A 71,942-nucleotide genomic window follows, 5' to 3' on the forward strand; every position below is an offset into this window, starting at 1 on the left:
CCCATGGCTGAGGGCTCTCGAGTGGAAATTTGATGCCCATGTCCATGAATTTGTTTTTCTCTCACTCACCAGTCTTTTGTTCATCTAATTCACAGGGCCCTAGCCCAAGAATCCAAGATGGGTTAAGGACAATGTTCTCCTTCTACAGCCTAATAGCTTAGAATTTATATGTGATTGGTTCCAAATAACTGAGTAAGGTACAGGCCAGAGCCCAAGCCATAAAAACTCAGGAGACCCTCGGCCCTTATGGAATGGACATTCGCAAAGGCAGGGTCCTGAGAGTGACAGGCAGGCAGCCGGCGCAGAGTGGACTGTCACCTGCCAAGGCACATTTTGGAATCCTGGACATGGGACACATGACACTATCACTTGAATGTTGTCAAAGCCCAAAGCAATGGCCTTAAATGGATCACCAGAGGCTGGAGGTGAGCCCAGGAAGTTCCAGATGGTTTTTGTTTGTCTTCTGAGACAGACGCTCACTCTGTCGCTCAGGCTGGAGTGCAGTGGTGCAGTCACAGCTCACTGCAGCCTTGATGCCCCCACCTCAGCCTCCCAAGTGCTGAGACCACAGGCAGGTGCCATCATGCCCCCCTAGTTTTTAAATTTTTCATAGAGATGGGGTTTCTCCTCATTGCCCAGGCTGGTCTCAAACCCCTGGGCTCAAGCGATCTGCCTTCCTCTGCCTCCAAAGGTGCTGGGATGACAGTTGTGAACCAGCATGCCTGGTCTTGAAACTCCAGTTTTAACCAGCCCCGGGTGACTGTGCATGCTCTGAGGCCCACAATGGGGGCACTTAGCAGAAAGCTCTTTCTGGTCCCTCTCTTCATTCCCGCTCTTTGCCAGATAAGAGTTCCATCCCTCAGATTGGCCTCGAGGGGCTGAGGAGGCTGCCGCTAATCAGAGAAACATGGGGTGAGGTAGTGTGGCCTTGAGTTCCCAGCCTCGAGGACAGTTCAGTCCCTGATTACCGGCTTGTGTTCACCAGGGACAGAGCTAACGGGAGATGCAGAAGAGAACAGACTCCTTCTCAGCTGGGAGCCACTGTGCCTCCCAGGGCTCACTCAGCAATGTCTAGAGACATTTGCGAGAGGGGGTCACAACTTGGGGGTGGGGAAGGGGTGCTCCTGGCATCTAGTGAGTGGCGGCCAGGGAAGCCACTGCACATCTACAGTGCACAGGATAGCTCCCCGCACACAACAAAGAAGTATCCAGCCCCAAATGTCAACATTGCTGAAGTTGAGGTCGAAATAAAGAGACAGAGATCAGAAACAGAAAATCAATATATATATACATACCCTTCTCTCCCTCTCTCCCCCACCCCTACCCCCCTACACACATACACACACTGAGAGAGAGAGAGAGGAACTGGCATCTGCTGGGGCTAACAGAACAAGGGAAAACTCAACTTGGGGAACAGGAAGGGAGGGAGGGAAGGAGAAAAGAAAAGAACTGGTCCCGGGGCCCCATGCGATCCAAGTTTCAAATTCAATAGACTAACATTTTAAAGATTTGAATAATAATAAAAATGCCTGTGCTTCAAAAGAATATATTATCTGTATCCATCCCAAAGGCTGGCAGTTCTTCCTGGAGCGCTGCAGGAAAAGGAAAATGAACCCAGTTCTGCTGCCAGTGGGGACAGGAGGAGAAGAGACCCAGACTCAAAGGACATCAATCCCTCCTAGGGAAAAAAAAAAAAAACCTTACAAGTCATTTCTAATAAATAAGCCACGAGATGATGAAAGGGTGTATCTGTTCTGCATCAGAACACCGGTTTCTCATCACGAAGTACACCCTGGTTTTGAGACAGGACCCCCTTCGTGGGCAGGAACTGGAGTGGCTCGTTTCACTCAGCCTGCAGTCTATGGATGCCTAAGTGTTAACAGCTCAGCAAAGGGTTTGGGTGACAGCCTCCTGCATCTGCCCTTTTTGACACTTGAGTTCTTGTTCGGCATCCAGGAAGAATCAGGTCACACAAACTGTTTGAAGGGTAGTGTATATGTGGAGGACTTTATTGGACAATAAAAGTGACTCTAAGCGGGATGGGGAATTGGAAAGAGGATGGTGTGGGAAGAAGGTGATCCTTCCCAGAAGCTGCACCGCCTGAAGTTAGCCGCATCTATCCTCAGTCTCCGACGCTCAGCCACATGTATGCCCTCATCCCCAACCACTTGCATCAGTCGCTCCTGTTGCTCTACCAGCTGAAGTCTTTTTATGGGCACAAGATAGGGAATGTGGCAGGCCAGAAAGGCAATCATTTGGGTGAAAAATAGGGTCAGCTGTTTTCAGGGCTGAGGTTCCAGGCTTGAGAGTGGGGCTTAGCTGGGGGCCCAGCCATTCTGTATCAATATGACCCATGGATTCCCCAGAAAGCCCATCTGGGAGCTCCCAACTGCCCCCAAATGCAAGGCTGAGCTGTTGGAGCCCCGAACTCTCGCTAACATCCAGCACAGTGCCTGGGACAAAACTGGCACCCCACAAATATGAGTGGGTGGTTTAACTTTTTTTTTTTTTTTTTTGGAACGAAGTTTTGCTCTTGTCGCCCAGGCTGGAGTGCAGTGGTGTGATCTTGGCTCACTACAACCTCTACCTCCCAGGTTCAAGTGATTCTCCTGCCTCAGGAGTAGCTGGGATTACAGGTGCCCGCCACCACGCCCAGCTAATTTTTGTATTTTTAGTAGAGACAGGGTTTCACCATGTTCACCAGGCTTCTCTTGAACTTCTGACCTCCGGTGATCCACCCGCCTCGGCCTCCCAAAGTGCTGGGATTACAGGCGTGAGCCACCACACCTGGCGAGTGGATGGTTTTCAACAGCTAAACTTGACCTCGTCCAGCCAAGGTCCTTCCGGCAGCCCCTATCCCTCACTCTGCTTTTGCTGTACTGCCTTCCATCCTCACCCTCAAACCATCAGCACATTCCTGCCCTGGGGCATCTGCACTTTCTGTGCCCTCATCTCACAACTTCCTGACTCACTCCCTCACCCCCTTCAGGGCTTTGCACAAGTGTCCTTTTATAAAATTACCACTGGCCGGGCACGGTGGCTCAAGCCTGTAATCCCAGCACTTTGGGAGGCCGACACGGGTGGATCACGTGGTCAGGAGATCGAGACCATCCTGGCTAACACGGTGAAACCCCGTCTCTACTAAAAAATACAAAAAACTAGCCGGGCGAGGTGGCGGACGCCTGTAGTCCCAGCTACTCGGGAGGCTGAGGCAGGAGAATGGCCGTAAACCCGGGAGGCGGAGCTTGCAGTGAGCTGAGATCCCGCCACTGCACTCCAGCCTGGGCGACAGAGAGAGACTCTGTCTCAAAAATAATAATAAAATAAAATAAATAAAATTACCACTTGTTCTTTCCCATTCTGCCTCTGAGGGACTGAATTTCCAACCTCCCATGGGATGGTATAAGGAGATGGGGACTTTGGGCGGTAAGCAGGTTTAGAAGAGGCCATAAGGGGCTGGGCCTAGCGGCTCACACCTGTAATTCCAGCACTTTGGGACGCCAAAGCAGGAGGATCACTTGAGCCCAGCAGTTCAAGACCAGCCTGGGTGACACAGGGAGACCCTGTCTCAAATCAAAATAATTAAATTTTTTAAAAATAAAAATAAGATAGAACAGGACGTGAAGGTGGGCCCCCATGATGGCCTTGGTGCTCTTCTAAGAAGATACACCAGAGTGGCCAGGTGCCGTGGCCTGTCAGGAGTTCAAGACCAGCCTGACCAACATGGTGAAACCTCATCTCTACTAAAAATACAAAAATCAGCCAGGCGTGGTGACGCGCGCCTGTAGTCCCAGCTACTTAGGTGGCTGAGGCAGGAGAATCGCTTGAACCTGGGAGGTGGGGGTTGCAGTGAGCCAAGATCATGCCACTGCACTCCAGCTTGGGTGACACAGTGAGACTCTGTTTCAAAAAAAGAGAGAGACACCAGAGAATTTGCTCCCTCTCCCAGCCATGTGAGAACACAGCAAGAGGGCAGCCATCTGCAGGCCAGGGAGACAGTCCTCACTAGAACCTGACCATGCCTGGCACCCTGATCTCAGACTTCTGGCCTCCAGAACTGTGAGAAAATTAATGTCCACCGTTTAAGCCACCCAGCTTATGCTCTGTGTGTGTGTGTGTAGAAAGAGAGAGAAGCGAGGTCTCACTTTATCACCCAGGCTGGAGTGTGGTTGCACACTCATATCCCACTACAGCCTCAACCTCCTGGGCTCAAGCGATCCTTCCACCTCAAGCTCCCGAGTAGCTGGGACTACAGGCAAGTGCCACCATGCTCAGCTAATTTTTTTTTTTTTTTTTTTTGGTAGAAAGTGTCTCACTATGTTGCCTAGGCTGTAAACTGAGTACCTTCAACTGCTCTTTCCCATTCTCTGCTTTTTCCCTATAGCACCTACATTCTTCCAATTTGCTGAATGATTCCGTGATTTCTTAATGTTTATCTCTAGACAGACTCCTGATTCATGAAAGACAGAAACAAATATTTGCTGGATGAATGAATGAATGAATGAGTAAGTGGCCTCTTTTTCTGAAAGGGATACGGGGAATCTCACTAAGTTGCCCATGCTGAACTTGAACTTCTGGGCTCAGGCAATCCTCCCGCCTCAGCCTCCTGAGTAGCTTGGACTACAAGTGTTCACCACTGTGCCTTGCTGGAATGAATGATCTTCATGCCTCATGGTGACTCTATGATTAGTAATATCATTCACTCTATTTAAAGATGGGGAAACTGGACTGGGTATAGTACCATGCCTATAATCCCAGCACTTTGGGAGGCCAAGGCGGGCAGATCACCTGAGGTCAGGAGTTCGAGACCAGCCTAGTCAACATAGTAAAACCCCATCTCTACTAAAAACACAAAAATTAGATGGGCATGGTGGCATGTGCCTGTAGTCCCAGCTTCTTGGGAGGCTGAAGCAGGAAAATCGCTTGAACCTGGGAGGCAGAAGTTGCAGTGAGCCGAGATCACACCACTGCACTCCAGCCTGGGTGACAGAGCAAGGCTTCATTTCAAAAAATAAAAAGATGGAGAAACTGAGGCTCAGAGACCTGAAGCAAATTGCCCAGGATCACACATCCAGGAAGTGGGGAAGCCAGGATTCTTACTTGGGGGTGCCTGGCTGCAGAGTCCAAGCTTCCCCATGCCCACATATAGGCGGTACTACGGGACAAGTATCACCAGGGTGGTTTAGAGGAATGGCCTTGAAATGAGTGTCAAATCCTGCTCAGCCCCCAGACCCAAGAAGACCTTGGGCAGGTTCCTCGTCCTCAGCCTGCTCACCTGGAAGGGTACCTCCTGGATCCATCCAAAGATGCTTTCCTGCACTAAACATCTCGGAAGATTCATGTACGATTGAACCACCACCAGGTGCCAAGTACAGTGCTAAACACCCTAAATACATTGCCTCTCCTAATCCTCCTGAGGTGGGTACTATTCATAGCACAGTTTCACAGATGAAACCGAGGCACCAAGCAGTCACATGACTTGCTCAAGGTCACACGTCAAGTGGGTTCCAAAGCCAGATTCCAGCAGGTGGCCCGGAAGCCTTCCCTCTCAATCTCATAGCTGTGCAGCCTCCAGGCAAAGAATTTTCCCAAAGTCCTGCTCAGCCACCAGGTCCAGAGGACCTTGGACAGGTTCATTGTTCTCAGCCTGCTCTCCCAGAAAGGACACCATCTGGATTCATTCAAAGAGCGTTTCCCGCACTAAACATTGCATAAAATTCATGTGCAATTAACTGGTGGCTCCCCTTCCATGTTAAGAAATACTAAACTCAAGCTGTTAAGGAGACACAGAATGGGATATGGGAAAGTCAGAAAGAGTCAGGTTCGGCCCAACGCAGTGGCTCATGCCTGTAGTCCCAGCACTTTGGGAAGCCTAGGTGGGTAGATAACTTGAGGACAGGAGTTCGAGACCAGCCTGGTCAACATAGTGAAGCTCTGTCTCTACTAAAAATAAAAAAATTAGCTGGGCATAGTGGCACACGCCTGTAGTCCCAGCTACTTGGGAGGCTGAGGCAGGAGAATCACTTGCACTCAGAAGGTGGAGGTTGCAGTGAGCTGAGATCATACCAATGTACGCCAGCCTGGGCAATAGAGTGAATGAGACTGTCTCAAAAGATGATAATAAAATAAAAAAATAACTGCTTTATCCCAGTATTAAAATATTAGTACTGGTTTTTTAAAAATTATATCAATATACAGTAGTAACAGGCATTATATCTTCTTCCTAAATGTTGTATTTAATATTGTTAAATGTTTGTGGTTATTAAATGTTAAAAGTAACGATACTGGCCGGGCATAGTGACTCATGCTTGTAATCCCAGCAGTTTTGGAGGCTGAGACGGGCAGATCACAAGATCAGGAGATTGAGACCAGCCGGGCCAAGATGGTGAAACCCCATCTCTACTAAAAATACAAAAATGTAATGAACCATCCATAGGTTACAAAGCACAAAGTTAAACTAGGACAACTGGCTCCTGAAAAAAAAAAAAAAAAACGCCCAGATATGTTTTTGGAAATGGAGAAAGACCAGAAAAAGAATGTAACTAAATTCTTTTAATCAGTCCTATCCTATAAGACCTAGCAAAAAAAAAAAAAAAAAATTGTTTTGAAAGCTGGGTTTCAAATGTGGGACAATTAAAGTTACGTATTTGTAAACACAGCTATTGAAAAGAAGGTATGACTTTCCTCCCAATTAAAATAGCATGCAAATGTGATGCAAATGTGTAAGGCTGAGCTTTGTCAGCTAAAACTAATTAACTGAACAACTCAAATGATATCATTTCTAGGTGAACTTATTGTTTGCAATCGGACCATTTTCCTTTTTTTTTTTTTTTTTTTTAAGACAGAGTCTAGCTCTGTTGCCAGGCTGGAGTGCAGTGGCGCGGTCTCAGCTCACTGCAACCTCTGCCTCCCAGGTTCAAGCGATTCTCCTGCCTCAGCCTCCCGAGAAGCTGGGACTACAGGCGTGCACCACCATGCCCAGCTAATTTTTTTGTATTTTTAGTAGAGATGGGGTTTCACTGTTAGCCAGGGTGGCCTGAATCTCCTGACCTCGTCATCCACCCATCTCAACCTCCCAAAGTGTTGGGGTTACAGGCGTAAGCCACTGTGCCCGGCTAGAATTTTTAAAAGAAGTTAACAACACCGGGCGCGGTGGCTCAAGCCTGTAATCCCAGCACTTTGGGAGGCCGAGACGGGCGGATCACGAGGTCAGGAGATCGAGACCATCCTGGCTAACACGGTGAAACCCCGTCTCTACTAAAAAATACAAAAAACTAGCCGAGTGAGGTGGCGGGTGCCTGTAGTCCCAGCTACTTGGGAGGCTGAGGCAGGAGAATGGCGTAAACCCGGGAGGCGGAGCTTGCAGTGAGCTGAGATCCGGCCACTGCACTCCAGCCTGGGCGACAGAGCGAGACTCTGTCTCAAAAAAGAAAAAAAAAAAAAAAAGAAGTTAACAACATGACCATTTTTTGTTTGTTTTTGTTTTTTGAGACAGAGTCTCGCTCTTGTTGCCCAGGCTGGAGTGCAATGGTGGGATCTTGGCTCACTGCAACCTCCACTTCCCTGGTTCAAGCGATTCTCCTGCCTCAGCCTCCTGACAAACTGGGATTACAGGCGCCTGCCACCACACCCAGTTAATTTTTTGTATTTTTAGTAGAGATTGGGTTTCACCATGTTGGCCAGGCTGATCTCAAACTCCTGACCTCATGATCTGCCCACCTCAGCCTCCCAAAGTGCTGGGATTACAGGCATGAGCCACCGTGCCCAGTTGCTTTTTTCTTTTTTCCAGAACTCATCCCTAGAGTTTTCACTGGGACTAAGGGACAGTTATTATAACTTGATGCTAGGTAAGCTAACAGTAAAAAGCTAGCTGTTACTGAGTGTTTACAATCTGTCATGACTGCAATAGGCAAGTTGCACACAGTATCTCATTTAATCTTCTGGAGAAAGCTATTAGATAGTGCATTATTAGGATTAAGTTCAACTATGGGTCACAGAGACCCAAAATGACAGTGGCCTAAATACAACATAAAAAAGAGTCTATGAGCGGGGCGCAGTGGCTCACACCTGTAATCCCAGCACTTTAGATGGCCAAGGCAGGCAGATCACCTGAGGTCAGGAGTTTGAGACCAGCCTGGATAACATGGTGAAACCCCATCTCTACTAAAAATACAAAAACTTAGCAAGGCGTGGTAGCATGTACCTGTAGTTCCAGCTACTCGAGAGGCTGAGGCAGGAGAATCGATTGAACCCGGGAGGTGGAGGTTGCAGTGAGCCAAGACCACACCACTAAATAGAATTTTAAAAAATGAAAAAAAAAAAAAAAAAATCACACCACTGCACTCCAGCCTAGGTGACAAGAGTGAAACTCCATCCGAAAAAAAAAGAAGATTCTATGACATAAAAATCTGGTGTAAGGTAGTGTAGGGTTGGTGTGGTGGCTCCATAGAATAAAACGACTTTTTTCTGTCTTGTTGCATGTTCTTCATTCTCCATTCCAAAGACGACGTCTTGTTCCAGAGGGCTGCTCCGTCTCCAACCATTGCACCTGCAATCCAGCTCAGTGGAAAGAGGAAAGAGGAGAAATAGGGCAACACTCTCAAGGACTTTCCCACAGTTTTACCTACAACCCATTGGCCAGAACGTACCACATGGTCACACATAGTTGCAAGGGAGGCTGGGAAATATAGTCATTATTCAGTGTAGCCATTTGCCCCAGCTGAAAACCAAGCGATTTCAGTCTTGAATGGGTCTTGAGGGATCATGAGTATGAAGTCTTTGCCACAGCTAGATCCTATCTTTAATCCCCTTTTACAAATGAGGAAACCCAGAAGTTAGTGACTTGATCAAAGTCACAGTGTGAATAGGTGATGACTGCAAAATATTTTGTGACACTTTTTTTCATGCATCTTACATTAGTAAAGTCTTAGTTATTAACTCTTCAACATTGCCCAGGAGACAAAAACACCACGTTGGCTGGGCGCAGGGCTCACACCTGGAATCCCAGCACTTTTGGAGGCCGAGGCAGGTGGATCACTTGAGGTCAGGAGTTCGAGACCACCCCATCTCTACTAAAAATACAAAAATTAGCCAGGTATGGGGACACTCGCCTGTAATCCCAGCTATATGGGAGCTGAGGTAGGAGAACACCTTGAACCCAGGAGGCAGAGGTTGCAGTGAGTTGAGCTCATGCCACTGCACTCCAGATTGGGTGACAGAGCGAGAGCCCACCTCAAAAACAAAACAAAACAAAACAAAACAAAAAACGCACATTTAAAATTCTGTTTATACTGAAGTCATTGCTTATTTTATCAAATAGAAATTTTTCAGGGCAGCTATTCCTGAGGCAGAGAATGTGTGCAGACTAACAAAAAGATGGGGTTTCTCTATCTCCGGGGAAAGAAGGGCAAAGGGTTCCATCCGGCTCATGCCCACGGAGGGCTTAGGGGTCTGCCTTCCTCATGCCCACGGAGAGCTTGTGAGCTGCTCCCATGCCGCTTTCCCCCATCCAGGCAGGGCTCCCTGTGGCCATAGCTGCAGCATCACTGCCCTCTACAGCCCGCCTGGAACCCCGACATGGAAGCTCAACCACAGCTACACTAGCGACAGGGACAGACAGATGGAGCCCCTCCTTCCCACCTTGCTCGTGACAAGCATGGGGAAATTTCAGTGGGAAGAGCAGAAAAGGACAGGGAGAGAAGTGGGGAGATCGATGAAGAAAGATCATGATTGTGAGAAGCGTGGGAGCAAATTGGGGAGCAGGCCAGGGAGGAACATGGGAATCAGGACTACGGGGCTTTGTGGAGTCACATGGGGGGCTACCTTCCCCTACATGCCAGAAAATCCAGAGTGCAGAAGCCCATTTAGGCACTGTCTCTCCTGCCCAGCCGGGCCCCACCAGCTCACCCATTGCCAGCTCCATGTCAGCCCCTCTCTGGTATCAAGCGCTGTGCTAGGGAGGAAGGATGCAACGGTTGAAAAGAGGGTCCCCACCCAACCCCTACAAAAGGAACAGGACAATGACATCTAGAATTGAATGAATAATGACAAGCTGGGACAAGCATGATGAAGGCAAAGAATGGGAAGAAGGTGGGAAAATTGGCAGGGGCCTGGGTGGCACCTGGTTTGAAACAAAAGCTGAAGATGAATGAGGACCTGATCAGGGGAAGATGGAGTGGGCGTGGAAGAGGGGCAAGGGGAGTCCCCAAGACCGAGGGACCAGCAGGTGTGAAGACTTCAGATGAGCTAGGACTGAGCCTGCCCATGGAGAGGAAGGCGGGCCAGGGTGGCAGGGGCAAAGCAGACACCCCAGAGAGCCATGGGCAGGGACAGTGTCCCAATCAGGTCTATTCCGAGGAAGGTTTAGATTTAGATTTCCATGGCTTCTGGGTGGAACACGGGTTGGGAGCAGGCAGGACAAGAACTTGTGACAAGGCCACTGCAGGTGTTGGGTGATGGGGGATGTTGGCCTCAACTAGGTCAACTGTGGAGGGGTGAAGAGAGGCAGGTGGACTTGAGGGCTATTAGGACAAAGAAAGCCAGAGGACTGTGTGTACACGATGGGAGGCCCCACGCGGAGGGATTAAGAGTGTGGGCTCAGCCAGGTGCAGTGGCTCACACCTGTAATCCCAGCACTTTGGGAGGCCGAGTCCGGAGGATGGTTTGAGACCAGGAATTCTTTTTTTTTTTTTTCTTTTTTGAGACAGAGTCTCACTCTGTTGTCCAGGTTGGAGTGCAGTGGCGTGATCTCGGCCCACTGCAACCTCAGCCTCCCAAGTAGCTGGGACTACAGGCACATGCCACCACACCAGGCTAATTTTTGTATTTTTAGTAGAGACGGGGTTTCACCATGTTGGCCAGGCTAGTCTTGAACTCCCAACCTCAAGTGATCTGCCCACCTCAGCCTCTCAAAGTGCTGCTGGGACTACAGGCATGAGCCACCACGCCAGGCCGAGACCAAGAGTTCCAGATCGGCCTGGGCAACAGGGTGAGACCTCTTCCCTATAAAAATAACAATTTCTTTTTGTTTGTTTCTTTCTTTGTTGAGACAGAGTTTCACCCTTGTTGCCCAGGAGTGCAATGGTGCAATCTCACCTCACTGCAACCTCCGCCTCCTGAGTTCAAGCGATTTTCCTGCCTCAGCCTCCCAAGTGGCTGGGATTACAGGCACCCGCCACCATACCCAAATAACTTTTTTGTATTTTTGGTAGAGACGGGGCTTCACTATGTTTGCCAGGCTGGTCTCAAACTCCAGACCTCAGGTGATCCACCCACCTCCACCTCCCAAAGTGCTGGGATTACAGGTTTAAGTAACCAAGACAAGCCCAATTTATTTTGTTTTAATTTAGCCGGGTGTGGTGGCACGCCCCTGTAGTCCCCCATCTACTCGGGAAGCTGAGGTGGGAGAATCACTTGAGTACGTGGGGCGGAAGTTGCAGAAAGCCAAGATTGCACCACTGCCTTCCAGCCTAGGCAACGACAGAGACCTTGTCTCAAAAAACAATAACAACAAAAAAGACCGACTTCAAAAGGCTCCTACTAGCCAAAGATGGGACAATTTGAGCATCAATAAAAAAAATAACTGCATACTAAATATCTCAATCCATGGGTTTATAACAATGCTAAAAATATTTTTTAAATGCCCATTAGTCCCCGCTGGAAAATTCTAGTGAGTCAATTCATTTTTTTTTTAAGGGGGAAAGAATTAAGTATTTATCCTTCCTTCTCTTGGCAAACTGCACCACTGAGTAACCAAATGGGAGATAAGGGGAAGTTTCTGTATATAGAACTCTTCCATCTAATAAATGAAAAGGAACGATAGAATGAGAATACCATCACTTTGCAACCCCAAATGACTTCGTGGTTCCAGGTACTGCACACCCATACCTGCTGCCATCCCCCAAAGAGTGACAACCAGACATGATGTGCATCCTGACAGGAGGTCACTACACCCCCTACAGGGCAGTCTTGCTAGATCAGTCAAACTGGAACCGCAGCAAACCTCTGTACCCAAGGCCGGGGCGCAGTGGCTCATGTCTGTAATCCCAGCACTTTGGGAGGCCGAGGCGGGCAGATCACTTGAGGTCAGGAGTTCAAAACCAGCCTGGCCAACATGAGAAACCTCGTCTCTGCTAAAAATACAAAAAACTAGCCAGGCATGGTGGCGGTCTCCAGTCATCCCAGCTACTTTGGAGGCTGAGGCAGGAGAATTGCTTGAACCTAGGAGGCAGAAGCTGCAGTGATAGCTGCACTGCACTCCAGCCTGGGTGACAGAGGCTCCATCTCCAAAAGAAAAAAAACACCATAACCTTTTCAAGCCTCCTCTATGTTACAGCATATGTCAGAACTTCATTCCTTTTTGTAACTAAATAATATTCCATTATATGGATAGGCCACTTTTGTTATCCACTCATTCACTGGTAAATACATGGATTATTCCACTTTGGAGCTAATATGAAGAATACTTCTATGAACATTTTTCCATACGTTTTTCTATGAACATGTTTCCAATTCTCTTGGGTACATACTTGGCCCCAAAGCTGTCTGATAGCTTTTCATCGTTCTTGAAATGAAATCTGAGCTCTTTATCCTGACCTGTCCTGTCTTGCATGGTCTGATCCCTGCCTGCTCCTCCCTCCACTTCATCAGCCACTCCCCTCCAGCTTCCCCAGGGGCTCCAGACACTTCCTTCTAGTCACTGACCCAGGACCTTTGGAAGGGATGTTCTTACCGCCTGTATTTAGCTGTCTCCCATCATTAGCCTGTAAACTGTAACCTGCACAGGACAGAAACCATATCCTCTGCGGGGCACAGAGCCTGGCCGGTGATAAGAGATCAATGAATACTTGATCCTCAGTGTCCTCATCTAAACTTCGGGTTAAATCAGAGAAGAGATTCATGACCTCAGTCCATGCATACAGGAGTGAGCTTCAGACAGTCAAGAAACCTACTGAAATGTCTGTGTATTTTTCTAGGGAGAAGGTCTGTAGTTGTCAGTAGATTCTCAAAGGGTCTATGCCAAGCCCACCATCACCAAATCATAAGTATCCTGGGTCTGGGTCAATCCTTTTCCAACTTCAGTATGCATCAGAATAACCAGGGAAAAGGCCGGGGGCAGTTGCTCACGCCTGTAATCCCAGAACTTTAGGAGGCTGAGGCAGGCGAGTCACCTGAGGTCAGGAGTTCAAGACCAGCCTGGCCAACATGGCGTAAGCCTGTCTCTACTAAAAATACAAAAACTAGCCGGGCGTAGTGGTCGGTGCCTGTAATCCCAGCTACTGGGGAGGCTGGGGCAGGAGAATTGCTTGAACTTGGGAGGCAGAGGTTGCAGTGAACCAAGATCACACCATTGCACTCTAGCCTGGGAAACAAAGTGAGACTCTGTCTCAAAATAATAATAATAATAACGACAACACGGGAAAGTCTGTAAAAATTTAGATATTCAGCACCCTTCATCGCCCAGCACGGTCGGACTTTCAGGTTTGCGATAGGTCCTGGAATCTTTTTTTTTTTTTTTTTTTTTTTGAGACGGAGTCTCGCTCTGCCGCCCAGGCTGGAGTGCAGTGGCCAGATCTCGGCTCACTGCAAGCTCCGCCTCCCGGGTTCACGCCATTCTCCTGCCTCAGCCTCCCGAGTAGCTGGGACTACAGGCGCCCGCCACGTCGCCCGGCTAGTTTTTTGTATTTTTAGTAGAGACGGGGTTTCACCATGTTAGCCAGGATGGTCTCGATCTCCTGACCTCGTGATCCGCCCGTCTCGGCCTCCCAAAGTGCTGGGATTACAGGCTTGAGCCACCGCGCCCGGCCGGTCCTGGAATCTTTATTTCTGTCTCCTACCTCGGACGTCTGATGCAGGTCCAAGGACCATATTTTAAGAATGTTACCCCAAAGATTTCCTGGACCTACCTAAGAATCAGCGTAAGGCATCTTGAAGTGTCTTTATAGCACGGACATTCTCAGAGGCTTCCAGAAAACAAATGGTCCTTTCAAGGGTGGAGGGTGCAGTAATGAGAAAGGTTCCTCTGCCCCTGGGCTGGAGCTCAGCACTGGGGCTGTAAGGGTCAGGTGCCCTGTGCTCCATGAGCCTCTAGATGGCAGTACCCAGCCAGAAATAGAGCCAGAGGGGCGGATGCAGGAGACTGTTGAGTCCTGAGGCTGCTCATGGGAGGGTGGGGAAAGCCCAGAGGTCAAAGGTCCCACAACCGGCGGCAACCGGCTCACACACAGGTGTGGCCAGGCTGGAACCCCAGACGCTCAGACACTTGTCAACTGAGTGGTGAATGGGAGGGAGGAAGATCATGAGAGTTTGAATTATTAATGATAGTAGCTAACATTTACTGAAAATTTGCTGCCAGTCACTGTTCTCTGGCCAAATTGAGATCATACTGTTTATATTTCTTATGATATGACCAGCATTTTTCCATGTCTTGAAATATTTTTCAAGACCAGGCGAAGCGGCTTATGTCTGTAATCCCAGTACTTTTGGAGGCCGAGGTGGGAGTATTGCTTGTGCCTAGGAGTCCAAGATCAGGCTGGACAACATAAGGAGACCCCCATCTCTACAAAAAAAAAATTATTTTTTAATTAGCTGGGCATGGTGGGGCACCTCTGTGGCCCCAGCTACTCAGGAGGCTGAGGCAGGAAGATTGCCTGAGCCCGGAAAATGGAGGCTGAAGTGAGCCCTGACCATTCCATTGCACACCGGCCTAGGTGACAGGGAGCATTCTTGTCTCAAAAAAAAATTCTGTGCTTAGTGGCTCACACTTGTATAATCCCAGCACTCTGGGAGCCTGAGGTGGGCAAATTACCTGAGCCCAGGAGTTCAAGACCAACCTGGGCAACACAGCAGAACCCCATCTCTACTAAAAACATAAAAAATTAGTCAGGCATGGTGGTGCCTACCTGTAACTCCCAGCTACTCAAGAGGCCGAGGTGGGAGGATCACCTGAGCCTAGGAGGTCGAGGCTGCAGCGAGCCTCAAGATCGGACCATTGCACTCCAACCTGGGTGACACAGCGACACCCTGGCTCAAAAAAAAAAAAAAAAAAAAAAATCAAGAGTATACTTTAGGCCAGACGCGGTATCTTCCACCTGTAATTATAGTACTTTAGGAGGCCAAGGCACGCAGATCACAAGTTCAGGAGTTCAAGACCAGCCTGGCCAATATGGTGAAACCCCATCTCTACTAAAAACACACAAAAAAGTAGCCAGGTGTGGTGGCACATGCCTGTAATCCCAGCTACTCATGAGGATGAGGCGGGAGAATTACTTGAACCCAGGAGGCAGAGGTTGCGGTAAGTCGAGATCATGCCACTATACTCCAGCCTGGGCAACAGAGGAAGACGCTATCTCAGAAAAAAGAAAAAAAAAAAAAAGTATGCTTTACAAAAGATTCATAATTTTCTATCCAATGAAACTAATAAGATGTGATGAACCAGTCCCTAATAGGGCTTTAGGTTATTCCTCACCGTCTTCCACTCCAAGTACCACACTTCCTATTGTTGCATAAGAATCCTCTTTCGGTCGGGAGTGATGGCTCATGCCTGTAATCCCAGCACTTTGGGAGGCTGAGGTGAGGGCCCCACCTGAGGTCGGGAGTTCAAGACCAACCTGGCCAACTTGGAGAAACCCCACCTCTACTAAAAATACAAAATTAGCCAGGCGTGTTGGCACATGCCTGTAATCCCAGCTACTCAGGAGGCTGAGGCAGGAGAATCACTTGAACCCAGGAGGCAGAGGTTGCAGTGAGCAAAGATTGCGCCATCACACTCCAGCCTGGGCAATAGAAGCGAGACTCTATCTCAAAACAAACAAAGAAATAAAAAAGAATCCTCTTCTAAGGCTGGGCACGGTGGCTCACGCCTGCAATTCCAGCCCTTTGGGAGGCCGAGGCGGGTGGATCACCTGAGGTCAGGAGTTCGAGACTAGCCTGGCCAACATGGTGAAACCCTATCTCTACTAAAAATACAAAAAATTAGCCAGGCATGAGCACATGCCTGTAATCCCAGCTACTGGGGAGGCTGAGGCAGGAGAATTGCTTGAACCTGGGAGGCAGACGTTGCGGTGAGCCAAGATTGCACCACTTCACTCCAGCCTGGGCAACAAAAGCGAAACTCCATCTCAAAAAAAAAATCCTCTTTTATAACTGTTATTCCATTGGAACATATGTTTAGCAACAGGATTATAAAACCCAAAATTAGAACCACTTTTGAAGATCTTAATAGACACAGCCAACTTTTTTTGTTGTTGTTCTGAGACAGTCTCACGCTGTTGCCCAGGTTGCAGTGCAATGGCGTGATCTCGGCTCCCGGCAACCTCTGCCTCCCAGGTTCAAGCGATTCTCCTGCCTCAGCCACCTGAGTAGCTGGGATTACAGGCGTGCCACTGGGCCCAGCTAATTTTTTTTTTTTTTTTTTTAAGTAGAGACAGGGTTTCACCACGTTGGTCAGGCTGGTCTCGAACTCCTGGCCTCAAGTGATCTGCCCACCTTGGCCTCCCAAAGTGCTGGGATTACAGGCGTGAGCCACTGTGTCAGGCCCAGCCAACTTATTTTTCAAAATGTTTTAGCACCTCTTAGCAGCAGCATGTGAGAAGGCACGTCATCTCAGGCTTCCCAACCCCAAGTAATAGCCACTTATCTTTTCGAAGCTGTGTTCAGTATCACTTTGTTTTTGCTTTTCCATTTTTGAGACAGAGTCTTGCTCTGTCACCCAGGCTAGAGTGCAGTGGCTCAATCTCAATTCAAGACTCTGTCTCAAAAAAATTAAATTAAATTAAAACTTTTTAAAGGCATAATTCAGTGGAAAAAGCATCATCAGGAAACTATTCTCTCTCTCTCTGCTTAGACAGGAAACCACCACCATTTATCTGGAGTGAATAAAAAGCCAAGTGAAACACATAAAAGTGACCCCACATGTCATTCTCCTGGGTCACATGCTCCACGGAAGCAAGGCTTGTGCTCTGACCAGGTAAGGAAACGCTGCACAGGGGAAGAGGGCCTGGACCTTACAGACAGAAACTCCTAAGTGAGAGTCCCAGCTGGGCATCCTCAGACAAATCACTCTACCTTTCTGAGCATCAGCAAAACAGGTACAAACACATCCCTTGGGGACGTGCATGGAAAGCACCCAGGAGCCGGCTGAGGAATGGGGTTGGTTATCAAGATGACTGTGGTAACCGGCCCCTCGCATCCCACTGTGGGCATTTCATGAATTCCTCCAGGATTGGTGGACTTCCTGTTTGTCTCGTCCCCATCCTGCTGCCTGCAGAGAAGCCGGAGCCTGCTTTGCACACAGCCATAGGTTTGTCTTCTGCCAAAGGATCACAGGATTACAGCCACAACCAGGACCTACGGAGGGTCCTATAGAACAGAGCCCCGAAGGGCAGGCCCAAGGCACCATCAGGACCCCACCTGGTAGTCTGGAAACCGGAAGATGTTTGGGGCGGGAGGAGCAGGTTCCAAACCCAGAGAATAAGCACCTGCGAGTACCGTTCACTGATTCCTGAGCATTCCAGCCCAGAACCCCAGATCCAGGAGAGGCGAGGGAGCCCATTTTAGAGATGGGGAAAGTGACGCCCAGAGAGCTGCTTCCGAAAGAACATGGAAGCATACCCGCCCATTTTCCCAGGTGCCCTGACCCACGGGAAGCCAAAGCCAGCCCTGTCCACAGATGTGCTTGGTGGGTGAACATGGTCTGTTTTTAAACACATGGGTTTAAGTGTCCTTAAACAGATGTGCACTCTGCGAATCGCCGTGGTCTCAGGCTGCCAGCTCTGCTTACTCACCTAATGCTGCCAGCATCTGAGTGTGCCACCCCAAGCAAACAGGATGGATTTTTACAATCAACCTGGGATTTTATCACTCAGTTTGAGACAAAAGGCAGTGGAGGCCCAGAGAGGGCAGCGAGTTAAACAAGGTTAGCAAGTAAATGCCCCGGCACTACTAGTCCTTCTAGGCTCAGTGAACCAGATGGGACACTCAGAGACAAGAGAGGTGGTTCCTCAGGGGAACTGAAAATCCAGGTGGGGAAAAGAGGTGGTGTCTGGCCTGTGGAATCTGGCAGCAGGCCCCCCTCAGTTCAAATCCTGACTCAAGAAGTTCTGGGCCCATTCATCAGCATCCCATTTGCCACCACGGTCTTCCCAGGACAAGCCCTGCCGTGGGAAAACTGTTGCTTTAAGGCTCTGGTGGGCGGGCCCAGCCGTTTCCATGGAGCGGACTCTGCGCTGTTTCTCTTTCAAAAACCAAAGCCCAAACAGGAAGTGAGTCACCACAGGAAAATGCAGGGTTCCTAGCCTTAGGGGGCTCGCGGCTGACCTCAGATGTCCCTGTGGGGGTCAGGCCTTTGTGTGTGCATGGCTCTGTGGGAGGGGAAAGATGATTTCAGCATTTGCTGACATCACTGAATGGTGTGTGACTGAGGGGAAGGTCTCTAACTCAGCCCAGGTTCCTCTGAGTCGACCAGGGTCAAACAAGTTTCATGGGCGTCTTTGGGTCACTGGCCGGGCAAAGCCAGGCCCTCAAAACAAGAGGTCGTTGGCCAGGCACGGTGGCTCACACCTGTAATCCCAGCACTTTGGGAGGCCAAGGCAGGTGGATCACGTGAGGTCAGGAGTTCGAGAACAGCCTGGCCAACATGGTGAAGCCCCGTCTCCAATAAAAAATACAAAAATTAGGGCAAAGTGCAGTGGCTCACGCCTGTAATCCCAGCCTTTTGGGAGGCCGTGGGTGGATCACCTGAGGTCAGGAGTTCAAGACCAGCCTGGCCAACATGGTGAAACCCCCATCTCTACTAAAAATCCAAAAAAAATTAGATGGGTGTCGTGGTGTGCGCCTGTAATCCCAGCTACTCGGGAGGCTGAAGCAGGAAAATCACTTGAACCCAGGACGCAGAGGTTGCAGTGAACTGAGATCACACCACTGCACTCCAGCCTGCACAACAGAGACTCTGTCTCAAAAAAAAAATTAGCCGGGTGTGGTGGGACACACCTGTATCCCACCTGCTTGGAGGGCTGAGGCAGGAGAACTGCTTGAGCCCAGAGAACTGCTTGAGCCCAGGAGGCAGAGATTGCAGTGAACTGAGATTATGCCAGTGCACTCCAGCCTGAACCACAGTGAGACTTTGTCTCAAAAAAAAAAAAAAACAGAGGTTGTTGAATGCACACTAAGAGCCAACCAAATGTTTTATGTGCTTGCAGTCCAGTGAGTTAGTTACCTTCGTCATGCCCACCTTCACAGATGAGAAAACTGAGGCTCAGATTAAGTTATCTGCCCAAGTTCCTACCAGCCCACACTCCCCAATCCCCTTCTGAATTTGAACCCAAGCTTGGGCTTGACAAGAAATGCTCACGAGTACCTTTCGGACAGGACAGAAGCCAGACAGATCTGGGTACCCCCCAAAACCTTTCAGTGCTTCAGTCCTCTCATCTGTAAGTTGGGGATCCCCTCATTCATCTGTGTACTGGTACCTATTCAGTGCCAGGCCAACAGTGAACGCACACATGCAGACCCTGCCCTCCAGCAATGGCAGACCCCAAACACCAGTAAACCAGCAAGGAAAATCATCACAAGGCAGAACGAGAAACAAGGCGCCCAGAGACTAACACAGGAGGGGAGGGTGAAAACATGCCTGGGAGGACACATCAGATGGGCCACAGTAAGGGGGATGACCTTGCAAAAGAATGGGCAGAAGGACGTCCCGGGAGCAGACGTAAACCACAGTATTTGTCGAACTTGCAGCTGAAGTGAATGTTAACAAGGGAGGCCTCTGGAGAAGGTTCCATTGGGCAGACCAGGCCCTGCTAGGTCACACCTTGAAAGGAAGGGAAATCCCAATTGCTGGGTCCACTGAGCCCCCTAGCCCTCCCCCAGGCTCAGAAGGCCCAGCTCAGCCACCCAAGGTTTGGAAATAATCCACTCCCTGTTCGAGAGGCTACCCAGTCGGCTCCCCCAGCAGCCTGTGCAAGGACAGCAATCACACCCTCGCGACATGCCGGCTGCCCAGGCTTCAGCAGCTGGCGCAAAGGCCCAGTGAAGACTCCAGAAGCCAAGCCCGGTGAATTGGTTTAAAATGGGATTGCACTGGGCTGCATCGGCATCCCTATCTCAGGTCACAACAGCTTCGGAAGAGCCCACCTTTGCTTTGCAAGTGGGTTAAGGTTGACAAGTGTGGAAACAGTTCCTTTGAGGTGAGTCTGTGATGAACCAAGGAACGAGTATCACCTAGGCCGTTCCTGCTGACTGTCCACCAAGCTTCCTGCCGACCTCAGTGAACGCCCTCCTCCTCCAGAGTCCCTCTTCTCACCTGGGAATGGCCTCTTCTCGTCTGGGGACGGTTCACAATTGCCTGATTGCTCCAAGTCACCCATGGAGAAATGGAGAGAGAATGCCATCTTGTGGCCACATCGCCAGGACTAAAAATTATCAAGTGCCAGGTACCCTTCTAAAGTGTTATAGGCAATACCTCATTTCATCCTCACAACCTATCCTCTTTTTAGATGGCAAAACTGAGGCAGAGAAGCTAAGGAGCTTGCCAAGATGGGCTAGTGACACAGCCTTTCAACCAACAGGCTGCACCTGGAAGCTCAGGGCATAGCTGCCATCACAGCCTGTGAGGGCTCCCCAAGGGCCCGCTGGGTGTCCCCAGGGCACAAGGCAGGGGTCCAATCAGTACCCAGCCTGGGGCCACGTATGGGCACGGTTGGGTGACACAGGCTCATCATGTGAATGGAGGCATCAGAACCCGCCCAATGGGAAGGCATTAAGCACTCCTTAGCTTTTTCACTGCAATATGCTTTACATAACGAAAGATGTAGTTCTGCATAGACTGGCAACAAGGCTCCCATCTACTTGAACAGGGAAAGAAGTGGTGTGTGTATACGACCCCTTTGGTACATGGTTTTCTGGGAATACAGTATACTCCCCAGACAGGTATTTTGTAACACTGTCATCCGTAGCTCCCGGCCGGGTGAGTAGATTTGGGGTCTGTAGGAATATGGGCAGAAAGCTGCTGCATATCACAGGATTCCACTTAATAGGATGGCTGACATACTGCTTAAGGACCAACGGTCTTTTCATTTTCTGCCGCGTCCAACTGCCTTGACCTTGGTCCAGCTTCCCGCGTAGTTTCAAGAGGCTGCGGCGACTCCAGGCTCACCTGCAGGTGACATCTGGGAGCAGGAGACCCTACACAAGACTTCACCTGTACCTTCCTCTACCATTTCCCCCTCCCCCAAGTAGTCCTAACCCCAAGTGTAAACAGAGGTAAAGAGGTAAACAAGTAGTAGGACTTTAGAATCTTTTTTTCTTTTTCTCTTTTGTATTTTTAGTAGTGATGAGGTTTCGCCATGTTAAACAGGCAGGTCTTGAACTCCTGACCTCAAGTGATCCACCTGCCTCAGCCTCCCAAAGTGCTGGGATTACAGGCATGAGCCACCCCATCTGGCCAGAACCCATTTTTAATTCTTTAATTTGTTTTTTTGTTTTTTTTTTTTTTAGAGATACCATGTCCTACCCAGACCTTTGGATTCAGCATGTGTCCCCAGGTGGGGAGTCTAGAAATCTGTAATTTAAACCTCCCTCCAGGAGAAAAAGCCCCACCAGCTTCCAGGTTCAGGGAGTTGTCTCCAAGGCACACCTGCTAGGTCATCCCTGGTGAGCCATGACTCACCATGCCCTGGAGCCCATGGGTGCCAACTTCCTCCTGCCAAGCCAAACACCCTGGCCCAGAGGAACGCACTGACTGTGCTGACTTCCCCAAAGCCCAAGGGACTGAGAGTGGGTGGCAGGCAGCCCAAGAGTAGGGGCTGAATCCTCTGACAGCCCCATCTGTCCTCAGCCACAGGGCTGGCCCCAAGAAGCCCAGTGCCACTAGCCACCCGCCCAGTTAACAATCGGCAAAGAAGCAAAAGCAACATTCCCCTCTGAGGAATGTGCTAAAGGTTCCCTACTGCTGAAGCATGGAAAATCTCAGTGCCTGGGCCCCACCCCAGAGTCCCATGTAGTTTTTCTGGGGTACAGCATGCCCAGTGGCTGATTCTAACATGCAAGAAGAAGGAGAAACACAAAACAAAGAGTAAAGAGGAGAAAGGGGGAAGCAGAGGCTGGAGGCCAGTACAGAACCCAGGAGAGAGCCCGTGGACTCTGAGGAGGGAATCTTATCCAGTCATGCCAAGACAAGCACATTTAAACGCTAACAACTGAGTCCTCACTTCGCACCAGGCGTGGTGCTAGGCATCTTCCACACCACAGTCTTGAGGCAGGGCCCCGGAAGACAGGCCGCCAGTGGGACTGTCACCTACACCCTACTCACCCCAAAATCCTTCTCTTAACCACCAGCCTAGTTCTCAACAGACCTAAGGCCCAGGAAGGGGGAAAATTGGGAGTTCCTTGTGAAACCCTAGAAAACTTCAAGCTACTTTTTATGAACTCATTCAAGAAATGTCTATACCTACCCTGTGCTGCATGCTGAGGTCCAGAGAACCCAGGTTTTCAAGCTGGCTGTGAAATCAACACAGTTGGTCACATACAGCATCCTGTTCAGTGAAACAGCAAGAAGCTATAAAGTGAAGAGAATTCGACACAGAAAGCTAAGAACTGCTCAGACTTGTTTCACCAGTTGTGCGTGTGTTCATTCACCAAAGGTGTGGATGAGTAAAAGATCTTGACGGGAGAGGTATTTCTTACCACAGATCATAGTTCAGCCTGTCTGCGAAACACTGAGGATGGGCAAGAGGTGAGCCTTCCTGTGCCCAGTGCAATCGTGTACACAAACACAGTTCTATACAACATTCATGTTAACCTAGGAGGCCCAGAGCAAATTAGAACTTCTTGGTAGTTACAAATTTCTACATACACCTTGAATCAACATGGCCATGGTGATCTTGAGATTTACCATGGGGAGAAGAAATTGGGAGTGATTTAAGCTCCTGCCCACTACACTCAAGGACTGTTTAACAGGTGATCCCCTTTTCCCCAAGGAACTTCAGCCCTGGCATTGCCACTCCTGAGGAAGAGGTATGAATGGTCTGAGAATCCTTCCCTAAAGCTCTAAGTTATAGTGGCACATACCTTGGTGGGTTTATAGACGGCATTCAGATTATATGAGTCCACAAGCAAATAGTACTCAGTGTTGAGCCCACTAGACCCACAGGGGCCAAAAGCAGCCCAATGGTAGCTGGCTGCCCCAGGTAGCCCCAAACCCTTCTTCCAGGGTCAGGCTGCAAAACAGCCAGCTGAGCCGTCCTTGTTGCTGACGCTGGAGAAAACCCCAGGCCTCCTGAAGCTCCCAAATGCAATTCCACCAAGTGATGCGAGCCCTAAACAATTCCAGCAGCAACTCAGAGAACACGCCCGCCAGGCCTGAAACACAAGCAAATGCCATAGCCCTCCCCAACAGCGGCAGTGCACAGCATCCACACCAGAACCCCATACTCCCTCCACTTGGGCTAAAGAGGAACAGCTTCCCTGCTTGAGGGTTAAGTACTAGTGAAGCGAGGCAGCCTGTACTTGCTGGCCTGTGGCATCTCCTAGGGCATTCAACTTCAGTTTGAAAAATTAAAATCTCTCACATGCGGACAAGCCCTTTCCCTAAAACTCACCACTTAGTTTGTTACCTATTGAGGATGCAGTGAGCTATGATAGTGCCACTGTACTCCAGCCTAGGCAACAGAGTAAAACCCTGTCTCAAAGAAAAAAAGGGCAGGCTAATTTTTCTTTTTTTCTTTTGAGACGGAGTCTTGCTCTGTTGCCAGACTGGAGTGCAGTGATGCAATCTTTGCTCACTGCAATCTCTCCGCCCCCCGAGTAGCTGGGACTACAGGTGTGTGTCACCACGCCCAGCTAATTTTTGTATTTTTAGTAGAGACGGGGTTTCACCATGTTGGCCAGGATGGTCTCGATCTCTTGACCTTGCGATCTGCCCACCTCGACCTCCCAGTGCTGGGATTACAGGCGTGAGCCACCACGCCTAGACAAAAAGGGCTAATTTTTTTTTTTTTTTTTTTTTTGAGGCGGAGTCTCGCTCTGTCGCCTGGACTGGAGTGCAGTGGCCAGATCTCAGCTCACTGCAAGCTCCGCCTCCCGGGTTCACGCCATTCTCCTGCCTCAGCCTCCCGAGTAGCTTGGGACTACAGGCGCCCGCCACTTCGCCCGGCTAGTTTTTGTATTTTTAGTAGAGATGGGGTTTCACCGTGTTAGCCAGGATGGTCTCGATCTCCTGACCTCGTGATCCGCCCGTCTCGGCCTCCCAAAGTGCTGGGATTACAGGCTTGAGCCACCGCGCCCGGCCTAAGGGCTAATTTTTCAATGGCATGTTGAAGCTACCAGCCACATTCCAGAGTTCTCCAGGGTTCTGCTGATGGGAGAATTATAAATGGAGATGTAAATGTATCCAACTTCAAGGAACACAAGTCACTAACATTCACATTTTTAAATTTATTTTTCTATTTATTTCACAGATGATAAAACTGAGCCGCGAGAGGCAAACTTACCTAGGTTCCCAGACCTGGTGGTCGAGTCAGCATTCAAACCCACGTAATTATCAAACAAAAAGTCTTCCTTCATATGTTCAGGTAAAAAGCAGATTAAAATTGAAAGTCACTTCTGCCGAAGGAAGTGTAAATACCCAACACTCTACAGTGTAAGGAACAGGCACTCTTACTTTCTGATCCAAGTATTAACTGGTACCTTGCAGAAAGTACTCTGGCAAGACCCATCAATATTTTATAGATGAATTCCTTTGACCCAGATAGTTCATCCGCAGAAATTTGTTATAGAGAAACTTACAAAATAGGCCGGGCACAATGTCTCATGTCTGTAATCCCAGCACTTGGGGAGGGCAAGGCGGGCAGATCACTTAAGGTCAGGAATTCAAGACTAGCCTGGCCAACATGGTGAAATACTGTCTCTACTAAAAATTAAAAATAAAAAATAAAATTAGCTGGCCGTGGTGGCACACACCTACAGTTCCAGGCAGGAGAATCGCTTGAACCCGGGAGGCAGAGGATGCAGTGAGCTGGGATCACGCCACTGCACTCTAGCAACAGAGACTCCGTCTCAAAAATCAAGAAAAAGAAAAAAATTCACTGCTGCATTACTAATTATAAAAAAACTGGAACCTGTATCAAGGCTCATCTATACAAGGGAATACTATTCTGTCATAAGATTTCACCATATTTGAAACCCCGTATCTAACAAAAATACAAAAATTAGCCAGGTGCGGTGGCAGATGCCTGCCAGCTACTTGGGAGGCTGAGACATGAAAATTGCTTGAACCCAGGAGGCAGAGGTTGCGGTGAGCTAAGATCGTGCCACTGCACTCCAGCCTGGGTGACAGAGTGAAACTCCATCTCAAAAAAAAAAGAGATATCACCATATTAATTTTAATGTATAAAAGACTTGTATATACTATAAGCTGGTGTGTGGCTCCATTTTTGCTGTTTAAAATCATTTTTTTAAGCACTAAATAAAAAGAAAATGAGGGGCCACCGAAAACTTAACTTGCCACAACACAGGCAACTGTCTACTGAACTTCACAAGGAGCCTGCAGGTCCCATTATAGGAAGTAAAACCCTGGATCTCATCCCATCAAACCCAACAGTACAACACATGGTCTGACAGCCAGCCTGGGTGCTCAGGCCTGCTCTTCTCTTAAATGCTGCCCCCACTAAAACATCACACACCTCAAATATTGCAAAGGGAGGCTAGAAGCTGGCCTTATGGGGTAAGGTCATCTGAACCATCAAAGCTGACAACTTTCAAGAAGGGGCAGCAGGTACCACAACACAACTTTAAACAAGGGGTTCCTCTGGAAGAACTTTTCTAGTCACTTCATTCCAAAAGTCCAGAATGTATCTCTGAAGATTCCCATCCTCACCAAAACTAAATACCTCAGTTATCAATCTAAGGAATGAAATGCCAGGTTATAACATACTATATGAAGTAACATGCAATGAGATTAATCTGCTAACATAGTCACCACTAGAGGTAGTAGCCAGGCCAAAAACGTAATCATTCTGTTCATAATTTTCTAAAATTATGGCCCCATTTCCAAATCATCTCTTGGCCTCTTGCACTGGCCTCTGAGGCTGACTAACCCTCTGGGTCGGATGTTGGCCATCCCTCTCACTATAAAGGAAGTTAGCCAGTTTTCACTGTTGAATGGAAATCTTCAGGCCCAAAGCCACAATTATTCGAGTTTAATGAGTTCCAGTAGCCCTTAAAAAAAAACATTTAAAAAGCTAATTCTTTTTTAGAAGCCTAAACTTCATCTGATTGCATCAAAAAGTTATTCAGATGTGATGACCAAAGCAAAACTGCAGACAAGCCCCATGGTTTTGTTGTTTTTATTCATTTTATGATTAAGGTGTGTATCATTTCTCCAGTTGGGTAAACCACATTGAAGAATCTGACTGCAGGTCTTTAGATTCAGCCAAATGCTTTCCATTAATTTTGTTGTATAAAATATTACAACATTATAGTATTTCAGCCATGCTCAGAACGCTGCAGTGTAAGGATGAACTTCAACCTGCTCATGCCAAGTTAGGGCGACATGAGCAGAACTAAGGAGCTATGATGTCTAAAAGAATCAGAGAATCTGGCTTAAGACGAAGAGAGGTTCTGTTCAAACTAAACTGTTTCGTTTTTCAATCCACCCTTAACTGTTCAAGAAACTGAAAGAGTCACCTTGTTTTTAAAGTACCACACAGGTATGCAATCTTCCGTGATTTGTTTTGCATCTAAACTAGCACAGGGAAGCATTTCAAAAATCTAGCTGTCCGAAGTAAGTTTTCCTAAGAGAAATCATTACGCGTCTACTGGTGAGCTTCATGTTTATTCCGTGCATGGGGGAACAGGAGAGAGCAATGGGACAGAGAAGGGAAAAGTTGCAACTGGGTGACAAATGCATTAGGTGCATTTGAAAGTAAATGCAATGGAAAAAAGTAACAAATGCTAAAGTTTTGTAAAAGTTTAATGAAGCCAATAAGGCATATAAATTGTGTTCTGGCAGACATTAAGACCTGCTTTCTTTTACCAAAGAAAAATGGCACATGTTTTATCAAAATTTGACAGTTCAGAGTAAAGGGTACTGAGATTAAGCTTCAGAGCACCAACTTAAACAAAACAACCAAAAAATTGTTATCCAACTTTGAAAGAGGAACGAGAACCAAGGCATAAAGGGGAATTAAATATGTGTTCCTCCATCTCAAAATCCTTCTAGGAATAGGAGCTCTGGCCACTTGTGAGCAACACATTGCACCACCAAACCCCAATTCCAGAATCTAAATTTACAACGATAGAAAAACAAAGGTAACTCCAAATGCATGTCTTGTATATTCCAAAGGAAAGCTTGAAAGTATTCATAATACATAGGCTTGTCTGTTTCAGGTAAAATGACAGATTGCTGTAATTCTTCCTGCTATTATAGTCAACAAAAAATGATCCACTTTTGCAAAAATTTAGAAATATCTCACTTTCATTCCTAGTTTTAGTATGGAATTCACTTTTTTAAATAAGGGCTACACCTATAATGAATACAAGAATTTCAATTCACACATTTCTAACATTCCATTCACATCCCACCCAGTCAATGAATGAATATTTATGGTTAACTTAGCAAAGTTTCTTCACAGGAAGATATTATTAAATGGCTGAAGAAATTGCAAACTTTAACAAAGTGCTGTGAGTAATTACCGGAACAACCCTTACACTGATTTGCAATGGTCTTTTAAGGATAAAAATAGAAGTAACTGATACTGGACTACAAGTTTGCAAGGAAACATTTTTCACTGTCCTACTTGATATATAATATAATAATATGATAGAATAAATTACAGTACCTGGCAGGCTGACATCAGTTCTTCACCTAAAAAAACACTATCATTCAGTTCAGGATATTAAAAATGAAGATGAAACATGCTCTAAAACATTGTAGCTACAAGAGGTCTTATATTTACTCAAAAGAGGAATCTATTGAGAACTTTTATTTAGGTCTACCTAACAGCTAGAGAATCTCCATGCGATTCCATCTTTTCCAGAATGAGATTCCAAACTGAACTTTTTAGGAGAGGGATTGGACGAACAGGGAGAGTTGGGTTTTGCTATTTTAAGTTGCAATCACATTATTAGTAGATAAAAGAGAGCTTTATCATCTTCCACCCACTCCAATGGAAACTGCACTAAGCAGGGCCTCCATGAAAAATGTAAAATGATAGACTAGAAAACCTACCCCACCATCCATCTCCCTCTCCCTCTAATACTGAACCAAAAAGGAAGCCCATTCTCAAAGTTCATGACCTCTCTACTTTAGGTCACCTCGAATGCAGTCTACATGTTTACATTTACCATAAGGAAAGTACCCCGCATGGGAAGTAGTGTTTGTCTTAAAACTGAGTACTTTAGGCCTACAGGGTTAATCTGGGGGCAGTTTAATATTAATATTGCTACTTTAGAGCACTAACACACACAAAGTGAATCCAATAAAGCTCTGTGCATTGATTCAATATTAAGTATTAATTGCATGACCATCATAGCACCTCTTTACATCACACAATCACCAGAATTAGAAACTGCTTTGAAAATTAAAAACAGGGCACAGTCCAATAATTAGAATTGCACACTGTTACTATATAGAAACCAGGTGCACGGTACAGTGCAGCTGCAAAAATGGAAGCCAAATCATGTTTTTAGACAATTTTAGGAACCTGGCAATACTGTTGAAGCAAAATATTCAACACAGCAGGAAATGGACCCCCCCCCCCCCCAAAAAAAAAGCATTCTATAACCAAATAAACATCTGATATTTCCTTTCCCTTTGAGAATAAATACAGTTAAGGTCACTTTTAGCCTTGGAACGGATATATGTTTGCCTATGATGATCTTGCTAACGACTACACGGTATCTGATGTCCTCTGCTAGGATTATAGTTTTAAGAAAGCCATAATTACAAGAGGCATCTACTATAAATACCTAGAACTTCCTTTTATGGCAACCACTATAGAATTCACTTGTCTTAAACAGTGAACAAGGGAAGATGGCCTCATGTTTCCTTTGCAATTATAGTATATGTTGAGGATCAAGTGGCTTTCAAGCAGCATGGTGGGTGTGAAAATGTTTGCAGTTTAGATCATTCTGTTGCGTTTATGGGTTGGTGAGTCTGTAATGACATCGCCACACTGGGCTGAGGTACGCTTTCTAGTTCCACCATTGTCCAAGTGGAGTGCCATTTCTTCTGATATGAAAGTGTTCAAATCGACATCATGGAGTCCATTTCTCCTTCGACTAGCATTCGATCCACTGCTTACATGTGTAGGAGAGCCTGGGGTACTCGAACGCACGCTTATACTAGCCATTGCACCACTAAGACCTAGGAAGAAGAAAAAAGGTTTTAGAGTTGCTGCATTTTTTAACCCTTTTGAAAGCAGCCCACTTACTTTCCATGTTGTCACAATGTCAAAGCATGTCTGCCTATTTTCTTTATAAGGGATTACTGGCAAGCAATTAAGTTTTATTCTGGAAAAACATATGTGGTCTTGACATGTATCTTATTGGTAATACTACCAATATCTACAATATTGGTAACTACCAATTACTGTAAGTTACTATGTGTCAACCACCATGCTAGGTGTACAAATATCTCGTGAAATTCTCCCATCTATGAGGTAGGTACTGCACACAATTTACAGATAAGGACAGGAGCATTTGCTTTAAAGACAAGACATTTTTGGTTACCCAAAGTTACCATTCCAACAGACCCTTCTGTTGAGTGTGTAGTATGTGTGTGAAGCATTCAGGAGAGCCAGAAATTACTTCCAGGCCTGGGTGGGCTTGTTCCAACATCACCTCTAGATAAGGTGATCACATAATTCATCATCCAAAACAGTATTACTGTTGAACCCGAAAAGAGTAACTGTTAAAATTTCTACTGGGACACCAGGTACAAAGTCAGTCTGCCCTGGACAAACCGGGTTATGTGATCACCTAAGGTCTGCAATGTATTTGGTAGATAACCTTCAGGACGGCCTCAATCATGATCCTCTCTAATCCTTCAGAGAAGGAGGGAGGCAAAAGGTTGTGAAGAATCCTGCTGCTTTGTTTTCAACATTAAGAGTTACTGAATCCAGGGCTGGGTGTGGTGGCTCACACCTGTAATCCCAACACTTTGGGAGGCCGAGGCGGGCAGATCGCTTGGGGTCAGGAGTTCATGACCAGCCTGACCAACATGGTAAAACTCCGTCTCTACTAATACAAAAATTAGCCGGGTGTGGTGGCAGGCGCCTGTAATCCCAGCTACTCTGGAAGCTGAGGAAGAGAATCGCTTGAACCAAGTTGAGGGAGAATTGCCATGAAGCGAGACTGCACTCCAGCCTGGGTGACAAGAGCAAAACTCCACCTCAAAAGCAAAAGAAAGTTACTTTACTGAATCCAGAATATACCCAGCACTCATAGATACTCATTCCTTTCCTTAAACTCTTACACAGTTAAGGAGCCAAACTTATATTCCACTCCTAAATGTTCAGGATAAACCTGTGAAAGTACGAGTCAGGCCAGGAAACACGAATCACAGTTGCATTTTTAAAAACCTACCGTCATTGGCAGTCATCTGCCTTAGGAATTTCCCCTTCCACTATTCTCGCCTCACCTAAGGATCTGTTATTGCTTGACTAAATTTATAACACAATTTAGTATAATCAATTTTCAAATAATAGGACTTATATCCTAGATTTTCAAGTAAGCTTAGAAGTTTCATTTGACAGGGGCCCATTCTTTCTAATCATGAATTCCATAAATTCGTTGTTTAAATTTGAACTTTAAGTTGAAAAAAGAGTCTCTGCCTCCTATCAATCAAATCATTCATTCCCCTTGACGCTTTTCTCCACCAAATATTCTGTGAATGTTCTCAAAACCATGGCCTCCCACTATCATCGCACATGCTGACAATGTCCTCCGGGCCACACCTCCCTTCTGAGGTGCTCAACTCCGAACTCTAGGTGCCACCCCCATTCCATTCTGCACTAATCCAACCAATCCCCTGGCTGCTCTCCCTGCAGAAGACGCATCCTCCCTTCCCGCTGGTGCTCAGAGAAAATCAAACTGTCCCTCTTTAGCCGCTCAACCTTTCCAAGGCTAGAACCTATTAAAAAATAAAAGCATTAACGTGAGAGTACTTCCTGCATCAGGTACTATGTCAATTACTTCCTATGATACCTATAATATCTCCATTCTGTAGATGAAAATCCAAGTATAAAGTAATTCATCCAAGGTCAACAGGTAGTAAACAGGAGCTGGGACTCCCACTCAAATGTAATCTATATTCCTATTCAGTTATTCTGATCCTCTTCCAAGCCTAGAGTATTTTAGCAAAAAAGGTGGCTGCAGGTTGGTCCTAGGGTCAGCCTGCCTCTTAGGCCTCATCTCTTTGAACAGTTTCTCTCCCTTCCCTTCCTGCTCTCTTCACTTCACCCTTAGACCAAATCCCCACTACCAACCATCATGCAATTTGCAGCTCTCTGAAATAGTGAGGCCTGCAACTATCTCTTTCAACATTTGCAAATGTCTGTCACTCCCTGAGTGAGCCCATCTGTTCCCCAGCACCCTCTTCTGAGGCTCCTTTCCTGGTTCTCCTACGGGCTCCTCTTTCCTCCTCCTTGAAACTCTCCGCTCCCTCCTGTTGCCTTGGTGGGGGGGTTCCCTTCTGTTCCTGAAAGGCTGGTGCCACCCTGAGTGATATCCTCAACCCCTACCTTACCCACACGTTTCCCAAAACTGGACTAATGAGCTCAAGGGCCTTCCCAGATTTCTAACTGTCTACTGGACATCTCAAACTCAACACCATCAAAAAGGAACTTCACTTCCTCTTCCGCAACCGGCACAAGCTCATTTTTAAAAAAATAAACCACAAAAAACATCTTGAGCTATTTTTCTATAGTATGGTGCAACCAACCACCTCTTCCTATAGAAAATATCTTTTTATCTCCATCTAATGACCTTAACACAGTGCCTGGCACATAACATTCATTGAATTCTAAAAAAGAATAATACCTCAAAGTCCTACTCCTTCATGTTGAAATCCACTGAAATCCAAGGCTCAGCTGTTGATATTTATTCACCTCTCCAACACCAGGAAGTAAATTCAGGTGGTTCTCTTCATTTAAATCACTGCCATCAAGTTTAAAACTCAATTATCCCCATTGTTGGCTTTTTTTAAATTTCTACAGCAAGACTAAACTTGAGGGGAGAGCCATGCCTTCTTATATCCTAGTGTCTCAGCCTGTAACGTATTACAAGGTGCCCATGTTCTTCAAAGATAATCTTTCATACTTGTTTCATAATCCAAAAGGTATAATGGCAAAATATTGGGAACACTGAGCAATAAACTGGGCTATTTCAATAATTAAAATCAAGATCCCCTTTGTCATTTCAAATGACAAAAAGAATTCAACAAACCCCACCCCAATGCCGTTGTTAACATAGGAGTCCCATGGCAGCATGTTTAATACCTAAGAACAAATATGGAAGGCTTAAAACACTGTATCCCTGGAAGTGGACTAGGGATTTCAAGCACATGTTCCTTATTGTTTCAATTGCCATTCTTCATGAAAAAGAAGAGGTGTTAAACATCAATTTGGTCAATCTGAAAATTCCGGCAGTTTCTGGGAAATGAACTTTTTCTACTGGGTGTATGACCTGGGTGTTCAGCTTGATAACTGTAATGTGCAATATGATCTATGACTGACTCACAGCAGTTAAAATATTTTCAAAGTTTGCCTACCTAATCTTCCCCAAAAAGACTTTTCACAAGGGTCAAAAATAATTAAGATTAACAACCAAAAAAGGTGCATTTTGACAGCCCAAATTTTATTTTACAAACCAGTGACAGCTACTAGAAGATGCTTTAGGAAACCTTAGCTAAGCCACATAATCAGACCTATACAAGTACAGAAAAATCTAAACATGCTTCAGAACTAAAAACAAAAGCAAAAAAAAAACAAGTTGTACGTCCTGAGGGCATACAACTTAATTTCTACCAAAAACATACTTTTTCAAAAGGGCTATGGGAGTAGCAATTGACAAAAGCAGAACAAGTAGCATGATTAGACAGAGAAGTCTTAATTGCTTAACACAAGATAAACTCAGCAGTTTTCAAGTTTCTGTATCCATTTTAAATGATTAGTCCAGGGGTGGAAAAGATGAGGATGGTTTCATCACACTTTGAAAGGAAAACTCCCACTGGAGCTAAAACAAATTTACAGTCCAGGTTGTAAGAATCCAAGTTACATGGTAAATTATTAACTATTATTTTCACACCAAGTTCATGCTTAGGCAGTAAGAAAATCCTGTTTGCAGCATTAATTACATGTAATTCAGTTTCCAGGCACATAGTTAGAGGTCACATACAGGCAGAGAAAAAACAAATGCCAGTCCAGTCATCTCACTGCCTCAGTCCAGCAGCCAGTGGCCCAGGACTTTATCTACACTGTCTATCTGCTTTCCAGCCACTTAAGCCACATGAGGGAAGGTAAGGCAGCTAGCCCTGGGAGGTGAGAAGACACCGTTGATCCACCAGCGCAGGTGCAGGGCCCTCTGCAGATCTGTTCCACCAGTGTTATCTCCCATAGAAAATGGGATTTGAAATCACAACTTAAACAAAGTGGGTAATATCCTCACCAGGGGCCCTAAGAAACTGGCATTCTTGCATTGGCAATGAATTGCACTATTCAGATGCACAGCACTCCTTTTGCACAAAGTTGTGTTCTGAGGTGCCAGGACATCCAAGCACTTGCAGTGTCAATGTCGTGTTTAAGATGTACCAGGGGAGTTCAAACATTTAAAAAGGAATTCTACTAGGAAGATTTCGGTAATTTGAAGTAGATACCACTCCCCACCCCAATCTGTAAATTATAATACTGAATTTTTATTGAAATAAAGCACACTAAATCAAACCAATTACAAAGATACATGTGTCACACCAAAAAAACATTTTCAGTTATGCTGACAGCCCCAAATGCTTTCCATTTTTCAAAGACAGTTTTTAATGTCATGGGAAAATTGCTCAAGACGTTAAAATGAAAAAAGCAAGATACAGTATCATATATGCAGTATGATCTCAACTATGAAATAATTTTAATACTTATACATTGAAAAAAAGACTAAAAGAAAATGCACCAAACATTCAACTGCAGTTAATCTCTATAAAGTGGGATAACAAGATACTCATTTTTTACTTCTTGAAAACTTTCAAATTTTCCAAGAAATTAATCATAAAATTAGTGAGAAAATTAAACTTGAATAAATATCAAAACTGCTTAAACAAGCACTAGGCTGAGTAACCTGGCTTTGAGGCATGCATGCTACATGGCCCTTTCCACTGCAATGAAAAAAATGTTCAACAGTGTTACTGCGGGTTCAACACAATTTTGCACTACTGATGTTGGAAGCTTTATGTCCTACCTCCAGAAACTTCAGCAGCTAACATCTAATCTTAATACAAAGAAAATTCCAACTTTTTATGGAAAATTTTAATGGTATCTTAATTGCCTTAATTGTTCTTTTCAGGGGCTGGTTTGAACAAAGGGGCATAATTTACAAATTCCAGACTTCACAGAAAATGCAATTAAAGAAGATTCTTTGAAATAATTCATGTTAAGTAATTAAGAGATTGCTTTGGTGCATTCATCTCTTACATCTAATTTCCAAATGTTTTTTAGACACATTTTACTTTTAAACAGCTATCAACATTTCTGTTATTTCAAGAAGATGCAGACTGCAACATTCAACAAGCATTCCTTAAGAATCAACTGTGTTCCACACACTGCTGGGAGGAGTGTGGGTTTCCAGAAAGAAGGAAGGATTCTGAAAGGTGAATGGTATAATCCAACAGGTTGGTTCTAATTAATTCTCTGCAACCGAAAACTGCAAGATGTTTCTTTCGTACTATACCATCAGGTTGTTTTGTTTTGTTTTTTTGAGACTGAGTTTTGCTCTTGTTGCCCAGGCTGGAGTGCAATGGCACGATCTGGGCTCACTGCAACCTCTGCCTCCCAGGTTCAGGCAATTCTCCTGCCTCAGCCTGCTGAATACTGGGATTGCAGGCATGTGCCACCATGCCTGGCTACTTTTTGTATTTTTAGTAGAGACGGGGTTTCTCCATGTTGGTCAGGCTGGTCTTGAACTCCTGACCTCAGGTGATCCACCCACTTCGGTCTCCCAAAGTGCTGGGATTACAGGCGTGAGCCACTGTGCCCGGCCATACCATCCATCAGTTTTAAAATACTTAACCAAAACATTGGTGCTGCTGTCAAGATGTACTTCTAAATATTTAGCTATAGTGATGGAAGAGGTAGAAGAGTGACACGAAAAGGGCAAGACACAGCCAAACACAATTAAATTTATTCTTAAAATGATCAACTGTCTAAGAAATTTTATCAGGAGTGATTTGTCCTCGAAAAAATGTGGTAACTTCCTTATCACTCTGGCATGTGTAGGGCCAAAGAATGTTTTGACAAACAAAGGGTACAAAAATCTGCACTTGGAGGAGAAAGAAAATCGTACTGGTTTGGGCTGCCTAAAATGAGCTTTCCTTTTCTAGGGAAAAGGTAGCAGTTTTATACTTTGGATGTGACAAATTAGTTATCTGCCTTACATTCTTCTTTGTAAAACATCCTATCCAGCCTTATACCCCTAAACCTGATTTCGAATGACTTTTTCATAGAGCCCTACACCTAGTTTCTCCAAATCCAAGAATATTATCAAGCAACTTCATGATTTAAGAGAATAAGAAGTTCCATGCAGTCCACAGAAAGACTCTGTTGGGAAAAAAAAAAGGTGGGGGGGAGGAACCCAGAAATGCAGCCTATTAATTCTCAAGGACATGACACTGTGCCTCAATCTGATTCCCTGGGTTTAGATACTTCACACTGTCTACTATAATCTATTAGGCCAGAAACTCCTTGAGGAGATTATTAGCATTTTTGTTTCTTTAATCACCTGCCCCTACTCTTAGCCTCTAATAAACAGAGTGCTTGGTATTCACTGTGTTCAGTAAATAAAGGGACAATAGTAAAGGTTGCAGAATAACAATAAGAACTCCTAACACCAAATCCACAAAGAAAGCAGAGTTTTCAAACCAAAAAGGCCTCGGCAATCAACACTGAGGAGCTGCTGCTGTCTTGTAACTCACAAAGCACGCTTTTAAAAAAAAAAGAATTTACGGCCGGGCGCGGTGGCTCAAGCCTGTAATCCCAGCACTTTGGGAGGCCGAGACGGGCGGATCATGAGGTCAGGAGATCGAGACCATCCTGGCTAACACGGCGAAACCCCATCTCTACTAAAAAATACAAAAAAAAAAAACTAGCCGGGCGAGTTGGCAGGCGCCTGTAGTCCCAGCTACTTCGGAGGCTGAGGCAGGAGAATGGCGTAAACCCGGGAGGCGGAGCTTGCAGTGAGCTGAGATCCGGCCACTGCACTCCAGCCTGGGCGACAGAGCGAGACTCCGTCTCAAAAAAAAAAAAAAAATTTACAAAATTTTTTTCCTGTTTTGAAATTTTTATATTAAAGGCTGGACTGCCTGGGCTTGCCTAAGTCCCCCGTCTTTAAAACTTGTTTTAAACAGGAAAGGAACTTACAACTGGGAAGAGTAAAGCCAAAAGCCAATGATAGTAATGGTTCCCATCAGTGCCTATTATGACACCAGACCCTGCATGCTAGAGGCCTTTGAGTCTGAAATGATGTGTAACTTTACAGAGGGACAACTCAGGCCCAGTGGGGTTACCTCCAAGCCCTGCAGTCAAGAATGTCGTCAAAATCAGTTTGGGAACTAAAACCAAGTGTCTGGTTTTTATGGAACAGTCTGAATCAGGGTCAGCAACTTGCAGAGACCACCTATGAGATGCTACGAGTGAGAGCGGGACTTTGCATAAAGCTACTGAGTGAAGTCTAACTTGGCATCTGGCTCCCCACCCTAGGACCCACGCCATCTTCTTACTCGGGACCCTTTTCACCTAACCCCCATGATGACAGCTCAGAATGGAGACCAGATTTCAATCCAACCCTTTCCAGAGATAGCAATGGGTTGGACAGGGCAACTCCAAATCTCTCCCTCCAGTGAGGAGAAAGACAATGTAACCAACTTCACTAGTCTGTCACATCATCAGACAAGCTCAAGATCTTAGCAAGTAATATTTAAGAAGTCAAAGTTCTAAATGATCTGACCCCCTCCAGCGTGTTAGCTGCAATTTAAAACATGACCCTTACTAAACAGGGAGGCAAAAAAGTATCCCAGAAGACCAAAACCACTGGGCCTTGAGATCCTTGGTCTATTTTTATAGTAAAATTGCCCAGGGGAAAAGAGGGTACCCACAGGACCCGAAACAAACCAGAATTCTCCTTTCCTCAAGGCAAAGAATACTTCCAGGGTCATGGTAGGGTAGGTAACCTGCCTGGGTTCTCATTTAATGTATTATCTTATACCACCTTTCACAAAGGAGACTGGCTTGGAGAGGTGGAGCATGTTGCCCAAGGTTACCAAGGAAAATAGCCTATACACAAAGACTACATACTCTTCCTAACCAGTGAACCAGGGATACAGTTGTTCATTCACCTTTAAGTCTACTAATCCAGATTTGCTTATAGGGAAAACCGCAGAAAGACACATAAAATTCACATCGTTTCTGATTAATTTTGAGAAGAAAAGCCTAAAGATCTTTCCCACCTCAACACCTAAGCCCTAGGTCTTAGTGGGGATGATGTGGTAGACAAAAATCCCACATCTAAAAACATAAGGGTATGGTAGTTAAGGGTGTGCATTTTGAGGCCAGGCACCGTGACTCATGCCAGTATTCAAAACACTTTGGGAGGTCGAGGTTGGGGGATGGCCTGCACCCATGAGATCAAGACCAGACTGGACAACATGGTGAAACTCCAACTCCACAGAAAATAAAAAGTCAAAAATAAGAAATATATTGAAAACTAAAAACTTCTTAAATTCAAAAAAATATGCATTTTGGAGACAAGACTGGAATATCTATTCTACCACTTACTAAACTGCTCCATTATCTTAACCAAGTAAACCTTTCTTCAACGGTGTTAATAAATAAGCCAGGGTAGGTATGAGGATTAAATGACAACCTCCTTAGTGCGATGCTTTTACAAAGTAAACAAACACTGAAAGAGTAGGTTTAATGGTTATCACCCTAAGGTCCCATGGAAGTCTCAGTTGTTCTAATTCAAGATTACCATGTAGCACCTAGGCAACATGGTAATGTAACCTAGGTTACATTATTCCCTGATTGTAGCTATCTGGGGACTGTAATTCTCAACCCTTTCTAGAGGTTCTGGGTCCCCACTGTGTTGTATTCACTTAGCAGACCTCTGTGGTAACTCCAGTGGTAAACTCAGAATACATCTATGTCAAGTTCTTTGCTATGTTCTGTTAAAGCCAAAAAGAAAAAAAGGACCAAGACAAGGTCCATACTATAATGTGTGCTGAGGGGAATGGGACAGTCACAGAAACAAATCAAGCAGCAGAGCAAATGCATAGTTCAGGAAGGCTACAGAGATTGGGAGACCTGAAGGAAGGCTGTGTCACAGAAGTGAGATATGAACACGTAGGGGCTGGACTCGTCAAAGAGCACAGAGGTATTCAAGAGATAAACAGTATGGCTAGGATACCTAACCCATGGTTAACACTGGATCATAAGGGTCTTGTAATACACCATGCTGAATTTGGACTTCACTGTGTAGGCCCCAGGAAAACTTTAAACCATGAAGTGACAAGACCAGAAAGATCACTCCAATGGTCTCATCAAAGATGGACTGGCGACAACAGCTCAGAAGGAAGTGAGAGCTGAAACGTTAGCCCAAGAGCCCAGGCTCACCTCCTCCAGAGGGCCTGCCATGAGCGCCACACAGCTGGCTGTGCTGTGAAACATCCCTTTCTGCTCTCAGAATATCTTCCACATACCACATTCATGACCTGAATAGAAATTATCCAAATCTATGTTTGCCTCAACAGAAAAAGGAATTGCTGTATATTTATGTATTTCCAGAGACAGCACCGAATCTGCCATACAGAGAATGTGCTGAATGGCTCAATGAGTCATTCTGCTATTGGGGCAGAAGAATGAGTCCAACCTGAAACTTCATCTGAGACAAAAGCCCGTGGGACACTTTGGAGATGTACACCGGAGGACAGTGGGACATGCCGTCTGGCAGTCAGGAGAGAAGATCTAAATGAGAGGCCCAGATTTTGGAAGTGAAGAGGTGGGGAACGTAATCTAGGGCAGTGATGGGGCCTGAGGACAGGTCAGGCAGGCAAATGTGGCAGAAGAGAAGCCAAGGTAAGGAGAAGCTCTAGAAGAGAAAGGATGAACAGAGGACCAATGAGAATGGCAGGCAGAGACCCATAAAGCAGTCCAGAAGATTTCTGGTCTCAAGTATGCTGTTTACATAAAAACGAGTTACCAGTTATTAGTATTAATTCAACTCTTGGGAAATTTATAATAATTTTAAGACAGGATAACAAAGCAAGCACATGCATGTTTATCTCTTTAATTCCTCTGTGAGTCTAACATACAAATGACTAGGTCCCATAGGACACAGGAAAAAAAGCAACATGTTGCAGACAAGTGTCAAAATAAAACACTGAATTAGTCTTTAAGCCTTCCTAGCCACTAATTGAAGTAGCTTTGATAAAAACTATTTGAGGCCGGTGCAGTGGCTCACACCTGCAATCCTAGCACTTAGGGGCAAGCAGTGAGGCTGAGGCAGATCACCTGAGGTCAGGAGTTCAAGACCAGCCTGGCCAACATGGTGAAACCCCCGACTCTACTACAAATACAAAAATTAGCTGGGCGTGGTGACAGGCGGCTGTAATCCCAGCTACTCGGGAGACTGAGGCATGAGAATCACTTGAACCCAGGAGGCGGAAGTCGCAGTGAGCCGAGATTACGCCACTGCACTTCAGCCTGGGCTATAGAGCAAGATGCAGTCTCCCAAAAACAAAAAAAAAAAAAAAAAAAAAACCTGTTTGATAACCATAAATTGATATACCTTTTTTTGTTTAAATAGAGAGAAGGTTTCACCATGTTAGCCAGGGTGGTCTCAAACTCCTGACCTCAAGTGATCCACCCACCTTGGCCTCCCAAAGTGCAGACATTATAGGTGTGAGCCACAGCACCTGGCCAATTGATACACTTTTGATTAAAGCTGTTTGCATTAGTCTCTCCCACTAAACTGGGTTCCGAGGCTTACAAGCGTAATGACTTGGGATCTCATTCATTGTCACACACTATCTACATGAAATATTCAGGCCGGGCGCTGTGGCTCAAGCCTGTAATCCCAGCACTTTGGGAGGCCAAGATGGGCGGATCACGAGGTCAGGAGATCGAGACCATCCTGGCGAACACGGTGAAACCTCGTCTCTACTAAAAAATACAAAAAACTAGCCGAGCGAGGTGGCGGGTGCCTGTAGTCCCAGCTACTCGGGAGGCTGAGGCAGGAGAATGGCGTAAACCCGGGAGGCGGAGCTTGCAGTGAGCTGAGATCCGGCCACTGCACTCCAGCCTGGGCCACAGAGCGAGACCCCGTCTCAAAAAAAAAAAAAAAAAAAAAAAAGAAATATTCAGCAGGCATCAAGTCTGCCATACTCCTTTAAATTAAGAACACATTTGTTTGGTTGGGCTGTATTTCATGGAGATAGGGGTAAGGAAGGCGGAAAAAACTGAGGGAAAACTGTCCTCTCTTAAATACATAGGACATGAAGAGGAACGTTGAGTTTGCTTTGATTATAAACTCAAGTCTACCTCAATATACCAATTCTTTTCCCATATCCTTTTGCTCTCCAAACACATGAATTTAGTCCCACCCTCAATGCAAAACTCCAAAAACTTCAATTTGGCCTAACTTATACTTCATGAATTTGCCTAAGCAAATAATATGCAAGACTGAATTCTGGCATTGTATTTACCCTGACTATGGTGTTTCCAAGTACATCTTAAAAGAGCACCTTAACAGTGTTCACTTCAGACAAATCAGATAAGAAGGACACCCAGTTAAAGTCACTCATCAGCATTAGTAGTTAACAATGGCCCTAGTATTAGAACCATTCAAATTACTTTAAATATTCAAATTAAACTACCATTCTCCTTAGTACACTGATGTTCTCACAAACCTGTAGAGCACAACTCAGTATAATTTACGTTTCTGTAGAGCCTTTCAAGGGGCCCTATTACTTCACCACAACACTGTTTCAACCCATGAATTAAAGGTATGAACCCTAAGAGTAAGAATGCATTCAATCTCCAATCTGTACTGGATTAGTGCTACATAAGAAATTTATTGGAGGTAAAGATCACTTTTTCCTACACAAAACCTTATATTTAAGTTTTAAATCCTCACAACTTAAACATGCGAAAATTATAAACAGTCCCTTCAACTATATCATTACTTAAAACTCCCAAAGTTCAGGAAAACAATAAATCACAGATGGAACACTTGCAATATAAGAAAATACATGGGAGTTGGAGGATACAGTTTTCTGAGGGCAGAGGGGGCTGGCCTGCCCTTTTTACTACTATGTACACTACTGCTACGTTAAGATAACAAGCGTGGTTTTTATGTTTCTTAAAACTCTCTTCTAAAATGTAACAGTACAATAGAGTAAAAAAGATACCTTAAGAGAAGCATGGAATGAGCCACAACCCTCTTAATAAAGGAAGAAAATCACAATACTTAAGAGACAACTGCATCAAATATTACCATGCACTAAAATTAATCTAACAAACTATGTACACCTCTAGTTAACTGTTTTCCCAAACTTTAGGGGGAAAGATGTGAAACTCTCTAATTCAGTAGAAACAGATCAATCCCATTTTTGCCCGAGCTTCCAAAGTTCTGACAGCCTAACTACTCCACTCTATCAGGAACAGTGTGCAGTCTGAAGTACTGCATCCATACAACCTGAACTTTCTCATGTTTTTGTTTTTAATTGTCCTAAACACTATCAGAAAAAACAACATTGGGGTTTCAGGAAAGAACTACAGTTTGCAGGAGAGAACAAAATCTCTACAGGTATTAAAGTTTCAATGATTCAACTTCAATAAAGTTTCTTTATATCCCACTATTTCTTAGTACCTTACACCACGTTACTTTATTTTAGATGACCTGTACTATGGCCCAAAAATGTTAACTGTCAACAAGACTCACGGCCAGGCGCAGTGGCTCACGCTTGTAATCCCAGCATTTTGGGAGGCCGAGGTGGGTGGATCACCTGAGGTTGGGAGTTCGAGACCAGCCTGACCAACATGGTGAAACACTGTCTCTAAAAAATTAGCCAGGCGTGGTGGTGCATGCCTGTAATCCCAACTACTCAGGAGCCTGAGGCAGGAGAATTGCTTGAACCCGGAGGCGGAGGGTGCGGTGAGCCAATATCACACCACTACACGCCAGCCTGGGCCACAAGAGCGAAACTCCATCTCCAAAAAAAAAAACAAAAAGAATTCATGACCTAATTACTTCTACCTGCTTAGCCATCTGTGTGATCCATGTTTTCACCATGGTTTCAAGCAAGTCTTATTATTCTGTTGCTTTCTCTCCTTGAGCAGTATTAAATGCTGTCACACAGGTTAACTCTCCCAGCTCTATTTGGAAGTCTGTATTAGAGAGCAACAGCAACAACAGACTTATCACTGACTACATTCCCTGGGTTTCTCCAGCAATACTAAAATCCCCTAGCCAAGAGTGCCTTCTTATGACAGGTCTGGTCTGGGGAGACAGCGATCCACCTGTCCACTGGCTGCACTCTGCTGGGCCCGCCTCTTAAAGCGCAAGGAACCTGAGGGACATAGGCAGAAGGTCGAGTCTTACATCCATCCTCTCCCACCATCTATAGCAGACCAAGTAAGAAAGGTGTCAAGGGAGGTCCCAGGTCCCATGAGAACTAACCCAACAATCTCCCACCTTACTTGCCTGTCATGGACCATTAGAAATACAACAGAATTCTTAAGACACAAGAACTTCCTCTTTTGACTTCAGAAGAGGAGAAAAACATGTACAACACATAAGTGTAAAGCGATAAGTTCTAATCAACGCTGCAGAAAGATATGTCATTTTAACACCAATAAGCTCAAACTAACTTTCTAAAAACATTTTCTAGGATGGGTTAGCTGACAGAAATCACCCATATAAGTTCTTAGCTTACATTCCAGTAAACATTTCTAGAGCAAGCTGTTTACTGTAATAGACAAAAAACAGCATATCTGGACCTAAACCTAAAAGTGAAAAATGGGTCCACAGGCACCCTCTTAACCATTTTTCCAAAGAAATATGTTTAAACGGCTTTACCATGCAGAGCTATGGCTTCCCGGAAGGGTTGCAAATCAGTCTCTACAGATGAGCTAGTTTCCGTTGAAGTAGCTCGGTTAGGGGACACTACAGTCAGTCTTGGGGGAGCTCTAGAGTTTCGTGGTGGAGGAACTTTTCCACACAGGAAGCTGATCAAATCTTCTCTACGAATAGTTCTTCTGCGTTTTTTAACCCAAGCCAACACATCCTTATTGCGTCGCTGATAGCCAATCTGAATTCCAATATCAAAACTTCGTTGATGGGTATCCACGCTTTCTGTTAGAAATAAAGAAAAAGAAAACATGTATCATTATCATTAGAGTCAAATTGTATTCCCTCCTAAAGAAAACCATTTTACAAGCTAACCAAAGTGAATACCATGATGTGGCCTCTGTATCGGTAATATAAACTGAAATGATTTCAGTCATAATGAAAATGTTATATATAACATTGAATGTTAATGGTCTAAATTCAGTGTTTACTTAACACGGTCCTGGAGCTTGTCTTGTTAAAAAAAATTTTTTAACAGAAACAGATTAGTTATCTGTAATGGAACTACCTAAAATAACTTGCATCACATCATTCAACAGATAGGTCTAAGTATTGCACATGCCTCAGGCCACGCTAATCTGCATTTACCAAGTCATTGTGGAGATGCACTCCTACTGACAGATTCAGCACCAAGATTCAGGAACAAGCTGAAGACAGCGACAAACGTTTTACAAGGAAAAATTAATTCTGATTGACGGCTCAACACTAAAACCAAATAGCATGGTGGGTGGAAACAAAAACCTTTATTTCTTTCCCTGGGTATATTCTCATTCTCCTTCCAGTTCCCAACAGCTTCCTGTAACTCAACCATTCCCAATAGATCTCCCAGACTTGATTCTTTGTGTATACTCCACCTGGGTTTTGATAAAATGATCCCTACCTTTTAGTGGTTTCATCTAGTTGAAAAAAATATTTGAAAATTTAAGTCACTGCAATTTGTTTTTAATTGAGCTGCTGTGCCAGCAGAAAATCACCAGTATGTCTTTAACAGAATTAACCAACATCTTTACTTCATCCTTGAACTTTTTGTAAAAGCAACAACACTGTGTACATTTCTCTATTATTTTTCCCGGCTTTGATTATTTCATTTTATTTTTTTTTTTTTTTTTGAGACGGAGTCTGTCGCCCAGGCTGTAGTGCAGTGCCTCGATCTTGGCTCACTGCAACCTCTGCCTCCCGGGTTCTCCTGCCTCAGCCTCCTGAATAGCTGGGATTACATGCGCACACCTCCACACCTGGCTAATTTTTGTATTTTTAGTAGAGACCAGGCTTCACCATGTTGGTCAGGCTGGTCTTGAACTCCTGACCTCATGATCCGCCCACCTCGGCCTCCCAAAATGCTCGGATTACAGGCATGAGCCACTGCACCCGGCGGCTTTAATTTCTTGTCTGCTACGTCTACAGTAGACTCTGAAAGGATGGGCAACAGTCAAACAATGTAAAGCTGTTTTCCAGGAAAAAAAAAAAACAATCATCCAGACATCACAGAGGATCCCAAGCTGAATTTGCACTATTAAAGAAAAGGTCAAGAGGGCAGCAGAACAACCAGAACTTTATAATAAGGCCGACTCTTTGGCAGATGACAGTCTTTATTGCTGAAGAAAGAAAAACAAGGATATTGTCCACAGATCTTTTCTCTTAATAAAAAATCAAAGTAGGACCTGGGATGTTAAAAAGAGAAAAGACTTCAAAATAAAAAGGACCAGGACTAGAATTCAACATCGATTTGGAAACCTGATATGCTATAGAGTGCATTCATATCTTCTCCATCACAACTTTGAGAAGGTGGATTATCCTAATTTTACAAACATAAAAAGCAGCTCAAGAGTGAAGTAACTTCTCCAGTATCTCACTACTGGTATAACGTGAATCAATAATCTTGATTTCTCACTTCTTCATAAACAAAGCAAGGACTCCACCAATTTGAATATAAATAGCATTAGAGACAATCACCACTTTCCCATCTCTTTAGCAAAAGATTTAGATGAGCCAACCCTAAATGGGTGGACAAACCTAAAGATGACTTTGTAATGCTGTACCTAAAACTTAAATGATTCTGAAAGAGCTGGAGGCATTAAGAGAAACCAAGTCACTGAGCAACTAAAACTTATCTTATCAGACCACATAAAGGATAAATGTAAAATGTGTTAACTTAGAAGCAATCAGGTTTTTAAACCTATACTACCTAGAAGAATTGCTTTTAATAAAGGTTATAAATGAAGAAGTTTCTGTTTCTGAAGAGAACAAGGAAATTTTATTCTTCAAAAGCCAAATGGAGGTAAGCCCAGACCTGGAGAAACAGAGGAAAAAAGTCTGAAGCACAGTAAAAGGGATACAAGAAACAAGCCTGAAGCAGGCTTGGAGAGTGCAAAGAAAGATGACCGGGCGTGGTGTCTCATGCCTGTAAATCCCAGCACTTTGGGAGGCCAAGGCAGGTGGATCACCTGAAGTCAGGAGTTCGAGACCAGCCTGGCCAACATGGCAAAACCCCATCTCTACTAAAAATACAAAAAGTAGCCAGTTGTGGTGGCAGGCACCTGTAATCCCAGCTACTCTGGAGGCTGAGGCAGGAGAATCACTTGAACCCGGGAGGCGGAGGTGGCAGTGAGCCGAGAGTATGTCACTTCACTCCAGCCTGGGTGAAAGAATAAGACTCTGTCTCCAAAAAAAAAGGAAGAAAGAAAAATGAAGTAGGCACGTAAACACACACCTGCCAAACCAGACAGCAAAAAAAGAGAAGCTAAACTTGATACAAAACTCAAGGGCCAAAGGGAAGGGGTCACGTGAGGTGGTTTAAAAAAAAAAAAAAAAACTATCCTGGGAAGAGCTTGGCCAAGTTTTGGTTTGTTTTGATTGAAGACACAAGAAGTCCAACAGTCAGATCAGCAAGGGACTAATGGTTTCATCAGAGATTTGAACACCGGGAAAACTAAATAATCACTAGTAGCCTGGCTTAGATATAAGACAGTTATGTAACAAATTGTTAACCTCTTTAAAAAAATTATGCAACTGACAATTATTTCACCTCAAAAATTCTGAGATGACCAAGTCTCAACATTAGAACTGACTGTGGGTACACTAAAAGTCATGCATTTTGCAAACACTACACTTACAGACTAGAAGGTCCTAGAAGAGAAAAGCAGATACAACATTTAAGGTTTTAGGTATGTTTTTGCACCACCGGGCATAATGTAGTTTTTTTTTTTTTTGTTTTTTTTTTTGAGACGGAGTCTGGCTCTGTCACCCAGGCTGGAGTGCAGTGGCCGGATCTCAGCTCACTGCAAGCTCCGCCTCCTGGGTTTACGCCATTTTCCCGAGTAGCTGGGACTACAGGCGCCCGCCACCTCACCCGGCGACATTTTTGTATTTTTTTAGTAGAGACGGGGTTTCACCGTGTTAGCCAGGATGGTCTTGATCTCCTGACCTCGTGATCCGCCCGTCTCGGCCTCCCAAAGTGCTGGGATTACAGGCTTGAGCCACCGCGCCCGGCCATAATGTAGTTTTATACTATTAACACTATATTCTGAAAACCAAGTCCAATTGCCTTACCACTCAAACCCAACCTCAGTTATCTCCCAAAATATAAAGTCTCATGTACATCGTGAAGTATTTAAAATAAAGTTCTTTTTAAATAGTTACCTGATTGAAAATAAATCTTTCTCATACCTTGGGCTAATTAGGAGACCTGCATGCTTACTGGATAATGTTAGGCATGACTACATTTTAACGTAATCCCAGGACAAACTACTGTCCAGTGGATAATCTCTCTCACACACACACACGGCCTCTTGACGGCTCTCAAACACTGCTCTGAGCATGCCCCACTTCTAGAAACATGGGCTTTCGGGTACCTATTCCAGAAAAACAGAGCACAGAAACCGTGGCCAGTCTTGTGTCCAACATTATTTTACCGAAACCAAAGTCACTGTGGAAAAGAGCCACATACTTGAAGGTTAGGCAAACTCCAAGGACACTGAAATGTCAATCTAACCTTTAACCACAACACATTCATTTCCTTATTCAAAAAAGGAACTGGGCAGGCGTGGCTCAGTGGTTCATACACATAACCCCAGCACTTTTGGGAGGTTGAGGTGGGCGGATCACTTGAGGCCAGGAGTTCGAGATCAGCATGGCCAACATGGTGAAACCTCATCTCTACTCAAAACATAAAAATAAGCCAGGCATAGCGGCAGGCACCTGTAATCCCAGCTAGCTGGGAGGCTGAGGCAGAAGAATCACTTGAGCCTGTGAGGCAGAGGTTTCAGTGAGTCAAGACTGCACCACAGCACTCCAGGGTGGGTGACAGAACAAGACTCCATCTCAAAAGAAAAGAAAACGAACTGATTCACACACCAGTCATAGTAGGTATCCCATATTTCCTTTTATTTTTTTAAATGCTTTTATATAAGCATGTGAAACTGAATCCAACAGATTTTAGAAGACAAATACTCCCACCACAATGGGCTGAGGTGGGGGCAGAGGGCAAATAATTAGATTGATTCTGAAGACCAAATGCCTAATTTTCTTATGTGACTGAATAAAATTTATCAGATTGCACTACTTACAGCTTTTTGATACACACAAAACTTCATATGAATTACAGCAGGTATCGCAAGTTTATAACAAGGAACTGAAGTTCAAAGGGCCTTGTGTCCAAAGTTCAGTGACAGAGTTCCTTCTACGACCTATCTCTTCCTCAAATGAGAAGCCATCTCTCAATCACAGACAATCTACAAACCATAAGAGCACAATGCTACACCAAAACAACAATTCTGAAGAAATACTACTGACTACATAAGATTTCAACCTAAGAATTAGATTTGCACTAGTCTAGATTGCACCACACAGAAAAGTATTTTATTCTTTTTTGGGGGAAAGGGTAGAGGCAGGGTCTTACTATGTTGCCCAGGCTGATCTCAAACTCGTAGCCTCAAGAGATCCTCTCCCCTCAGCCTCAAGTGCTGGGACTACAGGTATGAGCCATGGCACTCCAACCAGTAAAGACAACGTAATGTTTCTTCAGGAATGTAACAATCTAAGGGACAGTCAAAATAAAACACTTTCCAATCGTATTCCCTAAGGAAGTGTTATCCAAAAGTAAGCATACCTCCTAGTTACTTCCATATTTACCTAATCTTCACCTAGCACACAAAACAAAGGACCAGGAACCAGGGGGAGAATTTTTTTTTTTTTTTTTTTTTTTTGTGATGGAGTTTCGCTCGTCACCCAGGCAGGAGTGCAATGGCACGATCTCGGCTCACCACAACCTCTGCCTCTCGGGTTCAAGTGTTTCTTCTGCCTCAGCCTCCCAAGTAGCTGGGATTACAGGCATGAGCCACCACACCCGGCTAATTTCGTATTTTTAGTAGAGACGGGGTATCTCCATATGGGTCAGGCTGGTCCTGAACCCCCAACCTCAGGTGATCTGCCCACCTTGGCCTCCCAAAAGTGCTGGGACTACAGGTGTGAGCCACCGCGCCCAGCCCAGGGAAAGAATCTTAATAACCACTGTTTGTTGCCTGCCTGGCATCCAATCCTTGTCCTCCCTTTTCTAAAAGCACTCCAAGTTTTTGTTTAGATAGCAACCATGTTCTGACAGAAACTCCCTCCACATTTGCTTAACGGGTTGTGGCTTAGCCCTCAACTCATCTGCATAACCCTATGTACCCCTATTAATGGCTGTGGGTAAGCAAGTGACCCCTTATGGGCAAGAGATGACAGAAGTCATTTTTAGGCTCTTCTAAGCTTCACTGAGTGGCCCTAAGACGTGAGCCACAAGCCATTCTGCCAACATAATGAAGCCACCCTGACGACAAAGCATGCTAGTGCACACAAGGGAAGAACAGAGTAGGGGAGCCTGGGCCGCTCAATTAAGCCAATCCTGCTGTGGCCTTTTAAGTCAAAGGGTCCAGTACATGTCCATACAGCTAAAGCCAGCCCAACTTGTGTTTTCTGATACTTGCAACCAACATATCCTTTCACAGAAAAAGTACGTACAGGGTGGGTATGGTGGCTCACAGCTGTAATCCCAGCACTTTGGGAAGCTGAGACAGGTGGATCGCCTGAGCTCAGGAGACCAGCCTGGGCAATATGGCAAAACCTCATCTCTACTACAAAAACTTAGGTGGGCATGGTGGTGGGTGCCTGTGGTTCCAGCTACTCAGTGACTGAGGTGGGAGGATCACTTGAGCCTGGAAGGTGGAGGCTGCAGTGGCCCGAGACAGCACAACTGCACTCCCACCTGGTTGACAGAATGAGACCCTGTCTCCAAAAAAAAAAAGAAAAGAAAAGAAAAAAAGGAGCCAAGGGCAGTGGCTCATGCCCGCCCGTAATCCCAGCATTTTGGGAGGCCAAGGCGGGCGGATCACCTGAGGTCAGGAGTTCGAAACCAGCCTGTCCCAAAACAGTGAAACCTCATCTCTACTAAAAATACAAAAATTAGGCCGGGCGCGGTGGCTCACGCCTGTAATCCCAGCACTTTGGGAGGCCAAGGCGGGCGGATAACGAGGTCAGGAGATCAAGACCATCCTGGCTAACACAGTGAAACCCCATCTCCACTAAAAATACAAAAAAATGGGCGTGGCGGCAGGCGCCTGTAGTCCCAGCTACTTGGGAGGCTGGGCAGGAGAATGGCAGTGAGCAGAGATGGCGCCACTGCACTCCAGCCTGGGCGACAGAGCAGGACTCTGTCTCAAAAAAAAAAAAAAATACAAACATTAGCCTGGTGTGGTGGCAGGCACCTGTAATCCCAGTTACTCAGGAGGCTGAGGCAGGAGAATCGCTTGAACCCAGGAGGCAGAGGTTGCAGTGAGCCGAGATCACGCCATTGCACTCCAGTCTGGGGGACACGAGCGAGACTTCGTCTCAAAAAAAAAAAGAAAAAAATAAGAGCTACACACAAAAAAAGCAGTCTTCTGTAAAAATCTACAATCTACAAACAGTATTACGAATAACTGAGGCTACTGCTTCTGACAAAGCTAAAAATTTTTTTAAATTAAAAATTCCCCCCCTTAAATTATATTTAAATTTAAAAAAAAATTTTAAGACACAGGATCTTACTATATTCCCCCAAGCAATCCTCCTGCCTCAGCCTCCCAAAGTGCTGGGATTACAGGTATGAAAAGTGTAATGCTCAGGGTTTCTCACTATAATCCACACTAAGGTCTTTTGAACAAAGTCTCAAACTCAGTAATAATTTTTTGCAGCCAAGTGAGTCACAAACCAGCTCCACCAGTCTCCAGGTAGAATATGATTTCTGGCGATTTGTTTCTAAGTCACCTGCCACTTGGCCTACACATTCACAGTTATGATCAGTTCTCCTTTAGTTCACGAGTCCAAAATGGCCACAATGAGGTGAGACATATAAAGAGGGCTTGGCATCAAGATGTATCCAAAATCGGGACTTAAGGGCATCAGACTATTTTTCCTGTCAATTCTACTTACATTTACTCCATTTAGGGAAAAAAGATGAAGAAGGAAGTACACACCAGAGTTTATTCCAACACAAGGAAAAAAGAAAAGAAACTATTATTACTTTCCTTGGTTTTAAGCCCTGCCCACATTGAGAAAAATCCAAAAAATACTTAAAACTTGACCAACACAATGAATGCCAGAGCACTCACTATGCCAGGCACAAAGCTAAGAGCCTGTACTAGAATCTGTGGTAGTTATCCCTATTTAAGTTAAGTCAAGGAGCACAATGGTGAAGTAACACCTGGCTTCATTGTCCCCAGGACCATAAAGGTAAGAAGTAACAGAGCCAAGATCTGAACTCAGGCAATGTGGCAGTAGACTCCAACTCACAACGACACTAGCCCTCTGCAAGCACTGCTAGGTTGCAGATGCTCAGGGAAATGCTGTTCAAGATAACATCTTTTAGCAATATCCAGGACTGCATGCAACTAATGCTACAAATGCAGTTTCAAAATGTGGAGGCAAAGAAAACAAGCATCAAAGAAGAAAAACATGAAAAGCTGAGAAAGAACAATTAGAGAATTGGCTCTATGGGGTATAATCAAACTCAGGCTCACACAGGTTGCTGGAAAGTGGCATCTCCAATGTAAGGAGCACAGGCACGCTTGGCCAACTATTTCCCAGGTAAACATCAACCCTAGCTAGATTAAAATGATTTTTTACTCCTCTTCTTTAGTTCCAGGTATCACAAAATATACTGATCTAAGACTACTACTGAATATTGAAGAAACACCATCCTCTTTGCATTTATCAAATCAAAAACCAGCAATCAGGATTTTGGCTTCCTTTATCAAAAAGGGGAAGAAAAGTCTGACCCTGCTATCTACAGCAGAAGAAACCACGCACTCCATTTTATTGAATTCTGTCCTTGCTGAAGGGACAAGTTCAACTTACATTTACATTATCTTCCAAATCCTTCTAGCCACATTCCAACAAAACCAATTAACTGAATTTTCAACTTCTCAAAAGCCCACTGACAACTAAAAGGGGCCATCTGCTGGGTATTTATCTCAATGCTGACCTTCATTAAGAAGGTCAGGATTCAGATAAAAACCTAATGAACTTCTTGGTAGTTATCAAGAAGCTGGTAGGAGTGCCAAATTGTCCCCAGGCTGCAAAATAACCCATTTTTACCTTGTCAGATTAAGTGCTTAATTATACAAAATACAGGAATGCTGCCTGCTGCCCACTTAGAAGTATCCACCAAATTTTTCCCCCCTTAAATTATATTTAAATATTTAATCAGAACTATAACCAATATCATTTAAATTTAGTACTACTTACTGCTGTATGCACTTGTGACACTACCTTGCTAATTTTATTGGTTCTATTTAAGGCAACCAATTATTCCTACAGCTGTATGCCTGTTCTCCAAAGACCACACCCTGAAAAGAAGAAAAAGTGAGACTATCCAGAGTATTACCCACACACTCCTTGAATCAAATAAGAAAACGTTATTATACTATCAAATTCCACAAGACACAACTTACCATTTCTATTAGGCAAAGGATGTGTTTTCATCGTACAGAAACAAGGTACAAAATAAAACTAGTTCAGACTGACAATCTTGCATTTACAATAATCCAAGAATCATATATGATGTTTTCTAAAAATAAAATTAATGTTCCTCATTAAGTTTTCTGAGCAGGAAAACTACCAAATTGTAAACATTTTAAAATGAAGCAATCAAATTAAGGATTATTTCAGAGTTCAAATGCTGAATCCATCTTCTTACACGAAAAGTTTGCACTAAAGAAAACTGCTGGCTTAGTCCTAAAAGGACACATTCTACAAGCACCCAACAGCACTAAAGCCACAGGATACTCACATTTCATATGGCCTAGGCTGAGAATCTGGCACATAAAAACATTAAAAATGTGTTGCCTTCCCCTTCAAGAACAAAGCAGTATCAACAAGAGCAAAAAAATAAATCATGGTACTGCCACACCACAGAGCAATACTCACCAATTAAAAGGCACTGAACTATGCACACCTGCAATGCGAACTCGATGGGTGAATCTTAGCATAGTAAGTGGAACAAGCCAGACACAATAGGCTATAAGGACTGCACGGTTCTATTTAGGACATGATGGAGAAGAAAAAACAGCAATCAAATAAATCAGTGACTGCCAGGGGCTGGAGTGGGGGTGATAGATATATTCTACTTGTTAAAAAAAAAAAAAAAAATCGAAGTATACATTCTAAAACGGTGATTTTACCGTATGTAAATTACACTCCAAGAAACCTTTTTTTAAATTAAGTATTATTTCAAAATTCCCTTTTTGGACAAAACCAAGAGCCATTTCAAAATGTTCAAGACCGTCAAGCACTACAGATGTTGAAGCAATGTACTCAGTCACAATTTAAGGAACAGCTATATAAAATCAAAGCCAACCACTGGGGCACTATTTAACCATGTTCCCTTTTTTCAGTCAGACTGGACTAGAAGTATTATAGTTCCTCATTCCCTAAAGTTAGCGTTCCTTTTCACCACTTTGTTACCAGTTCTCAAATTACTGTCCCAAAAAACTGTAGTCTACTCAAGAAATCTCATTCTATTTTTCCACAAGATGCAGCGGCCATTTGCACATTCTTACGCAAAAATTAAAACTTGACAGTCACGCAGCAGCTTCATAGCCCGTTTCAACCTATGCCGGTATTTTTGAAATGCACAAAATTCCATCACTGTTCTGAGCAACTCTTAAAAGTTTGAAAGCATTTAATTACGTTTTTCTTAAGATTAACAAAGTCATAATCCTTTTTACATAAAAACCTTGCCAAAAAAAAAAAAAAAAAAATCAACCCCAAATTTCTCAGTCTTCAAAATCAATAAGGCACAAAACCTAAACCCACCGTTACCAAGAAAGCACAATGGGCAAGAATGTTTACTTACGTATCTTCATGTCATCACAAAGGGTGGATTAACTCCAGAAAGGAACCACCGTAAAACACAAATCTATCAACTCAAAACCCTCAACAGAATTCCTGCCAGCAACTCGTAAGACATAGGATCGTTTTGACAAAAAACACTTGATGAAATGCTAGAAAAGAGCAGCACGTTAACATGCACGCAGATGACCGATTAGCAAGCTTTCAAGCACTTCAAAACTACATAGACTGCCACGTTCTCAAATGCCTAACTCAAGAATTTTTTCCATACAGTTCGTCCCACCTCCGACTGTAGCACAAAAAACATCAACTCTTCTTCCCTCAATGTCTTTTCCAGTGGGAAGCAAGGCTCAGCGTCTTCCAGCTCAAGGCTTCTCAACCTGAGCACTACTGACTTTAGGGACAGGATAATTAATTCTTCGCTGAGGGGCCCGGGGGTGTTATCTTGGGCACTGCAGGACTTTCAGCAGCCTCTATCCACTGGGTGCCAACAACAGCCCCCTCTAGGAGAAGACAACCAAAAACGTCCCCAGGCGTTGCCATCTGTCCCGGGGGGTGTCAAAATTGCCTCGGTGGATCTAGCTAGAGCACCGCCGGGATTCTCAAGTTGCAAGGTATTCAAGGTTAGCAGCTGGGCTAGGGAGCAGAAAACACACTTGGAACGCAGGGGAGACACCCTGACGCAGGCGGCCCTTCCCTGAATCGGCAATGCAGCAAGGTTATCTTTACCTTTGTAGAGGTTGGTGACGGCGGTGGCTGCGTTTTGGAAGGGGACCCAGAGGGAAAGTCCTGGCTGCTGACACACTCGGTCTGAAAAGCAAACCAAAAAAAAAAAAAGAAAGAAAGAAAAAAGAAACACACATAGAAAAAGAAACAGAACAAGAATGTTATTTGGGCGTCAGTCACTCCGGAACGGCCATATTAGGTTTCGCCATTTTGTTCAAGGGTTTCGGGATCCCAAACCCAGTGTAAGGACCGGGGGGCAGGGGGGGCGCGGCGGGGAGAAGGGGATGCCGCAGGGCTCAGGGTCACAGATCAGGGGCAAGTCGCGGCGCAGGGAGGCGCCCCCCTCGCAGTCCCCGCCCCGAGGCCGGCTCAGGGCACAATGGGGCCTCCCCGCCGTCTCCCTTCGCCATTTTGTGACGGGGGCTCCTCCCCTCCCCTCTCCGGGCCGAGGGGGACACCGGGCGGCCGGGCCCGGAGAGCGGGGACCCTCGGACGACCGCAAAGCGGGGCTCCCCCCACGCCGGCCCTGGCCTGCCCCCCCAACCCCGGGCCTCCCTCCCACGGCGCCATCTTGCGGGGAGGGGGGGGCAGAGCCGCGGCGCCACCGGACGGGACCCCCTGGGCCGCCGCCGTAGCGGCCCACCGAAGCGGCAGCCGAGCCGACAGGGCCCGGACCAGGCGGGGGCGGCCAAGCGGCACCAAGATGGCGGCGGCTGCCTCACCTTTGTAGAGCTGGGCCACGGCGGTGGCCGAGTTCTGGAAGAGGTGCCACAGCTTCTGCTGCTTGTGTTCGGGCTGCGCGGCGGCCGCTGCCTCCTCCTGCAGCTCGGGGGGCAGCTGCTCGTCCTGCTCGGCCTCGGCCAGGCACTGCCGCTCCCACTTGGAGAACCAGTGCTCGGGCCCGTGCTCCTGGATCTCGGCCTCGCCCTCCTCCTTCCGCTCCTCCATCCTCCGCGGCCTCCCGCGGCCTCGCCGCCGCCGCCGCCGCGTCCTCCTCAGGCGGGGCCCCCGCGGGAGCGTCGTCGTCAAGCGGCCCGGCGGCAGGGCCCGGCGGCCGGCGGCGCCTCCTCCTCTCAGCGGCCCAGGCCTCCTGCACTCAGACGGCCGGCGAGCCCCGCCCCGCGACCCGGTGCAACCAGGGACGACCCCCGCCCCAAGCCTTCCCACCCCGGGGCCCCGCCGAGGTCGCCGCGGACCAGATGACCGCTGCCGCCCCTAGCCTCGCCCGCCGCAGCCTATCTAACGCTCCCCCATGACGCTGCGGCCTCCCAACCGCCGCCGCCGCCGACCGCCGAGCCCTCCGCGCAGCCCGGCCTACACCGCTGAGCCCACCCCAAAGACTGAGCAACGTCGTCGTCGCCGCCGCGAAGGACGCCTCTGCGGCTGCTGGTCCCCGCCCTACCCCGCCCACATGCTGACTGGAGAAGCACCGCCCACTGGGCCCGAGCTCCCCTGCCCGGTTGGGGCGTGGCCGGTCCAAGGGCCCCTATTAGTCGGATCCGACCGGTTCCGCGTGCCGGCTTCTGAGCACAGCACCGTGATTGGTTCTTCGGCCTGTCTGCCTGACGTAACCAATTGGCTGGGGGAAGGGAGTGAATGTCAGGAAGGATGAAGAGGGAGGAGGGGGAGGACCTGACAGTGGTTGCGTCCGAGCCAAGAGAGCGGGTGGGGGTGGGGAGGAAGAGCTTGAAGGGATGCGCATGCGCACTTGCTCACTGCCCCCGAGCTCCGGGGCGCCGAGTGGGGATCACGTGACCAGGCCCAGCGGCCGCACCCCGCGGGAGCTTTTCCGGCGTTTACAGGCCCTGGGGGATGCAAAATCGAGTGCGGCTACTGTGCCGCGGGCATTGAGAGGTGTAGTGGGTGGTATCGTGCTTACTCCAGCCCCTGGGGCTCCCAAAGGGAGAAGGGGAGTAGGCAAATTGAATAAAACGCCCGACTCGTGTCCAAGTTTGCAAAGCACTTTCCTATTCTTTTGAGTGCCCCCCCCACTTTATTTATTTTTTTTCTTTGAGAAGGAGTCTTGTTACGTTGTCGAGGTCTAGACTCCTGGCCTCAAGCAATCCCCCCCTCCCCCCGCCTCAGGCTTGAGCCACCGCGCCCGGCCCAGAGTCCCATTTCTTATATGGGCAAATCGAGCAACAGCGCCAAAGAAAAACTTAAGAGTTGCGAAGTCGGCTCAGCTGCCCCTGCGCCCTGGCGTCCCCGAGGACGTCGCGCCTTCCTGGTGGACAAGAGGCAGCCGCCCACGGAGCCGAGGATAACCCGACTGCCCAGGCTGCCGGGTGCCGGCACGCGTCTGCGCCTTCGCGCGCGCGGCGGCCTCCGCACCTGTCCCGAAAAGCACACTCCTGGGCCACGTGCACGCCCAGCGTCACGCACCGGCCCCTGCCTCCCCCGGCCGGAACCCGCATGGCGGTGCAGAGCGCGGTGCCCGCCCCTGCTCCCCAGTAGCGCGCAATAGCTGGGCGCCCCTGCGGCTGCGCGCCCCCCTCCCCTACTGGGGCTTTCTCCCGGATCTGAGACCCGGGAGAAGGCGGCGACGCAGACAGGCGGTGACAGCATAGAGGCAAAACCCACCATCCCCGCCTGCATGCCCACGGCAGGACCAGCCGGCCTGGAGCCGCGGAGAGGGCCGGCCAGGGGCAGTGTTGCCCGCAGCCTGCGATAGTGCGCTTGCACAGAGCAAGGCAGCTTTGCAAGAAAATCTGACCCCCTCATCGTGGCCTGCAAACCCCTGCAACATCTGGCCCTGGCGCCTCTCACACAATCCCCTACTTGGTTTGTAGCTTGCGCACCCCTTCCCCTCCCCTCCACTCCCCCCGTCTTTCCTCTTCCCCGCCCTCCCCTCCGCTTCGCTCCCCCGCCCCCGCCTGGACGCTCACACACTGGCCTGCCTTATTTCCCTGGGACACTAGGGTCTTTCCTGCCCCAGTCTGCTCTCTCCGGAAGCTCTTCCTCTTCCTTTTTCCTCAGATAGCTCCTATTTAGGAAGCCTACTAGGACAAGTCTAAAGTAGCACCCTTCACACTCTCTCCTATTGCCTGGTTATATTATTTCATAACATTGATCACTATCTAAAATGCTAAATTAGGCCGAGTGCAGTGGCTAAAAAAAATTTCCAATTTTAGGGAAGAATATAAAATGAAAAGCAAACAAAAATCATTCTACCTAGCTCATTCTACATCCTCCCAATCCTATTCCCAGGAAATAACTTGTGACCTTTGAAAACGGAGTTATGTGTATGTCATGTGTGTAATTGTACATCATGTGTGTATATGTGTGTGTACGTATATACAAGTATGTCCCCTTTTAAGGAAAAAAAAGATGATTTTATGTGCACTATCCTATAAACCTTTTTCCCTTAACGTAATTTGGATGTCTCCACATTGGGACCTAAAGACTTATTTATTCTTTCAAAATAATGCAAAGAATTTCATTGTATGGATTCACTCTACAGTATTTAACAGGGCCCCAATAATGCAAATTTAGGTTGTGACCAGTCTTTGGCTATTATAAACAATGCCATAATGAACATCTTGTACACATGTACTGCAGTGAACATCGTTGCGTGTATACATGTATGTATGCAAATATATATCCTTAGAAATAGTATTTTAGAGTCACAAGGTATATGAGTTAAATATTTTATGAGGCTAGACATGGTGGCTCACACCTATATTCTCAACAATTTAGGAGGCCAAGACGGAAGAATTGCTTGAGCTCAAGAGTTCAAGACCAGCCTGGGCAACATAGTGAAACCCCGTCTCTACAAAAAAATACAAAACATAACCAGGCATGGCGGCACACACCTGTAGTTACAGCTACTCAGGAGGCTGAGACGGGAGGATTGCTTGAGCAAAGAAGGCATAGGTTGCAGTGAGCGGAAATAGTACCACTGCACTCCAGCCTGGGTGACAGAGTGAGACCCCATCTCAGTCAATCAATCAATCAATAAAACTGCCTGCAGAGTCTAGGACCAATGGTTGTTGATATGTCAATTTCTGCATTTCTGCATTCCCGGTAGCACGTGAGAAGTCCAGGCCTGCACATGTAGGTATGACAAAGGAAAGAACGCTGCTGGACCATTTCGCTGCCTGCAGGCCCTGCTTCAAAAGCCACACACCACTTTGGACAGTCCAAAGGTTCCGAGCTTTTGCAGAATGAAGGCTGCTCTTCTTCCTGTTCATGTAATTCAGACACTGTTCCAGAAGTTTGTGACCTTTTCTTGTAAGAACATAATATTTCAGCCATAGATACAAGAAGGAATGATACTGAATTGCATCAATGGTGGATCTATACTAAATATTTGTCAGTTAGCAAAGACAATCTAAAGAAAAAGGAATAAATATTGAAAAGCATCACCTATCTGCTTGATTTCCATGACCCTGAGCTTTATTTAACCTCTAAGAGTTTCTTTTTTGTTGTTGTTTCAAAACGAAATCTCACTCTGCCCCCCAGGCTGGAGTGCAGTGGCATGATCTCAGCTCACTGCAACCTCCACCTCCTGGGTACAAGCCATTCTCCTGCCTCAGCCTCCCGAGTAGCTGGGACCAGAGGTGTGCACCACCATGCCCAGATAATTTTTTGTATTTTTTGGTAGACATAGTTTTACATTGTTGCCCAGGTTGGTCTCCAATTCCTGGGCTCAAGCAGTTCTCCCACCAATGCCACTTGGAATGGAGGAATGTCAAATGCCTACTCCTCAGTTTAAAGATCAAACCTCCTAAGCCGGGCGTGGTAGCCCACGCCTATAATCCCAACACTTTGGGAGGCCAAGGTGGGCAGATCACCTGAGGTCAGGAATTTGAGACATGGAGAAAACCCATCTCTACTAATAATAAAAAATTAGTGGGGTGTGGTGGTGCACGCCTGTAATCCCAGCTACTCAGGAGGCTGAGGCAGGAGAATCGCTTGAACCCAGGAGGTGGAGGTTGCAGTGAGCCAAGATCATGCCACTGCACTCCAGCCTGGGCAAGAGAGCAAGAATCCTTCTCATTTGGAAAAAAAAAAAGGCCGGGCTCGGTGGCTTATGCCTTTAATCCCAGCACTTTGAGAGGCTGAGGGGGGCAAATCGCCTGAGATCAGGCATTCAAGACCAGCCTGGCCAACATGGTGAAACTCCATATCTACTAAAAATATAAAAATTAGCCAGGTGTGGTGGTGCATGTCTGTAATCCCAGCTACTTGGGAGACCGAGGCAGGAAAATTGCTTGAACCCAGGAGGCGGAAGTTGCCGTGAGCCGAGATCACGCCACCGAACTCCAGCCTGAGTGACAGAGTGAGACTTCGTCTCAAAAAAAAAAAAAAAAACTCATGAAATTCTGAATCAAGTGATCTGTCTGCCCTTAATGATATTAGAATTACTCACATTTCAAACAGCAGATGTTTATATAATTGTAAGAATAGCCATGAAAATTTGTTGCATTCCTTTTATGTTTTCTTTTTTAGCACTTGTCAAATTATGAGAGTAATACACACTGACATTAAAAAAATAAAAATAGGCCAGGAGCGGTTGCTCAGGCCTGTAATTCTAGCACTTTGGGAGGCTGAGGCGGGAGAATCACTTGCATCCAGAAGTTTGAGACTAGCTTGGGAAGTATAGGGAGACCCCGTCGCTACACAAAAAGAAAAAAATTAGCTGAGCATGGTGGTGTTCACCTGTACTCCCAGCTACTTGAGAGGCTGAGGCAGGAGAATCACTGGAGCCCAGGAATTCAAAACCAACCTGGGCAACATAGCAAGACCCCATCTCACATAAATAAAATAAAGACTATGGCAAGGCACGGTGGCTCACACCTATAATCCCAGCACTTTGGGAGGCTGAGGTGGGCGGATCACAAGGTCAAGAGATTGAGACCATCCTGGCCAACATGGTGAAACCCCGTCTCTACTAAAAATACTAAAAATACAAAAATTAGCTGGGTGTGGTGGCTCACACATATAGCCCCAGCTACTCGGGAGGCTGAGGCAGGAGAATCGCTTGAACCGGGAGGCGGAGGTTGCAATGAGCTGAGATCACGCCACTGCACTCCAGCGTGGCGACAGAGCTAAACTCTGTCTCAAAATAAAATAAAATAAAGACTATAACAATGAAGGAACCATGGAAATTTGAATGGCCTTACTTTGAAAGAGATTCTCTTCACATACATTTATTGATATATAATTCACATACCCTACAGTTCACACATTAAAGTATATGATTCAGTGGTTTCTAGTATATTCACAGAGTTATGCAATCAACCCCACTATCTAATTACAGAACACTTTCATCACCCTTAAAAGAACCCCCTCACCATTAGCAGTCACTCCCCATTACCCTCCCCTAAGCCCTTGACAAGCGCTAATTACTTTCTTTCTCTTTGGAGTTGCCTATACTAGACATTTAATATAAGTTAGATTATAAAATATTTGACCTTTTGTGTCTGGCTTCCTTCCACCTAGCATAGTTTTTCCAAGGTTCTTCCTTGTCATAACATAGATCAGTACTTTATTCTTTTTATGGCAAAAGAGTATTACAAATATTTCATATTTCATTGCATATGTCCATACACATACCACAATTTGTTTATCTAATCATCAGTTGATGAACAGTTAGATTACTTTTCATTTTTGACTATTATCAATAATGTGGTTATGCATATTCACATACAAGTTTTGCGTGGACATATGTTTCCATTTCTCCTGGCTCTACACCTAGAAGCAGAATTGCTGGGTTACAGCGTAACTCTATGTTTAACTCATGGAAAAACTGCCAACCTGTTATGCAGTATAACTGCACTATTCTACATTTCCACTAGCAGTGCACAGGGGTTCTAATTTCTCCACATCCTCGCCAATACTTGTTATTGTGTCTCTTTTTTTTTTTCTTTTTCTTTAGATGGAGTCTTGCTCTATCGCCCAGGCTGGAGTGCAGTGGCCAGGTATCAGCTCACTGCAACCTCTGCCTCCCTGGTTCAAGCAATTCTCCTACCTCAGGCTCCCGAGTAGCTGGGATTACAGACACATGCCACCATGCCCGGCTAAGCTTTGTATTTTTTTAGTAGAGACAGAGTTTCACCATGTTGGCCAGGCTGGTCTCGAACTCCTGACCTCAGGTGATCTGCCTGCCTCCACCTCCCAAAGTGCTGGGATTAACCGCATCTTTTTTTTTTTTTTTTGGAAATGAGGTTTTCCTCTATTGTGAAGGCTGGAGTGCAGTGGCTATTCACAGGAGCGATCCCACTACTGATCAGTATGGGAGTTTTGACCTGCTTTATTTCTGACCTGGGCACCCCCATCCTTAGGTATAGCCCATCCTCCTGCCTCAGCCTCCTGAGTAGCTGGGACCACAGACACACGCCACCACAACCAGCGCCTGTCCTTTTTATTATAGCTATCCTAGTGAGTGTGATGTAGTGTCTCACTGTGGTTTTAATTTGCAATTCCCTGTTACCTAATGATGTTGATCATTTCTTCATGTGCTGTGGCCATTTGTTTATCTTATTCGAAGAAATGTCTATTCAGGCTGGTCATGGTGGCTCATGCCTGTAATTCCAGCAATTTGGGAGGCCGAGGTGAGAGGCTCATTTGAGGTCAGGAGTTTGAGACCAGCCTGGCCAATATGTTGAAACCCCATCTCTACTAAAAATACAAAAAATAGCTGGGGGTTGTGGCGTGTGCCTGTCATCCCAGCTACTCAGGAGGCTGAGGCAGGAGAATCGCTTGAACCCGGGAGGTGGAGGTTGCAGTGAACCGAGACTGTGCCACTACACTCCAGCCTGGGTGACAGTGCAAGACTCTGTCTCAAAGAAAAACAAAAGAAATGTCTATTCATGTATTTCACTCGTTTTTAATTGGGTTGTCTTTTTATTATAGAGTTGTCAGAGTTTTTATGTACTCTACATAATAGTCTCTTATCAGATAAATGATTTGCAAATATGTTCTCCCATTCTGCGACTTGTCTTTTCACTGTATTGATGCTGTCCTTTGAAGCACAAAATGCTTTTAATTTTCATGCAGTACAATTTATCTGTTTTACGCTGCTTATCATCACAGTTTTTTAAATTTAGGTAAAATGCACATAACATGAAACTAACTATTTCACATACATTTCAAAAAATGTATGAGCCGGGTGCAGTGCCTCACACCTTAGTTCCAGCATTTTGGGAGGCTGAGGAGGATGGACGACTTGAGGCCAGTAGTTCAAGACCAGCCTGACAAACATGGTGAAACCCCGTCTCTACTAAAAACACAAAAATGAGCCAAGTGTGGTGGCACACACTTGTAGTCCCAGCTACTCAGGAGGCTGAGGCTTGAGAATCACTTAAACCCAGCAAGCAGAGGTTGCAGTGAGCGGAGATCACGCCACTGCTGCACTCCAGGCTCAGTGACAGAGCAAGACTCTGTCTCAAAAAAAAAAAAAAGTTAATTTTTTTTTAAATGCAAGTAACATTTTTTTGAAAAGAATGCCTGGGAAAGTATTATCGAAATATAATATTATTGCAATCTAAAGAGAGGAAAAATGATCACGATATCGTTTATTGAATCCTAACTAAGCACCTTGCACAGAACTAGGTCATCTGTATCAGGGGTTTTCAACTGAGGGCATTTTTGCTCCCTCGGGGGGCATTTGGTAAAGAATGTCTGGAGGGCCAGGTATGGTGGCTTATGCCTGTAATCCCAGCAATTTGGGAGGCTGAGGCGGGCGGATCATCTGAGGTCGAGAGTTCGAGAGCAGACTGACCAACATGGAGAAACCCCATCTCTACTAAAATACAAAATCAGCCAGGCATGGTGGCACATGCCTGTAATCCCAGCTACTTGGGAGGCTGAGGCAGAAGAATCGCTTGAACCCGGGAGGCAGAGATTGTGGTGAATTGAGATCACGCCATTGCACTCCAGCCTGGGCAACAAGAGCGAAACTCCCTCTCAAAAAAAAAAAAAAAAAAGTGTGTCTGGAGACATTTTGGTTGCCATAACTTGGGGGTTGGGGGTCGCTACCAGATCTAGTGGGTAGAAGCCAGGGAGGCTGCTAAACATTCAACAATGTGCATAACGGCCCCCCACAACAGAGAATTATCTAGTCCAACGCGTCACCAGTGCTGAGGGTGAGAAACCATGATCTATACGCATTATCTCATTTTTCTTCACATCTGTGTAGTGGCACAGTTACTGTCAATTGTCATCATTTGTAAGTGAGGAGACTGAGGCTTAAAGGGGGTAAATAACTCATGCAAAACCCCACAGGTGGGGCAGGCACAGTGGCTCACGCCTGTAATCCCAACACTTTGGGAGGCCGAGACGGGCAGATCACCTGAGGTCAGGAGTTCGAGACCAGCCTGGCCAACATGGTGAAGCCCTGTCTCTACTAAAAATACAAAAATTAGCCAGGCATGGTGGCACACACCTATAGTCCCAGCTACCTGGGAGGCTGAGGCAGGAGAATCACTTGAACCCAGGAGACGGAGGTTGCAGTAAGCCGAGATCATGCCACTGCACTCCCACCTGGGTGACGGAGCTAAACTCTGTCTCAAGAAAAAAACAAAACTGGAGTCTCTGGGCCCCATTCAGAGCTCTGGAACAGAATCATCTCCAGGTATGGGGCCCTGGGGTTGTAGTTTTGCCTACCAAGTACAGTACCCATGTGGTAAACATATGGGGTTGTTAAGTCTGGTTTCAGATGTGCTCGAATCAAGTGTGACTTTTTTTTCTCTAGCCTAGACCATCCTCTTGATTATTTTATTTGTTTTGTTTTGTTTTGTTTTTGAGACAGAGTCTCGCTCTGTCACCCAGGCTGGAGTACAGTGGTGGTGATCTCGGCTCACTGAAACCTCTGCCTCCTGGGTTAAGTATTTAAGCAGTCCTCTCGCCTCAGCCTCTCAAGTAGCTGGGATTACAAGCATGGGCCCCCATGCCTGGCTACACTGTTTTAATATTTTTAGTAGAGACAGTGTTTCACCATGTTGGCCAGGCTGGTCTCAAACTCCTGACCTCAAGTGATCCGCCCACCTTAGCCTCCCAAAGTGCTGGGATTACAGGCGGGAGCCACCGTGCCTGGCCCTTGATTAATTTAATTACAAATGAGAAGCTTCAGGAAACCCAGAGACAGAATTCAGTCAAGGAGTATCTCTCTCCATTTATTTCCTCTCAGATAACATTTAGTAATTGTCTGAGTCCATTTTGTATTGCTATAAAAGAATACCTGAGACTTGGTAATGTATAAAGAAAAGCAGTTATTTAGCTCATGGTCCTACAACCTGAGAAGGTCAAGGGCATGGTCCTGACCTCTGGGGAGGGCTTCTGTGCTGTGTCACAACATGGCAAAGAAAGTCAAAAGGGAAGTGGACATATGTGAAGAGAGGAAAACCTAAGAGGCTTCCTGGCTTCATAACAACCCACTCTCAGAGGGACTAATCCATTCCCACAGAAATCAATTCGGTTCTCACTATCGCAGAAACAGCAGCAAGCCATTCATGAGGGATCTGACCCTGTAACTCAAACATCTCTTATTCGGCTCCATCTCCCAGCACTGCCACGTTGAGGATCAAATACCTTTTCTTTTTTTTTCTTTTTTTTTTTTTTGAGACGGAGCCTCACTCTGTCGCCCAGGCTGGAGTGCAGTGGCACAATCCTGGCTCACTGCAACCTCTGCCTCCCAGGTTCAAGCAATTTTCCCTGCCTCAGCCTCCTGAGTAACTGAGTTTACAGGCACCCGCCAGCATGCCCAGCTAATATTTGTATTTTTAGTAGAGATGGGGTTTCTCCACGTTGGCCAGGTTGGTCTCGAACTCCTAACTTCAAGTGATCCACCTGCTTCAGCCTTCCAAAGTGCTGGGATTACAGCCTTGAGTCACCGTACCTGGCCAGGATCTACCTTTTGAAGGTAGGAATGTCATAGAATTGGGGAACCTGGCTGGACATGGTGGCTCACACCTGTAATCCCAGCACTTTGAGAGGCCAAGGCAGGTGGATTACCTGAGGTCAGGGGTTCGAGACCAGCCTGGCCAACATGATGAAACCACGTCTCTACTAAAAATACAAAATTAGCCAAGCGTGGTGGCACATGCCTGTAATCCCAGCTACTCGGTTGACTTTGGCAGGAAAATTGCTTGAACCTGGGAGGCAGAGCTTGCAATGAGTCGAGAGATTTTTAGTAGAGATGGGGTTTCTCCACGTTGGTCAGGTTGGTCTTGAACTCCTGACCTCAGGTGATCTGCCCGCCTCGGCCTCCCAAAGTACTGGGATTACAGGCATGAGCCACTGAGCCCAGCCTAGGGCCCCTTTTTACATACCTCCCCTGGGGCAGAAATGGCAAGCTCATAATTAAATCTAATCACAACTCACTTCATTTGTTCTTCTGATCGAACTTGTTTCTTTCTAAAGTCTTGTTTTATTTATTTGTATGACTTTTTTATGTTTTATTGATTTATTTATTTTGATTTATTTTTATCTTTTTTGAGACGGAGTCCCCGTCTGTTGCTCAGGTTGGAGTGCAATGGTCTGATCTCGGTTCACTGCAACCTCCACCTCCCGGGTTCAAGCAATTCTCCTGCCTCAGCCTCCTGAGTAGCTGGGATTACAGGCATGTGCCACCATGGCCGGCTAATTTTTTTATACTTTTAATAGAGATGGGGTTTTGCCATGTTGGCTAGGCTGGTCTCAAACTCCTGACCTCAAATACTCTGCCCTGGGATTACAGGCATGAGTCATTGTGCCTGGCCTGACTTTTTTTATTTTTATTTTTATTTTTTTTTTGAGACAGAGTCTGGCTCTGTCGCCCAGGCTGGAGTGCATTGGCCGGGTCTCAGCTCACTGCAAGCTCCGCCTCTTGGGTTTACGCCATTCTCCTGCCTCAGCCTCCTGAGTAGCTGGGACTACAGGCACCCGCCATGTCGCCCGGCTAGTTTTTTGTATTTTTTAGTAGAGACAGGGTTTCACTGTGTTAGCCAGGATGGTCTCGATCTCCTGACCTCGTGATCCGCCCGTCTCGGCCTCCCAAAGTGCTGGGATTACAGGCTTGAGCCACCGTGCCCGGCGACTTTTCTTATTTTATAGAGATGGGGTTGCACTGTGTTGCCCAAGCCTGGTCTCCAACTCCTAGGTTCAAGTAATCCTCTGACCTTGGCCTCACAAAGTGCTGGGATTACAGGTGTGAGCCACCATGCCGGGCCCTAAACTCTTCTTTTGAATAAAAGCACAGATAGCAAACAAAGTTAAATTTTAAATGGATTTTTTTTTAACAGAAATCAAAATGCTTACATGTTCTCCTCCCCTTGTTATGAAATGCACCGCCTTACCTTGGGCAAGTAAATTCTACCTGTATTAAAAAAGCAATAGGAAATACTGCTAGTCTCTTCTCTATGAGACATAAAAACTTTTACCCAGAAGTGTTGAGTAGGCCAGGCATGGTGGCTCATGCCTATACTCCCACTGCTTTGGGAGGCCAACGTGGGAGGATCTCTTGAGCCCAAGAGTTAAAGACCAGCCTGGACAACATGGTGAGAACCCTACCTCTACAAAAAAAAGTTAAAAAAATTTTTTTTTATTTAGTTTTTTTCTTTAAATTTTTAACCTAATGGAGAATAGTAGATTTTCCTAATGGAGGAAATACTAGATTTTCTTAAGGGTGTCTCAAAAGTGAGCATGTAATGAGATAATATATACATAAAGGAGTCCACTAGTTCCCTTCCTAATATCCATTCCCCCATTATTCTTTGCTAGCAGAGTCTGAATTTTATTCAAGTGAGCAACTTGCCCATCTTAAGGACTACACTTCCCAGCCTCCCTTGCAGCTAAGGGAGGATGATGAAATAATAAGAGGAAGTCACTGGGTGAGGCTTCCAGGAAAGCTATTTAAAGGGAAATGACTTAGCTTGCCCTCTGGCTCTTGCTACTTCCTTCTTCCCGCTGCCGGGAACACAAGCAAAACATTGAGGGCTGCAGCAGCCATCTTTGACCATGAAGTAATCTTAAGAAAGGAAGCCATGTGCTAAGAATGGTGAAGAAGAAAGGAGGAAGTGCCTGATGAATTTGTCAACATCCCTGGACTACCTATTTCTAGACTTTTTTAAGTAGAGAAAAATAAGCCTCTAGTTTATATAAGCAACTGTGGTCATGTTTCTGTACGAACCAAGCACAATTTATTCATCCTTGTGATATATAAAGCTTGAGAACTAAATTCTGATTTTTTTGTTGTTGTTGTTAATCTTGCCCAAATTCCTATCTAAGGGGCTTGGGGAGTCATGCCCTACAAACCATAAATTATCATCAGATGGGTTTTATTTAACCCTATATATATCTTGACATAGTTTTCAACCTGACTCTGGCATAACATGAGGAGACAAGGAAGAAAGTCAAAATATTTTACCCCCAAAACATGTTTCTTTGTCACATTTTTTTTTTTTTTTTTTTTTTTTTTTTTTGAGACGGAGTCTCGCTCTGTCGCCCGGGCTGGAGTGCAGTGGCCGGATCTCAGCTCACTGCAAGCTCCGCCTCCCGGGTTCACGCCATTCTCCTGCCTCAGCCTCCGGAGTAGCTGGGACTACAGGCGCCCGCCACCTCGCCCGGCTAGCTTTTTGTATTTTTTTAGTAGAGACGGGGTCTTTGTCACATTTTGAAATGGCCCTGTACCCCATCCTTTGTGGGGGGGAAGTTCACTTCTGTAAAGAATCCCTATTAACACAGTTAGACCTTTTCCTTCCAGGCCCCTCTAATTCTGAATAGAGTAAGTGAAAGTCTAGCACCTTTTAAAGGTTCTGAATAGGAAAGATGTGTCATCTATTGTTGCTAAGGACAGCTGCTATGAGACTTGAAAAGAACCTTGGTCTCCATGATCTGTTTTTGTTTGTTTGTTTTCTTTTTCCTTTGAGGTGGAGTCTCACTTTGTTGCCCAGGCTGGAGTGCAGTGGCTCGATCTCAGCTCACTGCAACCTCTGCCTCCCGGGTTCAAGCAATCCTCCCTCCTCAGCCTCCCAAGTAGCTGGGAGTACAGGCACACACCACCACGGCTGGCTAATTTTTGTATTTTTAGTAGAGATGGGGTTTCACCATGTTGGCCAGGCTAGTCTCAAACTCCTGACCTCAACCTCCCAAAGTGCTGGGATTACAAGTGTGAGCCACCGTGCCCAGCCCACAGTCTTTTATCTTAAGCTGAACGTTTCCTTTCTATTGATACCAGGTACTTAGACAAAAACTCAACCAATTGTCAACCAGAAAATGTTTAAATTTACCTATAGCCTGGAAGCTCCCCCCACTTCAATTTGTCCCACCTTTCTGGAACAACTCCTTTGTTGTTCCATCCAAAGGTGGTTCTGGAACAACCACCTTTCTGGAACAACAATTTAAGGAATACATTTAAGGAATGTATTCCTTAAATTGATTGATGTCTCATTCCTCTCTAAAATATATAAAACCAAGCTGCAGCCCAACCATCCTGGGCACATGTTCTCATGACCTCCTGAGGGCTGTGTCACGGGCCATGGTCACTCATATTTGGCTCAGAATAAATCTTTTTAAGTATTTTATGGAGTTTAACTCTATTCATTGACAAGCTCTTGGTAATTTGGAGATTTCTCAATATATGTGATGTTTCATAGTTTGAGGAGATCTGCGGTTGTTTCTCATTTTTATTTTTGTATTGCTTTTACCCACTGTGTTTATGAACCTTTTCTCCATTACAGCCTTGTGTTGCTCCTGAAGCTGGTCCTCAGCCTAGAGCTGTAGCTGCAAGTTGCTGCCGGTTGTCAGATAGTACTCAGGATAAGAATGTGATCGCTCATCCTGACTCTGCTCTCTGAGGGATGAATCACAGGCAATTAAATGCATTTTCAGAAAGACTGCCAGTGGCCTTGACCGACTTGCGGCCACTCTGTGGATGGTTCTCTGAGCCTGGATTGGAGGCAGAGCCTAGGCTGGAGATGTGCTTCATTCAGCACGATGACAGTACCATGGAGGAAGGTGCCACCTGTTGACTGTGTGTCAGGTCTCTCGCTTCTGATGACTAAATGGTTCCCCGATTTTCCTGAAACTGTGTCCTAAAAGTGACAACGGCTCTGAAAACAGAAAGACTCAGATTCATGGGCCAGCCCAGCTATCACAGGAGGATCAGCTTCTTGACGAGCCAAGACATCTGTATGATAGAGCCACACTGTCTGACCACAACCTGCGTCCAAAAACAGCAGTAACACAGGCTGTCGTATTCAAACACAGACTTTGGTTCTGGAGGCCTGGGAGTCTGCACTAATTAATTTATTTATTTATTTATTTATTTATTTTTGAGACAGGGTCTCTGTCACCCAGGCTGTAGTGCAGTGGAACAATCATAGCTTACTGCAGCCTGGAACCCTTGGGGTCAAGCAATCCTCCTGCCTTAGCCTCCAGAGTCCTAGGATGACAGACTTGTGCCACCATACCCAGCTAATTTTTTGTTTCAATTTTCTGTAGATACGGGGTCTCCCTGGTCGGGCGCGGTGCCTCAAGCCTGTAATCCCAGCACTTTGGGAGGCCGAGACGGGCGGATCACGAGGTCAGGAGATCGAGACCATCCTGGCTAACACGGTGAAACCCCGTCTCTACTAAAAAAAAAAAAAATACAAAAAACTAGCTGGGTGAGGTGGCGGGCGCCTGTAGTCCCAGCTACTCGGGAGGCTGAGGCAGGAGAATGGCGTAAACCCGGGAGGCAGAGCTTGCAGTGAGCTGAGATCCGGCCACTGCACTCCAGCCTGGGCGACAGAGCGAGACTCTGTCTCAAAAAAAAAAAAGATATGGGGTCTCCCTATGTTACCCAGACTGGACTCAAACTCCTGGCCTCAAGCCATCCTCCTGTCTTGGCCTCCCAAAGTGCTGGGATTACAGGCATGAGTCACCTTGCCCAACTCAATGGTTTCCTTTTTTTTCTTTTTTTGTTTTTCTTTTACTTTGTTTCTTTCTTTTTTGAGACAGGGTCTCACTCAGGCTGGAGTACAGTGGCATGATCTCAGCTCACTGCAGCCTCGACCTCCCATGCTCATGTGATCTTCCCATTCTCCTGAGTAGCTGGGATCACAGGAATGCAAAACAATGCCTGGTTCATTTCTTATTTTCTGTAAAGATGGGGTCTTGCTATGTTGCCAGGTTGTTCTCGAACTCCTACACTCAAGCCATCTGCCCACCTTGGTCTCCCAAAGTGCTGGGATTACAGTCATGGGCCACCACACCTCTCAATGGTTTCTAATGTATATCTAATCCCACTGCTCTCCATTCGAATTTTAGCAGTTTTCCTTCAGTCTTTTATTATTTTATTTTTTGATACAAAGTCTTGCTCTGTCACCCAGGTTAGAGTGCAGTGGCGTGATCTCAGCTTACTGCAATTTCTGCTTCCCAGGTTCAAGCGATTGTCCTGCCTCAGCCTCCTGAGCAGCTGAGATTATAGGCGTGTGCCATGACACCCAGCTAATTTTTGTATTTTATTAGAGACAGGGTTTCACCACATTGGCCAGGCTGGTCTCTAGAACTCCTACATCAGGTGGTCTGCCTGCCTTGGCCTCCCAACGTGCTGGAATTACAGGCATGAGCCACTGCCCCGGCCACCTTTCAGTCTTTTATATTAACAGAAGTATTTCCAGTGCTGTGCTAGCGCCAATGCCCATGGGCTTCGATAGGCAGCTGTACATGTCTCTATTCTGCTCCTCCCTCAGTGACATCACAAGGTAGCTTGAAATCAGCCATGGTGAGAGTATTTACACCACAGAAATTGGCAAATGCTACTCTATAAATCAGGGATTTTCTTTGCACAGAGTCAGTTGTTAAACATTTACCAGCACATCACTGATTTTATTATCATCGGGTTTACCCTACCATTCCACTCTCCCCTATTTCACTTCTCCAACTATTTCACTTTCCCCTATAGTGTGCCAGGAGCTTCATCCTAGCAAAGGAAGACAGAGGATACATAAGTAAACATGGAAACAAACAAGATCGTTGTCAGTAGCGATACAAAGTAGGGAGAAAATTAAAACAGGTGATATGTTGACTAGACTCCTTTTACCCTTTTATTCCCCATATCATGTCATAAACATTTCCCTAAGCTCTAAAAAGGTCTTAGCTGGGTGCAGTAGCTTCTGCCTGTAATCCCAACACTTCGGGAGGCCAAGGTGGGAGGATCGTTTGAGTCTAGGAGTTCAAGACCAGCCTGGGCAACATAGCAAGATCCCATCTCTATAAATAAACAAACAAATAGATAAATAGAAATGTTAAAAAAGTTTTAATGCACATTCTCCTCAATGACTACATAATATTTATTCCTTGTAAGAATGTTCTACTTTTTTTAAGAAGTCCCCTGGAGTTCAGAATTGCCTAACCTCAGCACTATTGATATTTTGGACCAAAATAATTATTTGTTGCTGGGGGCTGGGCTAAACATTGTAAGCTGTTTAACAGCATCCCTGGCTTCTACCCACTAGATACTGGTAATACCCACCCCACCAGCTTCTTCCAGTAATGACAACCAA

At 45.8% G+C, this 71,942-nt stretch overlaps 1 protein-coding gene and 1 long non-coding RNA gene across 2 annotated transcripts; both read right to left on the minus strand.

Moving 5' to 3' along the window:
* Window positions 1-4,279: 4,279 nt before the first annotated feature.
* Window positions 4,280-7,181, minus strand: LOC117097669. Its single transcript, XR_004443025.1, has 2 exons — window positions 7,145-7,181; window positions 4,280-4,728 (listed from the first exon to the last, which is right to left on the minus strand). It is a non-coding gene; the product is annotated as an uncharacterized LOC117097669 (long non-coding RNA).
* Window positions 7,182-26,328: 19,147 nt separating this feature from the next.
* Window positions 26,329-56,024, minus strand: CUNH16orf72 (chromosome unknown C16orf72 homolog). The gene is made up of 4 exons (XM_033235780.1): window positions 55,197-56,024; window positions 54,478-54,558; window positions 43,336-43,611; window positions 26,329-29,362 (listed from the first exon to the last, which is right to left on the minus strand). The coding sequence occupies exons 1-4, from the start codon at window positions 55,420-55,422 to the stop codon at window positions 29,118-29,120; spliced, it is 828 nt and encodes a 275-aa protein (XP_033091671.1). The 5' UTR covers window positions 55,423-56,024; the 3' UTR covers window positions 26,329-29,117.
* Window positions 56,025-71,942: the final 15,918 nt, after the last annotated feature.

Source organism: Trachypithecus francoisi, unplaced genomic scaffold, assembly GCF_009764315.1.
Source record: "Trachypithecus francoisi isolate TF-2019V2 unplaced genomic scaffold, Tfra_2.0 Lachesis_group15, whole genome shotgun sequence".
NCBI classification, from domain to species: domain Eukaryota; kingdom Metazoa; phylum Chordata; class Mammalia; order Primates; family Cercopithecidae; genus Trachypithecus; species Trachypithecus francoisi.

Excerpts from the sequence above, each read along its gene's own strand:
- CUNH16orf72 (XM_033235780.1), bottom strand. The coding sequence starts at position 55,422 with ATGGAGGAGCGGAAGGAGGAGGGCGAGGCCGAGATCCAGGAGCACGGG. Across the intron at positions 43,612-54,477 it reads CGTCACCAACCTCTACAAAG|AAAGCGTGGATACCCATCAA; the intron begins GTAAAGATAACC and ends TATTTCTAACAG. Across the intron at positions 29,363-43,335 it reads GGAAGCCATAGCTCTGCATG|GTCTTAGTGGTGCAATGGCT; the intron begins GTAAAGCCGTTT and ends TCTTCTTCCTAG.